A 60,780-nucleotide genomic window follows, 5' to 3' on the forward strand; every position below is an offset into this window, starting at 1 on the left:
TTCACTTTGGCATTTTTGTCGTTGATAAACTAGGGCTTTTTGCAAGATTTTCAAAAATGACTTTTTATATTACATGTAATGGGATTTGTCAATGAAAAGTAGGCGTGAGCGGTAAAATCTTCGATCGCAATACATAGATAAAACCAGAGGATTCCGAATATTTGACAATAGTTAATTTGAAAACGAGATAAGCGAACAATCCTCAAAGTTGGTATGATATTCCAAGGCTTGTATGTCCTATCATGATTTCCCTGATAGCGGAATGCTGCTCACAATGATGTTATTAAACCAAGAGTTCCATATAGTGCAGTTGAAATCATCTCTTCGGGAGTTTTTCAAACTTAATTACGAGTTGATTGACTGTTATGGAATATGCGTTTCACAGATAATAGCGATGTGTTTCTTATTTCGTTAGTGCAATCCTGTCCCCTATTCCCGAATGTGACCTACCGATTTAAAAGTATAACCATGTGTGTACTAAGATGAATAAGGTTGCTACAAGTGGAGCAGTATCTGCTTACCCTTCTGGAGCACCTGTTATCATCCTCCAGTATTTGGTGGGGTTCATGTTGCTCAGTCGTTAGTTTTCTATGTTGTGTTTTGTGTACTATTATTTTTCTGTTGGTGTGTGTTTGTTTTATGATTTTGCTATGGCGTTGTCAGTTGGTTTTCGACTTACGCGTTTGAATGTCCCTCTGCAAACTGAAACTTGATAATGAAAAACACACAGACACGTCCGAAAAAATCTTGTAAAGGATAAAATGTCTTAAGAAAATGAAGTATTACACTTTAAGATGTCGCTAATGTACCCAAGTAACTGTCATATAACATGGCCATTTCTACCGGTTTATATATACTGGTACATTGGGAAATCTAGTGAAAAAGGAAAAAAAAAGATTAGCATGTTCTAATGGCACAGATGTCAAATCAAAAAAAGAAACAATGCCGAAGACGATATTGATCAACAGTTATTTCTAATATACAAATAAACATTTTATAGAAATTATTTTTTAAACTGTGTTTTATGTTCAAAATTGATCAGGATAACTGCATTAGAAGCTTGTGAAACTGTCAATTTTTGTTGTTTATGGAAAAATCATGTACACATCAAGTTAAAAAATATAAATTGCAGTTGGTACTCCATGAATTTATAACGCATAAAACCACTTTACACGAATTTTATATCAAGCTCCTTTGGTCTGCTGTAGTCATCGTATTCCATTTAAGGATCAAATAGAAGTTTTGTTTTTATTTCATCTTATTTCATTATACCCCCGCTTTAAAAAAGGGGGGTACACTGTTTTACCTCTGTCTGTCCGTCAGTCAGTCCGTCCCATGAATATAATTTCTCAGGAACTACAATTCAAGGATTTCTGAAATTTGGTTTCAGGGTTTATCTAAGTCAGCTATACCGTGTGATGCGTTTTCAGATTCATCACTCGACAACTTCCTGTTTACCGAACACTTGCATATTTTTACACTATTTATTTTTTCGTCGCATTTTTCTCAGGAACTACAATACAAGGATTTTTGAAATTTGGTTTCAGGGTTTATCTAAGTCAGCTATACCGTGTGATACGTTTTCAGATTGATCACTTGACAACTTCCTGTTTACCGAACACTTGTATGATTTTACACATGATAGCCAAGTTGAACATTTTCGTCACACTTTTCTCAGGAACTACAATACAAGGATTTCTGAAATTTGGTTTCAGGATTTATATAAGTCAGCTATACCGTGTGATGCGTTTTCAGATTCATCACTCAACAACTTCCTGTTTACCGAACACTTGCAGCGGGGGTATCATCAGTGAGCAGTAGCTCGCAGTTTCACTTGTTTTTTTACTATTTACCAGAACATTTTCCCATGAGTTTATAATTGATAGCATCCTTGATAAAATGGGACAAGTATTGCGAATATTTAGTTTTCAGTGTTTACAAGGGGGATTTGGGGTATAATATTTTGTCATTCGATATCCCACTGGGTAACATTCAAGCAAACCTGCTCTATACAGTTCTTTTGTGGGGGTTTTTAAGACACAATCAGTGCCTTTCTCTCTAGCTCTGTCTTTACAGTTAATCGCGAATAGTTTTCAGATTTCTTGTAAATGTTTCAAGATATAAGAAAATGTTACGGGTAAAGACCACCGTTATTATAAACGAATTGCCCATTTTTTGTAAAAAGTGAAATATTTATCACTGAGTTACTCTGGATTGATGTTAAAGAATATATATCGTTGTTCTTAAATATCTTTGATATTATACGGTTTATAACCAACTACAATCGTCTCAACAGATATAATGCATGGATTGAATGGGTAAAGAGTTGAAGGTCGAGAAAAATTTCGTGTAATATTTATCCAAAATGTGTTGTGCGAGAAGACGATAACTATTTCGTCATTCGGTGAAATTTATCCGATTCATAGCTACAATGTATATATATAGGCTTTTATTGATATGTATGTATAAATAGGGATATCAGCAGAAATCACGTTTATTACACATCCATGTAACTTCTGAGATTTTGAAAGGGAGCTATTGTTTTCATGCTATGCTACTCAGTTTTCTCACCAAATAGATATGAATATAATTCTGACCAATATAACATTCTATCAAATAACTTTAAAAAAATAAAAGCAGTTAATTTCACATTTCTTTTTTTTTTACGTCTTTAAACATTGTTTAATCATCAACCCATTGACGATTTTATATTTCAGAATTACTGTACAACACCGACGAAATGAAAGAAGTAATGGAAGCTGATCGTCATCTGACAATTTTCCAGAATAATGTCACCAACAATTAGTTTCTGATTTTTTTAAATAAACTTAAAACACTTTGCATTGGCCTATACTATAAAATACATGTAGTAATATATAACCCGCTATGATACTGCATTGAACAAATTTTAAAATCAAATAAGTACAAACAGCGAGAAAATCAATGTTTTCATGAAATACGCCAGGGTTGATGTCTCGTGTTAACTCGGGTATGTTGAAAATGTCAAACTCGGGGAAAATGGGGGGATAAGATGGTGGGTATTCGATTGAAACTTGACAAACTGTTCTGTTCTTACCCGATTTGGACGGATCGAAGTAGGCCCATGTAGGTTGTTGGATAAATAAAGGTAACTTTATATTTATAAATGACACTTTTGCCAAGTAGAGGACAGTTATAAATCAATATTCTAATTGTCTTTTTTTCTCATTAAAAATACCGATGAGTAACAAAGTCGTTCACACTAGGATAGCTCTAACTTACATAGACAATAAACGTGTTCTTATATGTCTTCAGTTTCTTTCCGATGCAGTGCTTTATTTTTACTTAATTTTTAACCGTTCATCTTTATTGTTTATTTTAAGGTATAATCATTCGAACTGGAAAGAGGATTGAAAATTAAAGTATGTGTCTAATTTGCCTTGATCATCAGGTTGTGAGGCTCTGATATTTTTCTGAATTTCAAAGAATCATCTCTCCCTTGTTTGGAGTAGAACTATAAATCTTGTTCAACTAAATTTTGACATATTGAGAGGTTGATATTTAGTTTTAAACTGAGTTTTTATATTCCAAAGAATTTCTTTGTGGTCTCTTTTTTATATTCATTGTATCAAGTTCTTACCCTCGTAATGCTATGGATGCAGTATACATCTGTCCTGCAACTTTATTGCTAGAGTGCCCTTTCATAACTTCGGAACAATGATGTGTTAAAGTTACACAAATACAATTAACTGTTTTTAATAACCGATTATCGTCAAAATCGGGAAATACAATGTTATTGTGATTATGTTCGAACAAGGTATGAAACATTTTCCAAATGTGCAATGTATGACAAGCACTTCAACCATTATATAGTTTGTTGTGGCATAAAGTAAGTTTTTTTTGTGTATAAGCAGTTTACCTACATTGTAATAAACTCCGACGTGAAGCTGATTTCCAGTAACTGTCGGATTACCAGACAATATTACTTTATTTAACTCGAGAATGTAGAACTTTGACAATATTTTTAAATGATTCAAAACTTCAAAGAGACGTTTTTTTGGGTATTTCATGTAAGGAATCTATCAAGTGACCTAATAAGATTTGTTGATCAAGTATAATTTTGTTGGAAACACCTACAACAAACGTATTTTGCAACTTGTATCAACCTCGTTTAAAATTTGCTTATTATAATCTCTCTTTGCAACTGCCTTATTGGTTGTCAGTTGATGGATTGATTTATTTTGTCTTAAACGTCAGAATATCTAGGAATTTACCTATTGTTTCAGATTAGGTTGGACTATCGTGCGTTTGGCTTTCATCTTGCATCGACTTGGTTGAGGAGTATGGAGTATCTGACCTCCTAATTAATGCATGCATGTCAACTATGAAATAATTTCTATGATAGGTCATGCATTACCAAGACATAACTAATCTGAATTTCTAGTAAGATTAGTAATTAAAAGCTGATTGCATAGTTAAGCCATTTCTAGATTTTATAAATCTATGCTGACTTAATTTTAAAAAATTTATACTGTTGATAGTTTTAACTATTCATGTCAGCTACCTTATAGGAAAGATTAGTACATAGTGTTTTGTGTTTCATATTGTTTTCCCCGATGAAATCCAACCGTTATATGGAACAGAATAATGCAAGATCTTCCGCTATATCAGCTTAACTTCTGTGACATAATTCAGATGTATTACATGACTGTAACATGAGTCGAGCAGTATTTTTTATTAATTGAACTCTGAGGATTTACCAAGTTTCTGATTTTTACATCACGAACAATAGTCTAAAGAAGAAAATGCCACTGATCCCTTAAAAGTTCACTGGCTGTGACCGACATATATAGATATATAACAAGTCAAAAAGGGTGCAACCATTAAATTACTATAAAATGAACAAATATTAGATACTTCGAATAACAGATATCCTTCTTCGGTAATAGCACTACTTCAACGAAATTTGTTTTATATGCCCACGTATAAAAATTCCGGTTTTTATCCAACGCAATCATAGGTTTGAACGTAGTTGTCAATTTAGACTCGTATATATATACGCTAGATTAAAACTGACGAGGACAGGTAACACACGGCCACCGAATGCTTTATTATTGTGAAGCCCAGGTGGTCGTGTGGTCTAGCGGGACGGTACAGTGCAGGCGATTTGGTGTCACGATATCTCAGTAGCATGGGTTTGAATCCCGGCGAGGGAAAAACAAAAAAATTGCGAATGCAAATTTACAGATTTAACATTGTTGGGTTGATGTTTAGACGAGTTGTGTATACATAATGTACACAGCCATGTATCACCATCAATGCTGGTGATCCGATTGATAAATCTGTTGTAGAGTTGTCACTGGCTCAGACGTACTTATAATAATATAATTATTTTCTGTAACTGCATCTTACATTGATTTGTAGGATCCTTTACTATAGATAATTTAGCTGATCTGTAAAAATAACATCTCCATGCCTTATATATCATGTTCTGTAGTACGACGCTAGATTAAAAATGACGTGGAAAGGTAACACCCGGCCACATAAAGCTTCATTTTTATTAAGCCCAGTTGGATGTGTGGTCTAGCGGGAAGGCGATGTGGTGTCACGATATCTCAGTAGCATGGGTTCGAATCCCGGCGAGGGAAAAACAAAGATCTAGCATTGTTGGGTTGATGTTTAAACGAGTTGTATATACATAATGTACACAGCCATGTATCAACATCACTGCTGGTGATCCGATGGATAAATCTGTTGTAGAGTTGTCACTGGCTCAGACGTACTTTTAAATATAAGTATTTTCTGTGACTGTATCTTACATTAATTTGTAGGATCCTTTACTATAGATAATTTAGCTGATCTGTAAAAATTACATCTCCATGCCTTATATATCATGTACTGTAGTACGACGCTAGATTAAAACTGACGTGGAAAGGTAACACTCGGTCACCGAAAGCAAATTTACAGATCTAACATTGTTGGGTTGATGTTTAGACGAGTTGTATATATATATAAGCTAGAGTTAAAGGAGGAGATATATATATCAGTCTAAAAATTTGCACAACGGTACTGATATAAGATGTTAATATACGAAAATGTTGTTATTATATCGTGTTGACTCAACAAATGGCCTTCTTCAAGTGTCACAAGTTTTAACTATACTGATACATAATGTATAAGATCTAAAAATAGATCAGCAATAATACAGGTAAGTTTTGGTCGATTGATTTTAATTCAATATATGTGACTGTGTATATTAACAATAAAAATGAGTGAAAAACAAAACTGTTTGTATTTCTTATTGATGCCGTTTGGATGATGTACATTAAGTTCCTGTATCCAAAAGCTTTCCCGGACCTGTCGCTGGGCATCACTCCAGTGAATATTCTGTTCAATTACTAGAATTTTCATGCGGTTAAAGTCATCAGGTTTGTGACACGACTGTCTGAAGTGCTGAGAAACTGGGAGAAGTGGCTTCTTAGAGATATCACTCCTATGGCCATTGAGGCGTTTGTGGAAAGGCTGCTTTGACTCACCAACATATTGGAGGCCACAAACCGAACATTCTAGTATGTAAATAACATTCATACTTGTGCAGGTAACATTGCAAAATATCTTATAGTTATTTTTGGTTGCCTTACTGTGAAATGTTGATGAATGCTGCATCTGTAGGCAGCATTTGCAGCGTTTTTCTTCACACGAACGACATTCTCCAGAAGTACTTCTATTATCAGACACTTCAGCCCGCACCAGCAGGTTCCGCAGACTATTAGGTTGCCTAAAAGCTATCATTGGAGGCTCGGGGAAAATCTTGGATAGTTTAGAATTCTTTTCAACTGATTTCCAATGTTCACGAATGACACCAAAGCTGTTTTTGAGAGATGGGTGGTAAGTAAGAACACATGGAGTCCTTTTATTTTTCTTTTTAACTTTGTATTCCAATAGTTCACTCCTAGGAATTGACTCCACTTTCTGAAAGCTTTTTTTGATATTTCTGTGTTTGTAGCCCCTTTTCTTCAAGCGAGTTTCAAGTTGACGTAGTTGTCTGTTAGTTGTTTCTGTGTTGGAACATATTCGCTTGACTCTAAGTGCCTGACTGTATGGGATGCTCTTGGTTAGATGAGCCGGATTGCAACTTTTAGGGGACAAATATTGATTAGTGTCAGTAGGTTTAGAATATAAATCTGTAGATATAATGCCCTCTGTGAGCGAACTTGAAGTATCGAGGAAGGCGATTTTGGATTTAGACTTCTCATGAGTAAATTTGATACTTGGATGTATGTTGTTGGCATGAGTAATAAAAGTATCTAAATCCTCGTCGCTTTTATTCCATTTCATATCCACATCATCTATAAATCTAAACCAGGAAAGCGGTTTTTCGATGGAAGTTTCAAGGAGTTGTTTCTCACTTGCCCATAAATATGTTGGCATATGACGGAGCCATTTTGGTGCCCATGGCAGTTCCATTTACTTGCAAATAATGATCTCTATCAAAAGTGAAGCTGTTTTTCTTCAGTACCAGCGTGAGCATTTTGACCAGGCATTCAGCAGGTGGATATTTCACTGGTCTAGAATTCCAAACTTCTTTACATGCATTGATGCCATCTGCATGTGGAATATTAGTGTAGAGGGAGGTGACATCCATGGAAACAAGAGTCGTGTCGGAGGGGAGTGGATTTAAGGTCTGCATTTTTCTGAGATAATCGGTTGTATCTTTGATGTGAGATGGTAAGTCCTCAACATGTTGACGAAGATGGAAGTCAACACATTCCGATTTTTTCCGTCGGATGACCGTTCGCTGAAACTATAGGTCTTCCTGGGTTATTGGCCTTATGAATTTTAGGTAAAAGATAAAATCTGCCCGGTTTTGGATTTTCTGGTTTCAGATATTCAAGAGTTTTGTCATCGATTAAACCATCGTCATCCATTTCTACCAAACTATCAGTAATTTCTCTGCTAAAAGATGTTGTAGGATCAGAGTCTAGTTTTTGGTAGAACCTTGCATCGCCAAGTTGTCGTTCATCCTCTTGAATATAGGCAGATTTATCAATGACAACCACTGCACTGCCTTTGTCTGCAGGTTTAATGACGATATTGTTGTTAGATCGTAAGTGTTTCAGTGCAGTCCGTTCTTCATTGGTAAGATTGTCAAAAGGTTTATTGTTATTTTTAGTATTTCTAATAATGTCCGACTTAAAGTTATCAAAAAATTGATTCCAGGGTAGCATTTTTGCTCGGTTTAGGGATCCAAGAACTCTTTTTAAAAAAATTTTAGTTGTTCTCGTCTTCAAAAATTTTCTTCCGTTTTTTAGCGGAATTCCGCTTTCCGCTCGACTTCTTTCCGATTTCTTGCTTTGAATTCCGTTTTTTTTATTTATCACGGCAAAACCGGATATTTTTCCGCTCTTCTCCGAATCCGATAAAAATTATATAAAAAAACTTCCAAAAGCGGAAATAAGCTCATTTTTGATTGGCCATAGCTATGTTTTAATAAAAGGACGAACGTGATTGGTCGAGATTTCAAAGTCAAGATGAAAGATGGTTTCCCGTGTTGTACTTCAGAGGGACTCATACAATTTGGAAGTTGACAAAGGTGTCAAAAACTGTTGGAAATGGGATTGGGTTGAACGTTCGGTTTATGGCAACCCAGTAGGCCAGTTTATTAGGAAAATTAACTCAAGAGGAATTGCCAGATGTGAGTTATGTCAAAAAGACATCAATTACGCTAGAAGAGGCTGGAAAAGTTTGGAGCAACACTGAACCAAAAAACTTCACCTGGACAATTTGAAAATGAGAAAAACAAACCACAGCCTGTCTGGTACGTTGAAATTTCTTTATTTATTTGTCTAAATGTTGTGTATCTATCTTTTAAGCAATGAGGTATGTTCTTTTAGGATAAGGAGAACTGTCCTACTCTCTTTGCTTTTCTTTCTTTGACCAAACTTTAAGGCCTAGGAAATTGGGGATAGGGGGGGGGGTATAAATTCTTAATTTCTAGGGGCTACTATGCCCAAATTTTTTGTAGGTCTGGACTTAGTTTTTTTCTGCAAATATTTCTTCAAATGATGTATAAGTCAAAGGGATGAACACCAACACACAGGTTGGGAACAATCCCTAAAGAGGGATATCCCTTAAATGTCCCAACCTGACAAAAGCAATAATTACCACTTAATCTACAATATAAAAACATTTTAATGCTGTAGTCAGACATTTTTTCAAAATGCATCTAAAGTCTCTTTTAACTAGATTGACTTGTTGTTGTAATACTTAACTTGTTTTATTTTTAGGTGCATTTGGAGCAAAATTAGATACTCACCAAGGTATATATGGATTACATCCAATGTTCAAGTCATCTGCAGAACTAAAACAACCTGCACCAGCTTCACTTACATCATTTCAGGATAGGGTAACAAATATGGAATCTATGGTAGTGGCATTTACTTCCGAAAACTCTCTATCTTTTTCCCTTGTGCCAAAAATGCTTGAATTGGCAAAAACTTTATCTGATGATAAAAAGGCTTTGGACTCCATCACTATGAACAGAACCACTGCTTGATATAAGACCCGTTTTGGCGTTGAAAAACTTTTGAAGAAGATCTTATAAGATGTTTGAAGACAAGTTGCTTTTCCTTGAATATGGATAAAAGCACAAGTTCTAACTATCAAAAGGTGCTAACTATACTTGCTAGTTACTTCTGTAAAATCTCAAACAAAGTAGTGGTCAGGCATTTATCTTCCCTGACATGTGTTACTGTAAACAGTGAAGCTCTGTATACAAAAGTTGTGGATGTATTTGAAAAAAAATGACATACCATGGAAAAACTTGGTCATCAATCTTAATGGATTCATGCAACGTCATGCGTGGTTCGAAATCTGGACTTGAGACCAGTATTAGAAGTCAGAAGGCTCCACACCTATTGGATGTTGATGGCGATACTTGTCATCATGTTCATAACTCAGCCAAAGCATTCTGCAAGCCATTTGATGGATTTATAGAACAGCTATACAATGACTTGTTTAATGATTTCAAGTGGTCTCCAGATTTAAGAGAGTTTTTTCAAGAAATTTGTGCAATGCTCAACATTAAGTTTACCATGCCTCAAAGATATGTAGGTCACAGATGGCTTTCAGTTTACGATGTCACAGTAGATACTCTTAGACTTTTTGATGGATACACTGTGTTTTATGTGCCATGGATAGATGAAAAGATTCGTCACAAATACCTGATATCTGTTGTGGAAGTGTACCACAGGTTAGGTGTATCAGAGTCATCCAGAGCCAGGATTTTAGAAATAAGAAAGGTGGGTTTTTGATTTTATTTTTATTTAAATATTTTCAAGTTATTGTTATTTTTGTTAATTAATATTTGTAATTATTATCAAAAATGCCATTCACAAATTACCTGTATTCTTTATAGAAATTAAAGTACTTAATGTTTATTATATTGTTCATTTTATCAATGGGCTGTTATATAAATTATATAATAGCCCATTGATAAAATGGACTTCACATTAATTATTTATTGAATGACAAGCAGACAGAATTCTATAATACTATTGTTGACATATTGTAATTGAATACAGGAATACTTATATTTCTTTCTTTTGTTTGTTATAATGTTTCAAGTGTTTTGATTTAATTATTTTTTGTTTGTTTTTAGTTTTGTTTTATTTTTACAGTGGATAATGTGGAGTCAATGTCCATTAAAGTAATGAAAGCAACACCAAACAACTTCTAGTATTAAGTAAGCAAATAAAGGTTTCAGTACAGCATCCAGTTCATGATAATTTTCAATAAATGTGTGGAAGGGTATTTATTTCTTAATTAAAAGTCCAAGTATTGGGTTCATTCTTAAACTGATTCTTTATCATGTTTGTAAATTATTGAATTTTTTTTTGACCCACTTAGATGCTTAGAATTTTAAATGGAGAAGAAAAAAAATAAACAATGTAAATTTTGTACATTTTTCATTTCTTAAAAAGAAAACAATCTGAAAATTCAACTGACTGACAACACAAAAAATCACATGCATAACAACACATATTGGGAATAACAAAGAGTCAATATATGTAAGCTCAATTTAACTATTGCCATTGGCTTGTTATTAATACTAAGACATATATTAATTAAAACTATCATTTACAGTGTCTTCTGAAGAAAAATCTGACAAAAGATGGTCTTGAAAGAAAGAAGAGAATTGTTGGAAAAGTATTTTACGAGAGAAGTTTTGCAAAAATGATAATGGGCCTGTATTCCTCAGTATTGCCTCTTTTGAAGCAGTTTGTCTTAACCTTTGAAATGAAAGAGCCAATGATTCATGAGCTGCATGAGCAATTAGTAAGTGCAAATGCAAAAAACAATGTCCCATATATACAGCAAAAAAAACACCAAAAAATATGAAGCTCAGCATGGTCTTCAACATTGACATACTTTTAAATTAATAATTTTACTTTTACAGATTTCTGACTTGGATGGAAAGTTGTCTCATTCACACTCATACCACACATATCACAAAATACCACATCTTCGATATTCCTGACTATATATAACTATTTGTTGTTAATATATTTCTTGATGAACACAAATTTCCCAGTGTAGCATACAGAGACAAATTTGTTATATTTTAATATGATAATAATTCTTTACAGGTCAAGTTATTTAGAGAGTTTCTTGCTTGTTATGTGAAACCTTAAATTTTGAAGTCAGCAACAACATCAGCAAAATTAAAGAGATTAGACATTTCAACAACAGCAAACTTCTTGGAAGCAGATAAAATGTTCATTGGGGTAAAATCATCACAAGTAATACAGAAGAATCAAAAAGATGTGGCAGTAAAAACATTTTTGCATAATGTAAGTTTTTTTAGAAACTATATATAATGTAAGTTTTTTTTTAAAACTTTATATGAAATAGAAAGGATATAGGGTATTCATCAAAAAGACAACATCACAATAAAATAAAGCATTGCAAAAATGCCGTCACAAAGGGGTCCCTTTTGTGGCCTTTAACAGTGAGCAAGAGCCCATACCACACAACAAGCACTAAATATACCCTAGATAAATCTCAATCATTAAATTAAAGTCACCAGAAGTCTCAGAACAAAGTATCCAATGACAAAAACTAATAACAAATAACAATGAGTTGACAAGTGTAAATTTCAAACATATCAAGCTACAAGAACATTTCAAATTTGATAATGATCTCAGTTTGTCAAAGAAAAACATACAAAAAATTTAATCGACTAACATGATTGTCCATTAACATATACATCAAGAAATCATAATTTTGCATTTTTTAAATTAAATCACATGTGTATATGGAAATATTAGGTTATAGAAGGAATTATATACAAAATAACAAGTGCAGTAATGTAAGTTTTGGTTGTTCAATTTATTTGAGCAATTGTTATATTTTTTTTATACAATATTTTTCAGGTTCAAGATGCCTATAAAAATTGTGGACTCACCCTTCAGAATAAGCTTCCAATTACAAATGTTTTCTTGAAAGCAGTTTCAGCTATTCACCCAGATGCAAAAAGCCATACCTGTACATTGATTTACTTACAAAAATTGCCAAGTCTTGCGACAAATGTGCTTGAAGAAGATGAAATAGAAAACTATGATTTGGAAATAAGAAAATTTCAGACAGATGAATCAATTGTGGAGTTTGAAGATGCTGAAAGAATTGATGTATGGTGGGGCAAAGATGGTATTGTAAAGAAGTATCCACTTCTTTCAAAAATGGCTCAATCACTGCTTAGTTGTTTTCATGGACCACAAGTAGAATCTAGTTTCAACATAATGAATGACATTATAGATTATAAATCTGGAAGTATTAACATTTCAACATACAATGCTATTCAGAATATAAAATACAGTTTGAAAGCAACTGAGAAAACAGCTGTAGAGTACTACAAGAAAAAAGATGTATTACATGAAAAGATAGATCCTCACCTGTGTAAAAATATGAAAACTGCTTGTAAGCAGTACAAGGAAGAACTGCTCAAAAAGAAATTAATCAATGAGGGAAAAAAAAGCAAACTTACAAATCAAATCGCAGGAAAAAACCGTTTCCAAGAGAAAAGCAAAAGAATTAATTGAAAAAGCAGCCAAAAGAGCAAGATTAGGACACATTACCTCAGCTTCTCAAAAGACAAAAGGACACTAGTGACAATGAAATCAATGAATTATGGAAATGAAATTGCCATTATATATTATTTATACACCATAAATGTTTACCCTTATTAAATATTAATTATTTCCTTTTCCTATTTATTATCAGAAGTTGTCAGCAATTGAGAAAGTATGTTTTTTCTCTTCTTAAAATCTAAAAATGATAGAAGTTATATCATATTGAACATTTTTTTGAAAAATGGGGAAACATCTTATATAAAACCAATGTTTTTTAAAACTAAATTTAAGTGCCAGGAATAGCCCAGATTGCATAATTTTGCACCATTTATCCCAAAATTTTCTGGGGGCCTTGAGCAGACCCCCGGCAGTGAAGGCCACCGAGCTGCGCGAGGTGGTTTGGGTCGCTTCGCGACACAGTCTGTCACAATATAATTATATTTCAGCTTTTTTTTTCTTACATCAAAATAAGGTCTGCTATCCGAGCTTATTATGTTATCCTCCTTCGACGCGAAATATTCCTTAATACGTAGACTTCTAGCAAAATTGTCAGGTCTTCCGACAGTTTGATGTCATTGACAGGAGCAGGTAGAGGACAGAAATTAAGGCCTCTAGAGAGAAGAGATGATTCCGATTCCGTTTAATGGTGTCGAGAAAGATTGACCACGATGTTGGAGGGTGAATCAGTCTTTTGAGGTCTACGTTTAAAGCGTCTTATTCGTTTAGTCTTTCTCTTTGATGGTAAGGAAGGGTGGATATATTCCATGTCATCCCTGCGGAATTTACGTTTTTGTCTTTCACTTAATTTGTTGGATTGTATAGTAGTTATGTCCTTAAGGCGAGTGTTGATAGCATCACAATTGTCAGATGTTAGATCTCTTTTGCAGCTATTCAAAAGGGTGTTTTATTTATATATAATATATATATATATATATATACGGGTAATACTTCATATGTTTAAATCATTATATACATTCATATAAACAAAATGCGTGTTTTGCAATTCTAAGTGTCGATTCTACAGTTTGTTGTATTGGTTTGAGAGTTCAATAGTGACCCAGGGATCTCCATGGCCTGTTTAACTATGGCGCCCCGCCATCGTTCAAATGTCTTGCGCCATCGTCAAATGACTCGCCCCATCGTTAAATTGTCTTCCGCCATCGTTCAAAACTTCATCGTTTTTTGTAGCCAGACGCCATTTTTTTTATCAATTATAATCAAATGCATGTAATTGCATAACCCTTAGACTTTTTATGTTATAATCCAATATAGTTCTAACGCCTGATGGATATCCGGATTAAGATCGCTAATCACTTGTACCTGAGCTTGTACAGGTAGATCAACAAACCAGACAGAATACTATCTGAGAATAGACGATCCATTTGTCGAATTAACCAACTAAGTTTCAGCAAATGATTATGATAATTTAGATTAAATAAATAAATTAATAATCCAGTTACAAAGAAAACAGTTTGAAGTCGAACATGTGCTTTATTTTGACTTACGCAATCAGCATCCCCCTGTTTTAAGAAGTACAAAATAGGACGCAAAACAGTAAATATTATTTCATCGCAAATAACTCGAGTACTGCTGTAACGATAATTTAGAATTACTTTAAAAGTTTAAAAGTAAAAACTTAAATATTTCCTGTAAAGAAATATCGTATCGTAATTCCGAATTCATTTCGTATATTACAATCAAATTGATACATCCGCGTTTCCGTTTTCTATTCAGACTCGAACGATGCATGTTGCACAGCATCAATTTACCAGATAAAGTCATTAAAAACCTTTTCATTTGTCAACGTTTGCTTTACAAATCTCTTTAACCTTTTACATAACCCGTACGAATCGTTTTGTTGTTGCTGCAAATCAGCCATACGGGTAATGGGTTCTGAATTTGACAGGTGTCCATAAAAAATAAGCTCCACATCATGATTTTTAACCCCATAGCAATTACCAAAAATACAAGAAATCTACATGGGGACCTTCATGACAGCTTTTGGTAATTCTCGACTAAGGGGGGACCATGACGACTTTGCATTTGAATGGTTAAAAATGGCAATAAATGAAAATATTGATACTTCTAATTCTATAATGAAAATTCAAATAAATATAATTTAAATAAGCAATGAATTAGCATGTTCACCATTCCTTGTATGGAGGGATGAAATACTTCCGATCGCGCTACACTGTACAGCGTAGACACTGTTTGTAATGGTGAAAGTTCCTTCATCGTTCAAATTTCCTTCATGGAGATCCCTGGACAATAAGATGCAATGACTTCACTTTTTATTTTTTTGGGAGAAATAATTGAAATCGAAGAAACAATCTGTTGTTCTCTTAGTGAACTTCTCATCTTGTAGAGAACATAAATGTGAGATTAAATTTTTGTATACCGATTACATTAGAACGAACGCTGTAAAAAGTTCCTTTACAGAAATGAAACATTTGATCGGTTTTTTTTTTATTTTTATTTTAACTAATGTGCAGACAAAGCAGAACTTTCACGAACACACGCATACAAAAACCAATACACAGCCATTTATACTTGCTTAGAACTCTTTTGGTATCGCGTGGAAATTTGTTTCATTTGAAATTTTATCGCATATCCTTATATAAAAAGCAAATGTATGTGTTCATAGGACAGACTGCACCTCTGCTAACTATCATATTTTCATTTTATTGAACCCTGCACGAAAACACTAAGTTTGGATGATATTGTAAAAACTCATCAACATGCAGTACAAAATTAATTATTTGATTTATCAGAAGTAAGTTTCGTCTACAAAAGACTCATCAATGTTTTCTCTATTTAAAATAGTTGGTAAGCCTCAATAATCAAATGCGAAGTAAACTAACATAAACCAAGCCTTTAGGCTGGACGGACTCACGTATGTACTTATCACGAAGATCAGAAAACAAATGTTCACAAATAAAAACTGCCAAAGGACAAAACGATAAATGAAATACGTATTAAATGCATGTATCAAAAATAGTCTATAATTATTGGTCTTTATTATGTCAAAAGTAGTCAAAACATAATTCAGATGTCTTACATGTACTGTAACATAAGTCGAGCAGTATTTTTTATTAATTCAACTCTGACGATTTACCAAATTCTAGATTTTTACATCAAGACAAAACGGTCAAAAAAGGAGAAGAATGCCACTGTTCCCTTTGAATTACACTTGCTGTGAAGAATAATGTTACCGAAATATATATATATGTTTATATTTTGTTAACGCATTCATAACCAATATCAACGAAATCTAGGACAAGAACAACTACGCGGTCTCGTTTTTCTGGGTTTTGTTTTCTTCATTAGAGCTGCATCGCATAGAAATCGAATGAAAACATCTGTTTATATATTTCGAGTTAAAAAATCAACACGAAGAGTCTGTAACTGTTTTAAAATTTAGATGTCATACGAAGCCGTCAAAACAGATATCTTTTATTTCGTATTTGCATGTTTTAAAATCAATCAAACTCATGTATACGTGCAATGGCATAATGTCGACATCTATCCGACTCAGGTCACTTGTAAATACGACATCCAATCCGAAGTACGTTTAGGAAATTTAATTCAATGACTTTTTAGTTTACTTCTTCGTTGTAAGATTGATACTTTATGACGAATAAGCCAACAATAACACGTCTAACAATCCAGTTTGTCTCGTTTGTAATTATACCACATCTTAATATATATTACTGTTTATTTACAACATAAACAATATAAAACTGATATAAATAAACAATGAGAGATGAACATTGAAGACAAGCTGGTTTCTATAGCTAGCTATATTAATTTAAATGAATTATAATAACTTTTAATATAAATTTTATTCCAAACAAGGATTATATCTGTAAACAAAAAAACATAATAATATCTACAATAATGTAGGTTGATGATAAAACCAAAAATTACAATAAGTATAAAAAAGACATATTTAAACAGGTAAACATGTTTAATATACGGTAGACAAAAATAGTCTTGTATGACTATCCGTAATGATTAAAATGTCTTAACTCTCAATCTCTTCGAAAACTTTAGATTCATTTAAACTCATGGCAAATAATTACCACACTTCATGCGCTACTCTTTCGTTTTGTTCTAGTTCTTGCTACAATTTTTCAGACTGTATGTACAGCAAATCACCTGTTTTTATCGGGTTGGAAAAGAGTCGTAAAGGTTCATAAAGGTGGACAATTGTTGTAGTAAACTGAATAAGTTAAGGCTATCTTGATTTCTTTTAATTGCAATGATGTATGTATTGTAAACATTATATAAAACATGTGTTAAAATGCACAATTGTTTCAGTTATAAAAGATATATGATCAACTACGTCATCAGTGATGTATTTCTGATGTCATAAATGTGATAAATTTTTGGCATAATTTGGTGAAATTTATTGACATATGAAATCATGAATTAAGGTTAAAAAAAAGATGATAAATTCTTAAAAAAAATAACTAAAATGAAATTTTAGACTGATAGATTAATAATAATATATGAAGCAGATATACATTTTTTTTTCTTATTAATTTTTATGGAATAATAATTGAAAAAAAGTTAAGGTTATCATGCAGAACTTTATAGAAACCCTTTCTTAAAACTGGTAAGGAAAGCACACAATAATGTTTTGCTTCACTGAACTCCTTATAATCTTTTGGATTAAAATAAACCATGGTGCAAAAGTTGCTTTCTCTTTGCATTTCAGCCTTTAATTTGGATACATAAAACGTCCATGTTTTTTTCTCAGAAAAATTTTCAAATACAAACTTTAGTACTATTACACTTTTTTTTATATAAATTCAATGTAAACAGACAATTTCATGACGACAGAGAACAGAAGGCACAGTGCGTGTTGATTTAATAACAGACACATGTATATTCTATAAAATAGCTACCAACTGTAAACCTGTTTTATATGTATTAACATATATCTGTCGTTTCAAAAAAATGCACCTAATATCATACCATATATATTCCATTGAATCATAAGACTACAATAAATATACTAACAATAATATCATAACATTGTAATACATACTTATAAGATATTGACTACAAATAAAGCTGTGAATTAAAAACAATATATAACACTGGTATTAAACTGATAACCGTAACTGGAATTACGACGATCCCAATATGGCGACGTCAGAAATAGGTAAAATCTTTTTCAGTCATTTTCTCAAATGTAGCATGTTGTTGTCAAAAGTTACTCAGCTGCAAGGGTTTTCTATACATTACATCATTGAATTCATTTGAATCGTAACGGTGCAGTATTATTGTCTAACCGCATAGAACATTGCCGTCGAAAAAATCGGGATGATAATCGTAACTCTATGGAATTTTTATTGTTTGATAATCGTAATTTCTTTATCGGAGTAACTGAAAATAATTAATGTGTCTTCCAGCTTTTCAATGGTATTTTGTATGTAAAAACGACAATGTCCAGTTAAACGATGATAATAACACAAAATAAAAATAAATGAAGCAATTTACAGGTTAATATCTAGGACAAATTTACTTGTGTACATATATATATTTGTATCTCGATTTATAACTGACAACAATATGCTTAACTTTTTAATATATACATGTACCTGTTAAAGATATGAAAAATGAAACAGCTGTCGAGTCAGTTATTGTGATAAGAAAAAAAATATTCTTTTTTAAAGTTTCAATGTTGTGTGCGCGTTTATTGGTGGGTTTTTTTTTAGAAAAAAAGGGGGGATAAGAAATATCCCAGATCCCAAAAGTGCATTCCTTTCAATTCATTGCTCCAAATGAAAGTCCCGTATACCACATTTTAATATGGCATATGTTTTGCCTCAAATATCGCATATATCTAATCTACCTAATAATCAATAATCAAAGTACTGAAGTACTGAACATCGGATGACCGCAAGTTCTTGTGGATTGTTCGACAAGCACCTGTCTCAGAAAAAAATCACATCTCTATACCTGAAAGTGAGGTTAATAGATATAGGAAGATGATGTGTGAGTACCAATTAGACAACTTTCCATCCAAATAACAATTTATAAAAGTAAACCATTATAGGTCAATATACGGCCTTCAATACGAGCCTTGGCTCACACCGAACAACAAGCTATAAAGGGCCCCAAAATTACTAGTGTAAAACCATTCAAACGGGAAAACCAACGGTCTAGTATATATAAAAAACGAGAAATACGTATAAAGAACATAAACAAAATACAGATACATTTTTTTGTGGGACAAGTTTGTGCGCGGATGATAAATTACTGACAGGGAATTCAATCCCACCGTAATGACTATTATGTTGTAGTGATACAAATCAGTATACTCTGGTTAATTATTATATATTATATAAATACTTGTTTATTACAGTTCCGTGTATATATTTCATGCATTTGTATATCATTCTATTCTACTATATTAATAATCAGTGCAAGTGCATGGTGGACACGTCACTCTTCTGTTAATAATTCGATTTTTCTAATCGAATGGATTTGAGTAGTCATTCGTATTTCCCTCAAAAAATGTTAATCATCCATGCAGAGTTATCGTTCCTTAAGATTGCAAACGTTCTTCAGATATTCTTTCGCATGCCTGTGCATAGATATTAATGATTTTTTATTTATATGTATATACAAATAATTAAACATTCCAATATTATTAATTTATCTTCTTTAAAAAGTATTTGATGAGTATTCATTGAAGAAATGAATTTATAACACGCGATAAGGAATGTTAGCTTGCACTTGATGATGTCTACGTATTAATCATGTTTATAGATCGGTTAAAACCCAAAACGAAAGTTACGAAATGGAAATCTAGGCGATAGCAGTACACCAGATAGCCCTAACGATCATCCGCTGTGGAAAGGTCAAATTAACCTCCCCATTCCCAATATTCCCTTTAACGTACCACGGGGGTGGGTGTGGTTTACAATCTATATAAATATACAAGTTATAACATGGATCAGATTTATGGTTTTTGGCAAAATATGAAAGGGGATGTTGTTTTTTTTTTTTAAATTCCAGCACCATGCCAAAAGTGACACCACCCCTCCGCCGTGCCCTATACAAGCCTCACTTATCAAAATATAAGATCCGCTGTCAATTTTGAGTTCCCTTTTGTTTATATTAAAGGCTGGGTCCACAAATTTTGAAAAAGGGAAATGGGGGAGGTGCTATTAACTGAAAGTTTATACTAATATTCTGCGCGAAATGAACAAAACTTTCCATTAGTAACTTAGCTGCATTATCAGATTTAACAGATGATACTTTTGTTTTGGTGGATATGAGTGTTCATATTGCCCTTTTCCTAATAGTTCAATATAAATACATATAGTTTAATTTTGGATTGAAATGTATCCCGGTTAAAATCGCTGTTCATATTTTATGTATTTACTATTTTTTATTCAACAGTCTTAATCACAAATATAATGTGGGTTGACACATGCGATTCGCCGGATAATTACTGCCATATCTCATAATTTCCTTTAAAGTTGCGTCTTCTCTCGTCACGTTCCCATATTTTGTGACATTCCTAGTTTCTGAAGTTTTCTGTATATTTTAACATAGTTCTTGTTTCCCAGTATACAAATTTCCTGAAGTTTTTCCCCATTCCAATTTTATAATATACTAGTATGTAGCTGTTAACATTAGAACTATTAATCATATATGCACAAACAGAAATGTCATAAGATGTTGGCACATGTCCGGGATAAATTCATCACCATATTTGCATCATATGTTATTAGATAAACGTATTTAGTGTCAATGTCAATCAAACACTATCCAGTTACGATTTTCTTCTCATTTTGTAGTATCGTAATTACGATTATCTTTTTTCGGAATTACGAGTGTCATCCCGAATTTTTCAACGACAATTTTCAAAGCGCTTATATAATTACAGTGCAACGTTACGATTCAAATATGATGTAATGGTATAGAAAAACCTTGCAGCTGAGTAACTATTGACAAAAACATGCTACATTTGAGATAAATGACTGTAAATATTTTACCTATTTCTGTCGTCGCCTTATTGGGATCGTCGTAATTCCAATTACGAATATCAGTTTAACACCAGTGTATAAGAAGCTCATATCCCTACACTAGGTGAGTTATGATATAATAGCACAAGTTTTTTAATGTTAATTTGTATATGTCTGTCACTGCCAGGTTGTATTCAATTTATGTCAGGTTTGAATCAAACATATTTTACTCATATGTTATGATATATTCTGGATACGCCTGACTTCGTTCATATATGATAAAATTTCTACTATTGCTGAACCCTATCACACTGTCGTAACGTCTACCATGGATACAATTGTCGAAATTGCAGTCTTTGCATGGAGGAAAACTCATATCTTCATTTTCTCGTTGTAAAACACACATTTCACCCAAGGACACCCTTGCTAATATCATCTTCTTTTCTTTATCTTCGTCATTGCCTGAAAGAAATATAAATTGCATGAAAATGGAGTTATGAATTGATAAATTAAATTTAATTACCATACACGTATTTTTGTTGACTCGTGAGGTAAAATTCATTATCTATATGGTTAGGTGAGGCAAAATTTAAACTTTTTAGAAGGAAATTGATTCTTGATAGTGAAAATAGTACTCTTTTAAAGGTTCATTTCAATTGCCTTGTTTTTCATCAAGGCAAACTAAGTCCAGTTATCGCTAATATAAATATATAAGTACAACAGACTGCCTTTCTTTAGCTTATTTATATAATATGCATCTGTTGACAATACATCTGGTTTAATCAATCGGTGTTGGTGTTAATTGTTTATATAGATTTTTATCTGTTTGGGTTTTTATTTTGTGGTATTATTTTAAGTGTTACGTTTTTGTTGTAAATGGTCACCACTGTCCCTCTTAAGAATGTTTATTTGATAGTTAGTTGATTCATAAGTAATCATAGCACATCACTATATCTAAATATCACTATAAAAGACTAACTCTTTTGTTACGTATTTATGTGTTTTTCTCAGGAGCTTTTAATATCAAAATGAAAATCAAAATGAGTCGATTATAAATCAGAATAACATTAATTAAGTAACCTTTAGTACATTTCAACCAAATAAAAACATTTGTTTAATATGTTATTTTATTCATAATCTGCCGAAATTAAACAAGTTACTGTTTATTTTTCTGTAAAAGTTGGTAGTGTATTAAGTTCTTTGTTCTTGAGTTATATTTACAAAATTGTGAATGTTGTCATTGAATGAATTATAGATTGCTTTATCGGATTCGATACCTTCCCTGGTATGTAGCAGTTTTTTTTAAACTCTTATTATGCATGTACCACTCCGGCTGAAGTCGGGGTATAATATATTCGCCCTCCCCGTTGGCTAAAACAAACAAATCTATCAAACTTTTGTCGTTGAAATGTAGTTGCTTACATTAATATCATTTGGATTGTGATAGATAATTGTCCTAATTGCAAGTAACCACATCTCCTTATCAAATATTCACAAAACATCCATCACTGCTACTGCATGTACTGTCAATATTTATCAGAAAGAATGTTTCATTTTTAGAAAGGATTTACACCAAAATCAGACAATTTGATAAAGAGTTTGTTACATTCTCTCCTGTAATAACTACATGTTCTAATTGGATCAAGTGCATATAATAATTATCAAGTTTATGAGTTATTTTTGTTAGAAAAAAAAATCAAATTTCACTAGTCATTTAACAGCTTTTTATACAAAATATCACATACTTGAATTTGCATCTACTAAATGCAATTTGTCTGTAAAATACACTCCATATCCAAATTTTTCTTTCCGCATTGCAACCCCATTGACCAAGGCACTATCTACCTGTTCTTTATCTGATGAAAGGCAGAATAGATATACTTCGTTTATGTTGCTTGACAACTGCTTTAGTAGGCAGCTTTGCTGACGAGCCATTGTTTTAAGTGGACCACTAGAATCTGGTACTCGTTCTATGCTCGGAAAACAGCCTCTCATTGTCGATGCCTTATGGAAAAGTTTTGATCTTTTGAACCCGTAATCCTCCCATAAAGTCAAACTTTCGAGTCTCTCTATACGCTTTAATTCTTTTGAATTAGAATCATCACAACAATCTTCCCAAATAGCTTTTATATCCTTATACAGTTTGTTGTCTTTCGACAATTTTACCATCCGATGAGATGCCTGTTTTGCTATTTTCAGATTCTTCACTGTCGTGTCAAGTGAGTATGATGTCCAATTTTGAGGTAGCAAAATTTCCTTTTGGCACATTTCAATACAATCTTTAACCTTTTCTTCTTGGGGATCAAAACTTTCATCACGGAAAGCATGTGTCTGTTCTAAAGCCTAGAAACATAACAAGTTGAGCGTGACTTGTGTATCGTTGAAACAATTCTAACAGTAGTAATTATAAAAAGCTCAACCATAAAAATCAACGTGATATACTGTTTAAAGACTTTGGAACGATATTGTGGATTGATTATAAATAGACCGCGCCTATATACATTATGAAAGGTAATATAATAAGATCCCACTCCAACACTACTGGACGAAAAAACAACTGTCCATACCAGTAACAGTCGTTGCAAGGAGACATCAGATAATTCGTAACAAATTTGATGTGAATATTGAAGTGATAGTGCATAGTCATGAAATCCTATCTAGAAAAATTAAGTTATCATTTAAAACTTTATGTTGAAAGACAATTGCAAACAGATTAATGAAAATTTTCCCAACATATAAGTTATTTCTACTCGTGCTACATTTCAAAGCTGATACCCCATAATAAAAGGTTCTGTATATTTGTTTTTATTTTTAAATCATATCAAGACTTTCCGAGCATTTTTGATGATTTTTAAAGATGTTTCTTTCTGCTAAGGTGTCAAATGTACATGTATTGCACACAATACTAGACACTCTGAATAGTTCCTTTGATTTTTTGTTTGCGATGTAACCGTTTGAAGAAATAATTCAGTTGCGGACCAAGGTAATACAAATTATCACACCAAATCTACACTTTGGACATATCACAATAGTTATACGCATATATCACAACAGGTGTCTTATAGAACATATAATATCAGGTCCAGGCTACAAATTATCGCAACAGATGTACCTGTTAGCATACCCCACCAGTTCTACCCTAGAATATAAAGCAACAGATTCATTCTGAAACATGTCACAACAGTTTTACAATAGATTCTAATATGACGTGCTTCTTTCGCTTTGTGAACAAACCCATGCTCTAAATCCAATACAATTTGTTAGCATATGCGTATATTGACTACTTCAGAATAATGAATTTTATCAAATTATCATGCACTTAATATATTTCCTTAACTTTAAAACACTTTAAAACTCTTAAATGGTGCACATGATGTTACTAATTCATTTATTATGACTGTAATGCGTTGCATTCCGAAATTGACATATTTGACCTAGATACGACAACCGTTCATGCTGGCTGTTCAAACTCCTCCCTCTAAATAATCACAGTGCAAGCCGTTTGCTTCTTTACAAACAAAAGGGAGGTTCATAGAAGAGCCTACACAATCGCCTTTACACTAATTCTTATCGGACATAAAATTACCTTAATTGTCCTATTCAGATATCGTGTTATTGTAGCCCTCACTACCGCTCGGGCAAAAATAATCACGAATATAATGCCGACCCATTTTAAAACTACAATAAAGCATCGCTTGCATCAATTATTTCTTAATCATATCACAACAGGTTTATTCAAAATCATATCCGAACAGGTCTATCCAAGAACACATCACAACATGTATATCCTAGAAATAATCACAACTGGTATACGCCGAAATATACTTCAATTAGTCTATTCTAGGGCATATCACAACAGGTCTACCTTTGAACAGGTCAACACAAGCCTATCATAGAACACATTTCAACAGGTGTACCCTGGAACATATCACATCTGGTCTATCTTATAACATATCACGGCAGTTTTATCCTGGAACGTATCACAACAGATCTGTACTGGAATATATAACAACATGTGAACCCTACAACATATCACGATACACTGTTCTGACATATTATATGATATATCTGCTGTGATATGTTCAAGAGTATCCCTGTTTTAACATGTTCTGGACGAGATAAGTTTTGGTATGTTCTAGCGTAGAAATTGGGTGATATGTTCCAGAATGTACCTATTGTTATTTGATACAGTGTACACCTGGACGGGGGTAGAACTGTTGCAATATGTTCTTGGTTGAAACGGTTTTTATATTTTCTATGGTGGTGATATGTAATTAGTTACACAGTTTGTGATTTATTGTAGAAAAGACATATTGTGATATGTTATAGGGAAGACCTGTTGTAATATGTTTCAGGGAAGGAACATTTGTGTCATGTTTTATAATAGACATGGTTGTCCTGATTTGAGATTTTCAATGAAAGAACAGTTTTGATATGTTCCAGGGTAGACTTGTTGTGATCTGTTCTAGGAGAGAACTATTGAAATATGTTCCTATGTATACCTTTTTGATGTAATCTAGGACAAACCTGTTTTGATATGTTGTAGCGTAGACCTGGTATGATATGTTCTAGCAAAGACTTGTTTTGATATATTCTAGCATAGAACAGTTGTGATGCGTTTAAGGGTGGACCTGTGGTTATATGTTAAATGGTAGACCTGTTGTGATATGTTCTCGGAAAAAAACTATAGAAATAAGTTCCTATGTATACCTTTTTGATATAATCTAGGATAAACATGTTTTGATATGTTGTAGCGTAGACCTAGTATGATATATTCTAGCGTAGAACAGTTGAGATACGTTTAAAGGTAGACCTGTGGTAAATGTTAGTCCTGTTGTGATATGTTTTAGGGTAGAACTGTTAGCATATCCAAGGCACACCTTTTGTGATATATTCTAAGATTGATCTGTCATGACATACTTATATTTTACACCTGTAGTTATGTGTTCGAGGATATAGCTTCCAAGATAGAAATGTCGTGATAATTTCCAGGGTAGACCTGTCGTGATATATTCTAGGGTAAACATGTCGTGATATGTTTCAATTAAGGACAGTTGTGATTTGTTCAGGGTAAAAATGTCGTGATATTTCTAGGGGAGAAACTGTTCTTGGAGAATCTGTTTAGAGATACACTTGTTTTGACATGTACAAAAAGAGACATGTTTTGACATGTTCTACCGGTAGAACTGTGGTAACAGGTTCTAAAATTAACCTATATGTTCCAGATTAGACCTGTTATGATGTGTTGTAGGGTTGTTGTGATATGTTCTTGTGTAAAAAAGTTCGTAATATGTTGTACGGTAGACCTGTTTTAATATCTTCAAGTGCAGATATGTTATGAACATAAGAGCATATCACAACAGGTCTAATCTGGAACATATCACAAAATGGCTATCATAGAACATATCACGACAGTTTACCCTAGAATATACAGTTGTAATATCAATAGGTTAAGCTTAGAACATATAATGATAGTTCTATACAAGAAAATATCATGAAAGTTCTTCCCTTTTAAATTTTATTTTTTCTTTCTTTTTGTCAACCATATTTTTTAGAATCCAGATCATAAAGGGGAAATCCATTTAGTAACCACTATTCTTAATACAGATCAAGGGCTGTTTTAATTCAACAAAACAAATTGTCAGTTTTCTTTTACAACTTCTTTTGACAGTTCTACCCTATATCTGAGTATGTCAGCTCTACTCTTTAACTGATTCTGACACATCTCTCCTAGAACTGGTTATGGTTTAAAACGTTTCTATGTCAGATTTTTCAGACAGTTCTGAATTGAAACAAGGGCAATTTTTTTTTCTTTAAATTAATTTAGAAATCTCTGTAAATAAAATTTCAAATAACTTGTAAAGCAACATGAGATTTAAGATACAAAGTTATTAAGTTGAATTTCCAACGGTCGGTCGAATGTTACTACCATCTCAAGATCTCATGTCGCCTTCGTGTTCAAGTTCGAACGAATCATATTCACAATATGATACGACATCGTATAGCCATCGTTTGGCCTTGTTGTGGACTGCAGGTAAACATGGTAAAATCGTGTTGTCTTCTGGTATCAATGTTGGGACACTGTGTCACCTGCATTATATTGGTGAAAAGAAACTTAATGACAAATTCCGCTTTCCGACTTTTCATTTACATGATATATGTGTTGCAACAATAAAGCCTCGCCTGCTTAAAGTGTATTTATCACTAAGATCTGGTAATTGTTTCATCAGTATCCGAAGAGTAATTCAAACTTTCAATTGCAGATGATTGTGACTATCAAAACATGTTTAGCAGCTTATCCTTTTGTTTATTAAAATATTACCTTGGTGGTTCTAGTAGTACGCTTATTTCGTATCACTATAAAAACCTCCTTCAACGATGATTTCGGATTCTTCTTTGCAAATTCTCGAATTCCAACACGTTGATGTTTATATGAAGACAAAGCATCGAACGCATGGTCTACCCAGAAGGGAAAAGCAATCGACTTTCTACCGTGTGTATGTGCGAGCTTGAGACAGTCTTCGCTTATTTTTTCTAATGCCTGCAAAATTGATCTAAAATTATATAATTGAACTAAAACATGTTTTTCTACTCTTTAGTATAGATAAAGATGCATATTATAAAATATTCGTAGTTCATATCTAAAATAGGATTGCATGAACTGAAACACATTAGCATTGATAGTCAACATTAACTCGTCGATCTTAATTCTAACGCTTAGAATATAATTAAAGGAAAAACTATTATATTTAACCGGATATCCTCGATCCAGATTGAACAGATACTTAATTTGAAACAGTAGCAATCATTTTGGAGAAAGACTTCAGCCGATATATTTCACGATGTTGTTTTCGAAAAGCGATAATATAGAGTACCTGTGGATGATACTCACACATGCTTAAATGAGAGTTCCAAAAGAGCTAGGACTATTGGATATCAGTTACCAAATATCTTATTGGTTTTTAAGGAAACAAAAATTATATTTAAGTATCACAAGAAAAACAAATTGACCAAATCAAAAGGTCTTTTCACCGAAAGATGGGTATCTTATCACCACCTTTCGAAAAAATAGGAGTATCATAGAAATTAATAAAAGGACTTTTGGTGTCTACAATTAGCTTATTTTGAATCCAGCTTGGCATACCAAATGATCTTTTCATCTAGAATTATTTCTCTGATAGCTGACAACCATAAACGCGTAAACGAAAACAGACACTTTTTGCTGAATGAGTTTTCCAAAACACAAAGCAACTGAGGACACGGATTCTGTTAAAAGATAATAATAGTTCGGATTACACCATTTGTATTACTTAACTGTACCCCAACCATGTCAGTCTGCTATTCTAAGTAGCTTATTGCGATCGGTAAGAGCCTTTTTATCCGAATAAATCAAGTCAACAATTTCTTCGACAATTCCATCTGACTAAAAGTTCTGAATACAGTGCAGATTACGAAGTCTCTCATGATTAAATGAAACTGGATGTTTTCCTCTGCGCCTTTAAACTCCGTGTTTGTCTCCGAAACTGTAGAGACACGCTGCTTGTCTAATTTGATATAGAAGAAACTAACCGCATCTACTGCACATAATTCGTTAACTAATGTCTTTTGTATTTTGCACATTTCCACGGTATCCATCAGTCAATGTATGCATCATAGTCAGAGTATTCACGAAAACAATACTTTGAACGATTCAGATTACGCTAAACAACTTAAAAATACTAATAACACGTCCTGTCTAAATTTATGAAAAACGTCGAATTAATCGAACGGACCGTTACAGATCCCTTGCGAAACTTAACAAAACTACTCGTGCAAAAAAGATAGCCCATGAAAAATACCAAGTAGGGAAAATCCCCTTAATTACATAACGGAATGCAAGAAATGGATATATCATACTAGCTGTCAATCTTTTTTTCAGTTTTCCTGATCTGACGACAAAGGATATCCAAACGTCCATTTCATTAAAAGTTATTGAACAAATAAACATTGTAGAAAAGGCAAAGATAAGGCAGGTCACATGTATATCAAACGGCTCAAGCAATGTATCCAAAAGGAACGAAAAGATATCCAAAATCATGCATGAAATGTTAATAAACAGTTTAAAAACCGGAAACCATACTGGAATTTTAGTCGTGTGAAACATGGAATACTTTGCCACACAAAGAAAAACGTTTGTACAATAAATCAGTAGCTCAAACGTCCAAACAGACCTTCTACTCCCTTAACTTGAAACTGTGAATCTTCGAAGTTTAGATACGTTCCCTTTGGCCATTTTATTATAGGGGACCTCAATATCGTGCAGGACAGAGAGGCTAAAAACTCTTGAAAAAAGGACCAAAATATCGTCCTCCATCTAAAATAGATTGGAAGGAGTGTCGTCAAGTCACCAAAGATGCTCTTTCCTCGATTTGTAAAAAGTGGTGTAAACGGGAAAAGTCTGATAAAACATCTCTTGAATCTTATTTAAATAAATGTATGAATGTGATAGATAAGAGAATAACACATTCTAAAAATAATTTAGAAGTAAATAATAGAGTACATAATACACGTATTTCCAAAATAAGAAATAAACTTCAAGAACTTTCAAAGCGGTTTGTGTTTGTACAGGCCGACAAAGCAACCAACAATGTGGTGGTGGTATGCCGTAAATACTACACGGACGTTCTTAAGAATGAAATTTTAAATTCATCTACATTCAAGTCCATCCGCTCCACAGAGAGTCATATAGTAAACAAACATATCACAACTACATCAAAGCTTTAAGGCTTCTTCTGAACATTTGAAGGTCCCTACTATGTATTGGCTACCTAAACTACGCACAAAACCATTTAAATATCGTTTCATCCTGGCCTCTAGAAAGTGTTCTACAGCTAATCTTCAGTGCTTTTAACAAGTTCATTAACTACTATTAAAGTGCTTATCATAAACTATTGTAATGAAATATATGACCATAGTGGAATAAACTATTTTTGGAGTGTAAAAAATTCTTTGGATGTTTTAGATTAATTAAGTGCTTTTGATGGTCCTTTTAATTGTGTGGGCAGTTTTGATTTGTCTACTCTTTACACTACACTTCCACACTATCTAATCAAACCAAAGTTTCGTTTGGTAAATCTGAATGCAAATATATTTGCTGCAGCTCATTCTCTGATGAGAAAGGTAAATATGCTAGATATCCTTACTGGAGGTGTGATGAGATGATTGAAGCTGTTAATTTTCTCCTGGATAATATTTATGTACATTTTTGAAACAAAGTTTATCGACAGGTTGTAGGTATCCCTATGGGCACTAATTGTGGCTCTTTAATAACAGACTTATTTTTGTATTGTCACGAATCACAGTTTATGACTAAATTCAGAAAAGAACCGTCGAAATAACATTTAATTGATAAATTCAACAACACTTATCGTTACCTTGATGATATTTTTTCGTAAAATAATCAAGAATTTTTCAATATACTGCTGAAATTAACCCCAAGGAACTTACTTTAAATTAATCAAATTTAAACGGTAATAACTTCCTTTCGTAGATTTAGATGTTTTGGTTTTAAACGGGAAACTCCAAACTAAAATGTACGACAAAAGGGACGATTTTTCGTAACCTATTGTTAATTTTTCCATTTTTAGATGGTGATGTTGCTTTGGCACCATCTTACGGTGTTTATATTCAGCTCGTTCGCAATGCCCGTGGTTGTTGTGTCTTTTTTTATTTAAAAGAACGTAATCTATGTATTACTGGTAAATCATTAAACCAGGGATATCGTCACCATAACTTACTTAAAACCTTTACTAAATCTTTCCATAGATACATGTATAAAGATTTGGTTTGGAAGTTTGGTTATTTCAAACGGGATAGCACACCCTCATTTTTACGGAAATGTTGTTTACCGTGCCCGGAAATTTAGAATTGATCATTGTAAACTGATCGCTCCTTTAAATAAACTTATTATAAAAGGTTATCAATTCAACACTGGAAAAAGAACATTGAATATTGTTTTTATTGGTATAAATATTGATTTTGTTAACAGTAAATTAAAAGCAAACTAAATATTACTAGTATGTTATATACATATACACATTTATGGATCTACAATCTGTCGATAACTGGATCTTGGCATTGCACACAATCATGTTTTTCTCTGACTGTTTGTGACGTCTTTACACTAAATCCATTGTCCAACTGATGAGTTAAGCCTTTTTCAACTGATTTTTATAGTTCGTTCTTATGTTGTACTGTTAAACCACCGTCCCAGGTAAGGGGAGGGTTGTGATCCCGCTAATATGTTTAAATCCGCCACATTATGTATTTAATGCCTGTCCCAAGTCAGGAACCTGTGATTCAGTGGTTGTCCTTTGTTAAATATGTGTTAAATATTTGTTTTACGTTCATTTTTTTTTCATTTTTTTTTAAATAAATAAGGTCATTAGTTTTGTCTTTTGAATTGTTTTACATTGTCATTTCGGTACCTTTTGTAGCTGACTGTGTCATTTTGGTCTCTTGTGGAGAGTTGTCTCATTGGCAATCACACCACATCTTCTTTTTTATATTTATACCAATGCAGCGTGCGTACGCAGAACGGCATCTCTTTAATTGAAACATTACAAACAGCAAAACATATTGAAGGGTCGAAAATAGAAAATTGATATGATAATAAAAAAATATATTCAGGATGGAACTCATCGATAAATCCGGTGAACTTTTACGTACGAGCATGAAATCTCAGACAAATAGTGTATTGTTGAAATTTGAACAAACAGATATTTCAGAGAGAAGAATATTAAATTATACTGGAACCAAATTGGTTGATCAGTTAGATTTACAGATGATACACGATGGATGAAACATATAGAGCAGGATTGGTATCGTTCGTCCCTGTTTTAAGATTTAAACTCAAAGTTCACATTATTGCAATTGAAAAATTGACTCATGCATGCGAAACTGAAATCTGTGAGTGTGTACGGCTATAGCGTCTTAGTTTTTTGCAGCCATAAATAAACTGCAACATCTAGTCCAACCAACGCTTGAACCAAGTATCATCAAAATGAATTAACAAAAATAGATAATTCAAAGGTAAATTAAGAGATGGGTACATCCTTTAAAAAATGACAAAATCAAACCTATAACCATATCAACTAAAAGAACGAATGGAAACAGCTCATATTCATGACTTGGAACGGGCATTTTCTTGAGTTAATGGTGTGTTCAATCTGGTTTTATAGCTAGTTTAACCTCTTACTTATATACAAATTGTTTATATTTCCACTTTATAAAAAATTTGGTGAGCAACACAAACAGACATTATTCATTAATGTCACTAAAAGTGAGAAGTATAATCACAAAAATACTGAACTTAGAGGAAAATCCATTGGAAAGTCCATAATCACATGGCAAAATCAAATGACAAAACACATCAAAAACGAATGGACAAGAACTGTCATATTCCTGACTTGGTACAGGCATTTTCAATGATCAAGATAATGCCTTCATATGCTCAAACTTGATGAACCCTTAGATATACTAGTTTTAATAAGTTGCAGAGGAATTAGTCGTCTGTTGGGTGAACTGTATAGTGTTTTTAATTGAAAACATCTCGGATGTAACCTTAAGAAAAAGGACATTCTCAATACATGTGTAATATAAAGAGTCATTTTCAATATTACTAATATTGGTCCATTCGACTGTGTGTAATACCTTTTTTGTTTGTACTTATTAATACTTGTACTTGCTCATTAAATATAATAACATATTTAAATCATTTTATAATAATATTCCAATTAAATCTGGTGTTTTGATATGCTGAATATATTTACATATACATAAGGACATGCAACAATTATCCACCAGAGTTCAAATAAAATGAATGTGTTAGCAATAGTTTGCACAAAACAAAAGCCTAGTACATGTAAGGCAAAGAGGATGTAAAAGCAACGGTGAAGACACTTTTATATTATCTATAAATAAACATGTTTAGATCAGCTTATGCTGCAAATGTTTTATCATGTCTTAATTTTGACCTGACCGCAAAAACGTCTGACTCAGTATTCAAACAAAAATAAAAGATTTACCTGTTGTCTGTTGTGCGGCACCAATGGATTCGTTACACTTAAACAGCAATTGTATATTCGCTCGCATTTTAAGTTTCCACCTTCACAAGGAATAAGTCCACCAACCGCAATTTTGTTACTGTACTTTTTAAAAACTTTCTCATCAAATACTCGTTGGAATTCTAGTCCACCAAGTTTGAACAAAGAGACAGACAATTCATTTGCGTTTTGATTTATCAATGGAGTTACATAATGAACAATGACATCAACCTAAAATAAATTACTATGTGTTTGTTAAACGTTCATTAAGCTTTTGTCTAGCAGCTGATAGCAAGATCTTTGATACCGGCTACGTTACAGACTTTTGTATATGTAGAAAAGTCCTATCAGGTAAACACAGTTTCCTTCCCTTCCATTGGTGGAACATATATTTTGTCTATCGTTATAAATGTCAAATCATAATTCGTGTAATTCAACTTCGTACTTAAAAGGCGTTTTAACCTTTTTGATTCGAGCGTTTATTGTCGACAAAACGCGCGTCAGGCGTACAAAAATGTAATCCCAGTATCTATGTTTAATCTTTTTTAAATGATACACAATAGATCGTAGTGCTGATAAACGATCACTTATTTTTTTTTATTGAACATGTTTTGTACTACTCTCTAATAGTCTTTAAATGGGAATAACAGTACAATGTACAATGTACAAGATTGTTCTTTGTTTTCTAAAGTATTGATTTTTGCACTTGTTGTTCAACTTTAATACTAAAATTATTGCAGATTTTCAGACTTCATTAAATATATCACAACCCTAGACATAACTGTGTCTAGCTTAGATGTCTTGTCTTTAATTGCCATTCTCTTTGTATTAGTAAACATAATGCATAACAGGTTAAAACTTTAGAAATAAAATATTAATTATTTTGTTACGAACATCAAAATTTTCAATATCTCCATGGCACAGTTTTACAGATAAATATTTCACTGAGATATCTTTAAATTTCTGTAGAACGACTGGAACTCCTGTTACTGAAAAAGAACATGTAAACTTATCTGAATATTGTTTTAATGGTTCTGTATTTTCAGAGAAGAATAGTTTAGATAATTTACAAGTATCATTAACAGTTTTTACTGCAGGTTAATATTTGAAGTCATATGGATCTTTAAATAAAAAACAATTGATACATATGTTTTTTTTTATAACTAAATGGCTAGTTTTTATTATAAATCTTATGTACATACATATTATTCTGAAGAAAATTCTTTAATTTGTTCAGATTTAATACAAATTTACTTTTTTCAATTATTGGCTTTCCAGACAACTATTTTCCGCAATGGTTTCTGTATGCAGTTACCTCAGCATGACATTTCTGGTAAAAATTCGGTGATTGCAATGCGGAAATTTAAAAAGGAAACCAAATTGGCAGAGAGAGTAAACATCGCTCCGTCATCAAAATAAACTATATCTTATTGTACATGCTATACACGTGCTTACCTTATTGTTTACAAAGGGGACTATTGGTAAACGTCGACCATTTATTAGCTGTCAGAACAACAGTGACCGAGTGGAATATTTTTGACGATAAGACGAAAGGGTGCGTAGAAAATGATACAATCGTGCACAGAAGACAACGTTTATGATAAATGCATGCACTGGCTAAGAATTGGAATAAATTTGTTCACCAGTCAGTCGGTTCATAAGTCTTTCACGCTATTTTAGCTTATTGTTCAACTGGATGATACAATGTTTCATGCTTATCTTGTTCCATTCTTACCTTTGATTGTACGAGCAGCCTCTTCAAACTCCTGAAAAAGACATATCATTGATCAACTTTGTGATCCTTAATATACAATACAGTTTTCTTTGAAGAAACAATAGATTAATGAAACAAACATGATATATTTCTATATCTAGTCACAAAGACTTGTAAGTTTAGTTAATGTCTTAAATGATAACATTCGTGAATACACATCTGTAAAACAAAAACAGAAATAATACAATATAACCATTTCTATAGTATAAAAAAATAAGTGTCACACTCGAAGTCCGGAGACTCTAAAATAATGAAGAATCGACTTTAAAAAAATGCTATGCTAAGTATCGTCACATTAAAGAACCAGTTGTCTATCTCCATATTAATCAAATGTATTGTGAAAGCAAAATCCGTGTTTGCTTACATATTATAAATTTCTTAAGATACATTTTTCTTTGACACTGATATTTCGTACTTTGTAATAAATCACTCTGATTCAAACAAAACAAATCTTTGAAAAATGTAAAATAACAAAAATACTGATCTCAGAGGAATATCGATGATGTTCTCCCCACTAAAAAGTTCGAAATTTGGTGACAATGTTGAACGCCTTTTTCCTATCGAACTTGTGCTAAAGGATACATTGAAACAACCAAGTCTTTCTTTTATCTCGACTAACATCTAGAAATTGACTATGAGTTTTATTTTCTAAATAATACTTAACCATTTAGTTACTTGTTTGTCATCTGCAATTGATAACAGTACACATCTACGTTAAATGAACATTATTAGTTATCAAAGATCCAAGGATTATAATTTAATACGACAGACGCGTTTCGTCTACAAAAGAACCATCAGTAACGCTCAGGTCAAAATAGTTATAAAGCCAACCAAGTACAAAGTTGAAGAGCATTAAGAACCAAAAATTCCCAAACATTGTGCCAAATACGGCTAAGGTAGTCTATTCCTGGGATAAGAAAATCCTTAGTTTTTCGAAAAATTCAAAGTTAATTACATAAACATCTATTAAACAATTTTGATAAAAAAATTTTGCAAATACAAATTGAGATTCGAGAGTTAAGATAATTAAATATAGATCATCTCATCAGTTTACATTTGATTATTGACTTTTTCCACACACTTTTCTTCGTTTAAATATCATGAATATATTACATATTGTGTGAAGGCCTCTCCTGCTTTTCGTACATGATTATTAGTTGATGGATTTGTTGGTTGCAAAATTGGTTGCATAAATTCGAGTTACAAACTATTAAAAGAGATTGCTTTATAAAGTAGGTTGATTTATTGATTGATGTTACTTTTGCAAATTATCAACTTTGTCAAAGTTTACAAATGAATTGAACGGCTTGGTTCAGGTGCTTGATTGGCTGACTAATGGATTTGTAGTTTCTTAACGTTTGACGACGCATGTTTCACCGAGATGAATACATTACTTGGTTTTCACTGTGACGTCCATTGACAAACATCTAAGTACAAAGTTTGTTTTCAAACTTGAATGATAAATTTACCGTCTTTGAAATAGAGAATCAACACGTATTGTAATCATGGTATTTCTAGAAAAAAAAGCAAAGCAATGATCCAACACCCTTTCGTGTCCCCCTCCAAAAAATATTTTATCATTTCCCTTTACAAATTTCAATTAAAATATTGAAGGATTAAAAAAAACTCAAAAGTGATATCCTTTGATATTCCTTTATGTATCAACTTGTCAGTTGACTAAGAAAATTGGAGTGACTTTCATTCACTACTAGTCTGCTTATGTGATTTTAAGATCATTCTTTTTGTTGAATGTTATAAACTTTGAAAAAATTGTATGGTTGGAATGTATCAACTATAAAATACAATCTTTTGAGATGATCCCTTTACTAAATGTCTCTACTCTATAGACGTTCGACCTTCAGTCGGCAGTTGAACACAGTTATCTAAAATACAATTTGTATGTAAAAACTTTATTTACACGACATGAAAATTGTTCAAGTCCCTAATGTTAATGAAAACACAGGTTTTTTTCGAGTGATTTGTAATAAAAGTTGCGCAACCCCATACCATACAAATGTCTCTTGTAAAAACAACGTTATAAGTTGTCGTAACGAATCAACTTTTACCAAAGGAGTAGTTCCGGTATATTTCAGTTGATACAATTATTTTTATATGAAAGATTTTAACTGATTTAGTCATTAAAAACGGTCCGATTCAAGCTTAAATATGAAAAATCTATCAAATATGCCAAAAAATGTCACTTTTCAGATAGTTTTTGTCAAAAATGAAAGTGGCCGCATCCGTGCTCATTCTCAACCGTTAGATATGTTGTGTATTATCATCAAATACAACTTACATTTCAATATTAAGTATGAACACAAATGCGGCCACTTTCATTTAAAACGGAACCGTCTAAAATTTAACTAAAATGCTAAAATTGTGAAGATTTCAGTATTTTAGCAAAACTTAATGATGCTAGTACCCGATATATGTGCATTGTATTGTCAAAAACAGCCCATTTTTATGTAGCAGAAGCATTCTACTTTCCAATAAATATCTAAAAGTTTACATTTTAACAATTTTTTAAAACTGCTTTATTTTGAGACCAAAAAGGGTCTTACTGGACCTACTCCTTTTCTCATATAGTTTGGGCCTAATTCTTGCATGAAGCGCTATTCTCGTATCACACTGCATGAAGTGTGATGCGACAGAGGGATACGTAAAATGCGTTTATCAGATTAACCTATTAAGCATTAGGGGACAATATTACGACATTATATTTTCAATTCATTAGATATCTTTAAAGGTTGATATTATGTACACGTTTTTCTTGACAATAAACGCTTATCTGTGTGCGTAAATTAAATTATCCATCAACATTTAAAATTCTCAATTTGATAGATATGTCAACGTAACAGTTATCCGTTAACAAAAACAAAAACTAACATTAAAACTGACGTAATACAGTAATATGTTGACGTTAATCACTGAAAAAATAATAAGGATACCAAGATCTACCCTGCTAGTCCTATTGACATATTTCTGACTGAAAATACAAACCTAACGAACATTCATTTTTGGTTACCTTGATAATGTTGTATTCGTGTTTGTCAATGATAATCCGTATATCAGTCAAGGTAGTATTGTAGTTTTCTTTGATGAACTCTTTGAGGAAAATGTACTGAGAACACACCAAAGCGCGTATACTTAGATTTGATAGTTTCCCTTCAGGCAAACTATAACAAGTTGGAATTGCAATAGACGTGATTCCCTTTTTTGATGCTTCAGTTAAACAATTATGCAAGTAATGTCTTTGAGCCTGCAAAAATAAATGTAAGCTCTTTTTAAGTCTTGATATGATAATTTATTTATTTTTGGTGAGTGGCTTTACACTAGCCTTCAGTAATTGTGAGTACTCCAGGGTATTTTTTTTTCTTTCGTCTGTATGTAAGTTAATTTTTTGTTGTTCGTCGTGACAGTCAGATGAGTGACGTAATTTCCAAACGTCTCTTTTTAAGTGATTATGATCCATGTATCGTCATAACGTTCCAATCCCGTATCGCCGCATTTTGTTCATTCGTTACCTGAACTGTTCAGTTATTTCAGAATAATTTCGGGAATTAAATATTCCAGAAATACTTTCGTCAGTACTATAGTTGCCTACTTCGGAAGAGTGAATGGTAATGCTTTTCAACAACTTTCTATATAAAAAGGAATAAAAGATAAAAGGACGATTACATATATTTTTTGAAATACTTCATCTATAAAATTATATAAGTTTCTGACAGTGTGTAGTTTAATCTTTTTACTGCTGTTGGTCTTTTTTTCTTGTGGCCATGACATTTTGTTTTCATTTTTCGCGTCGACGAACACTTATTCCTTTCTTGTGTTTAATATCTTCTTCTCCTTTTTCAAATCAACATAATATTTTTGTAAAAAGAACTATGTGTACACTATTTATTTGTTTTACAGTTTGATTTAGAAAAAATACCGACATAGCTGGATAATTCAATTAATTATCTAATTACTAACACAATTCTATATTAATATTCTTGTATTTGTTATAAAATACATCAAATGACCAGGTTACAAACATGATCTTGAACAGCCACATTTTTTTTAGAATAAAAAGAGGAACGAAAGATACCAGAGGGACAGTCAAACTCATAAATCGAAAATAAACTGACAACGCCATGGCAAAAAATGAAAAAGACAAACAGACAAACAATAGAACACACGACAAAACACAGAAAACTAAAGAATAAACAACACGAACCCCACCAAAAACCAGGGGTGATCGCAGGTGCTCCGGAAGGGTACGCAGATCCGGCTTCAAATGTGGCACCCGTCATGTTGCTTATGAGATAACAAATCCGGTAAATAGTCTTATTAGGTAGGTCACATTTATGAAAGGGAAGGGGATTGTAGTTACGACGTAAGAAAATCATGATAGAAAATGCAAGCTCGGGAATATCGTAATAATTGGGAGAGATATATACCGTATGCAGGTGCTTCTGGAATTTTGCTACTTAGGAATGGAAAGTTCACAATTGTGACGTCTGTATTTTTAGAATTAACCTGTGGGTTCGTGTTGCTTATTCTTTAGTTTTCTATGTTGTGTAATGTGTACTATTGTTTGTCTGTTTGTCTTTTTCATTTTTAGCCATGGCGTTGTCAGTTTATTTTCGATTTATGAGTTTGACTGCCCCTCTGGTATCTTTTGTCCCTCTTTTGTGCAACTGAGATCACCCCCAGTTTTTGGTGGGGTTCGTGTTGCTAAGTCTTTAGTTTCCTATGTTGTTTATTGTGTACTAATAATTTTCTGTTTGTCTTTTTCATTTTCAGCCATGGCGTTGTCAGTTTATTTTCGATTAATGCGTTTGACTGTTCCTCTGGTATCTTTTGTCCCCCTTTTGTGGCGTTGACCGAATCGTGTGGAAGACAGTTCGTGGTTCTGTTGTGTTGTTTTTTGTACTGTCCTATTTTGTTTTCCGTGTTCGTTTTTATTCAGCTGTTAACATGTCGGAATGTACTTTTTTATTGTTTATTTGTATATTTCTCTGTTCTTGCATTTATTTGTACTGTATTCCTGTCATGTAATGGTGTTATATTAAACATTGGCAAAAAAGGGCGAGTTTTGGCTTGCCACAAAACAGGTTCAACTTACCATGTTTTCTTTTAAAAAAAAGTTGATGTTTCCCTCTGTTTCAGTTTGAAACCCGGATTTGTTTCTGTCTCAATCGTTATCTGACTTTCGAACAGCGGTATACTACTGTTGTCTTTATTTATATTTGTTTGTTTTTTTTAATCATTATAGGTTTATGCCGGAATAACTATGAAGGCAACTTAAACGCCCATCTTTAGTCGGCACAAACAACGAACTACCATCAATATTTGAACTTATATGGGGTTTAACTAAATGAAACGTTCTGTAATTGAAGCCGTAATTATTTAAAGGGTTTTCTTATTTCAATTACTAACATAAATGTAAAACAGAATACCTGTTGAATGTTTTTGTCGTTTAATCCATCATCAAGAGCACAAAGCAAAATAGATTTGCATCTCAGGTTCTCAACAGTTGTGACAACTATAGTACCATGTTGGACTCCATTCGGATAATGTTTTGTCACCTCAATTTGCAAGGTTTTGCCAATAAGTCTGCTTATATTCTTCGAAATGTACCTCTCTGACAAATTTAGTGCTGGATTAGTTATGACAGCTACAGCTTCGACCTTTTAATAACATCACCAGATTCCATTTAATCACATTAAAATGATTCATCTACCTTCATCAAAACACGAATGCCGAAGATTTATTTCACCGGTGTGAATATTTATAACATTCGCATTTGAAACATAAACAAGAATGTGTCCACAGTACACAGATGCCCCACTCGCACTATCATTTTCTATGTTCAGTGGACCGTGAAATTCGGATAAAAAATAATTTGAAATTTAAATTAGAAAGATCATATCATAGGAAACCTGTGTAATAAGTTTCAAGTTGATTCGACTTCACCTTCATCAAAAACTACCTAGACCAAAAACTGTGACCTGAAGCGGGACAGACGGACGAACGGATAAACGAACGGACGGACGAGCGAATTGACGCACAGACCAGAAAACATAATGCCCCTCTACTATCGTAGGTGCGGCATAAAAAGTAAATTGGTTTATATTCCAACTCTTTTTGAAAGACTCGCAGCTGATTCAGGATTATCGAATGCAAACAAGAAATCACCGTGAAAACCTGATGTTGTTAAAAGCGTAAACTTCAAAACCGTAACTAAATCACCATTTTTGCCACGACATTTAAAATTGTAAAGAAAACTTTATAATTTGCAGACAATCATAATGCTTGGACATTACTCAAAGAATTTATGTGTACTGAAAAACATAAAACTCAATATATATTAATGGTATTTGAAATAATAGCATAATCTACCTAAATTGAACTATGCCTGAGGGAGGAAGTTTGAACCATAATCATAATTTTGTTTCAGTTTCATGAATATGACGGTTTTAAAAGAATTTGTTTCTATATTTTGACAGATATGACATGTACCTATGATTCGAGTGATTTTTATTTTTTTAAGTTTAAACTTTTCAAAAATTACAATTATCTTGAAAGTAACAATCCATTTACACAAACTAGAAGTAATGACTGATACAGTGTAAAATTCATGATAAGTGAAAAGTGTGTTGCCATATAGATGCTAAAAAGCATGATCAACATCTCACAAAGTATTTTTTTCCAAACCAGTGATAGGGGCTCACTAGTTTTTAATGTAAGGGGAAATGCTGAATGCCTATCAGTTGTTATAAGATGACGAATAACACAAAAGGCGTTCATTACTTAAACGGATGATAACTACTAACGAGGCTCATATCTTTGTTTTAAATATATCTCTACCTTTACATAGTTTATCTTGTATTCATCGTGAGTTAAGGTGGCTCGGGTGTCTTCCGCCATCTTGAATTTTGAAGAAGCAGATAACTTTGGTCAAGATATTTGATGAATTTTTTTTTATAAAGGAAAGTGTTATGAATTTACCTATTTTGATATGTAGCAAGAAAACAAGTTCGGTGACCCTATTTTTTCCTATCTGAAAGCCTGTTATTAGAGCAATCTTCTCACATTTATCTTTAAGTTCTGATAGTACGTTTTTTTTATCACTCAAAATTTGATTTTCGATGCATAATCTATACAAAATCTGTCAATTTTGAACAACCTGTAGCGTGAAACAAAGTCCGGTGACCCATACTTTTTAGTACAGTTTTGAAAAAAAATCATGATAAATACTTCATTTTAACAAGTTATCAAAACATTCTATCAATTTTAATTAAGACGCCCTAGCCACCTTTAATATTTCAGGTTTAAAATATTATTATAGGTAGATCACAAATTTTCAAAAGAACTTACCTTCTCGTTGAACAGGGTTCCTTCTTTGATCGATATTGTTGTTTTGTTGACTGTTAAACTACTTTTTACAATACCTGTAAAATAAATGACAAGGCTTTGTCGATTTATGCAGGGGAAACATATCATGTTATTGTATTATCCATTTGAACTCGTTACATTTTTTTATTTAAGTACATGACACTATCCTTTTAGATTTCATTTAGTCATAAACAACGAGATTAATATGTTGCTCTGTAAAGCCTGGCAGTCGAACTAGCAATTCTATTAAGCCTTAAAACACGTCCATATAGTATAAACATAAATCCTACTTTGCAATACAGCATATAGTCGAAACGTAATCTTTTATCTGTGTTGATAGAGATTCTCCACAAATGGCACCTGTATTTCAAAAAAATATATCAACGGTTTGATAGTAATAATAGCACTAGAATAACTAAGTTCAGGAATAGGGCTACGATAATATATGTTTAAACTTTGTAACCTGTATGCCATCCGTAAACATTTAAAAAGATGTCTTCAACATTGATTAAACAAAAATCAAGTACCCATTATCAAGTAAAACACATAGGCTAACCTTACCCAAAAATATCGTATCAGATGTAAATCAGAATGTAATAAAACCATTTATGAATATTTTTTGGGGGCACATGTATTCACCTACGAAAAGGACTAAAATCACATGTGAGAATCCACGATTGATTCTGAGCCCAAGTTTGCTTAGTGATAAATCAAATTTCTGAATATTTGGATTCCAAGAAAATTAAAAGATACTCAAGGTATATTGCGGTTTTTTGGGTTTTTTTTTTTTTTTTTGTTGTTTTTTGTTCTATACACATAGTACATGTAAAATGTGTAACTATTTCCAGTATTTGTTTTTTCAGCATGTATCATTTAAAATGTCATTTTGGCGTACTTGTTGGATATTCTGATAAAAAATAGATATCGATACAATCTCTGTATACTACTCACAAAAAAGTATAAATAAAATAATGCTGTTTTTGTTGTTGTAATTATGTGTTCCCAGCTTTCCGTAGAAAGAACTTTTCGTTTTGTTGTGATTACTTTGAAGGAACGCAGTTGGTGACCATGGTAATTCAATAAACTTTATTGCCGAATTGTACATATATTTTCTTCCGCCACTTTTTTATTTTTGTATTGTTATTTTGCTTTTGCTTCGCAACATATTGATAAGATATATGGTATACGTTTAGTGAAATCGGAGAAATTATCCTCGGAAAACAGTTAATTGTGTCGTCTGGCATATTGAATTATAATCTGAGTACATTTGATAAGTATTTACATCACTGAGTCGATGCCACTTGGCGGTGGACGTCGTCTCGTTCCCGCAGGTATCACCAGCCAAGTAATCAGCACTTAGGTGTTGACATGAATATCAATTATATGGTCATTTTGATAAATTTCCTGTTTACAAAAGTATGATTATTTTCAAAATCCAAAGGATTTTCTTAATCCGGGAGTAGATTTATTGGCACCACGTTTTGAAATTTTGGATCCTCAATGCTCTTCAACTTTGTACCTTTTTTTTTTTTGCCTTTATAATTATTTTGATCTTAGTGTCACTGATGAGTCTTGTGTAGACGAAACGCGCGTCTGGCGTATTGAAATATAATCCTGGTACATTTGATACCTATTGTCAATCAAATTACACAGATTGTAAGCTTGTTTGTTATACATTTACGATTCTTTTTTTACATGATATGGGTTATTTCGTGTCGTTCATTTTTAAATCAAAAAGAGTCTCGTACTATCATGTATGTGAATGCACTTTTAAAAATCTTAATCATATCAACCATATTTTATATAACATCATTTGATCTTAAATTTATAAGACATTTTTTTTAAATAGCTATCATGTAATAGGATTCATAAATTTATATAATACATTACAAAATGCAATAAATCTTAAAGGAGCAGAATAATATGGTATAATTTGAATTGATAAATATCTTGTCAGAACAAGGCGACATTTACAATTTGATTAATAATACAAAATGTAATATGTCAGTTGTACCGATAACTAAATAAAGCAATTGTTATTGTTTCATTTATTATGATTATGATGGACATTGAAATTTAAAAAAAAATGTAATTGACAGTTCAGATCATTTATTGATATTACCTTCCAAGATCTCAAGTTTTATAGGTTTACTATTACCGATTCCTACGTCATTCGAAGCACAACATATATAACTTCCAATATCAGTCATGGAAACTGATTTTATGGTTAGCGACGGTTTTTCTGGTGTACTGCCTGATTTCCCTGGACTTTTGGAATTTATAGAATAGCTTGTTTCCGTCGTGTGTTTCATCCAAATCACACTGACTATATCTTTTATTGAATGAATTGTGCATTGCAGAGTTACAGACTGTCCAAGTTCTACCTTGTAATTTGGAAAACGTATCTCGACGTCAGGAATATCAGAATCTGCTGTTTCATCTATTTATAATAAAAAGGTAGAATTCATATAAATGTTCTAGGTTATTAAGCAATTAATGAATGTTTCTTTCCTTGTTTTTGACGTTTTGTCAATTATCCGGAATCCTCTAGTGTTTTCCATATACATATAGTGCAAATAAAAACTCTGCCTGCTAACCTCTACACTTCTTTAAAAAAATTATGACATATAGTTTAAGGGGCCAAATTTAAAAATCCCATAATATCTGTGTTATTTCTTCATAGATTTTAAAAACGATAAACGTTGCGAATTTTAAATGTATTAAAAATATAAAAAGCATCCTCTTCTGCCAAATTTTCATTTAAGAATTGAATGCTTCTTTTTGTAATTTTATTGGGGTGTAAAAGCTTTGACTGAAGTACATTTTGTATTCTAAAAATGTGCGCACGGTCAACGCTTTTACAACCCTTTAAAGTTACAAAAAGAGGCATTCAATACTTATAATTACATTTTTTAGCTATGATCATGAAAACACGAATTTTATATATTTTTTTATTTAATTCGCCTGTGCACTTTATTGTTGGACCACGTGTTAACATGAATGAAAATTTGTATTGAGCAATGCAACTGCTTACGGAATAACACGTGATGTGCAGTTAGCCAATCACAATAAAGTATTAGAATGAAACATAGATCTAATGTAATTATTTGGTGATATCTCGATAAGCAGGACTCAGACCGTTCAATATTTATGTTTATTTTGACTTCTGTATTTCCACTTTAAATATACATTTTTTTACTATCAGTTTATAACCGTCATTTTTTTTTTTTTTGAAACAGAGGAACGAACATCTGAAATATTTTTTGTTGAAATGATTGCGTTTTCTTAGAGAGAAGTACCAAAAACGCATACTAGTAATTAACTAAAAAAGATATAATAGCCTAAATTCAAGATTTCGTTGATTTTAATAAAAAACATCTTCTGTTTCTAGATATTATAAAAAATGGATTTCTATAGTTTGTTTTTATGCTGTGCTTAAACCACTGTCCCAAGTTAGGGGAGGTTATGCCTTCAAACCAGTTTAACACATTTAATATTTGTCTATATCCGATACATTCCTATTTGAAAACTGTTTGACATAAATTTAACCTTGGTTTTAAAAAAAAAGATCTAGTATGATTGTGCATGGGACAACTCTTGACAAGAGACCAAATCACAGGGAAACTAATAACTATAGGTTACCGTACGGCCTTCAACAATGAACCAATCGTATATTGCATAGTCAGTTATAAAAGGTCCCGAAATAACAAGTGTAAAATAATTCAAACGAGAAAAAATAGATTAATAAGTGAAAGGGAGTCAAACCAATGTATAGAATTTTACCTAAGCTTCACACAAACTACATGTAGCAAAATTCTGCTAAAAAAATGATCATGGAAACCAGCTTTGAAAGTTGTACCCCAGCCGTTTTGTTTACAAATGACTCATTATTGGTATTTGATTAAAAGGGCTTACTGGTTTTGATTGTTTCACAGTTCGTCTTTTAAAATTTGTGACAAGATGTAATGATAGCTTCACTTGTGAGTCTTTTTTAGACAAATCACGCGACTGGCGTAAATAATTTCGATACATTTTGATAATGTGTTGTCAGTTGATGGTGTCCATGAAGCATATTCTAATTTTTAATCTGAATTTGTTCACATAATCGACAATCAAATATCAATAAAAAGGAAGGTCAATAGTATGACATGGATCCTTTATGAGTAAAGTTATCAAAATGAGAATTCACATCAAATAATGTATTTGTACAAGAATCTTCAAAACAAAAGTGATAGTAACAGATAGCTGTACATAACACAAAAAAAATATTGTTTCAATAACTAAAAATACCTCAATTATAACATACCCTTATGAAAGGAATACTGGTGATCAAAAATCAACAACAGGTAATTCCTCTTTAAACCATTTGTATCATATAAGTCCAGTCAAACTAAGATTTAACCTCAAATTAATTGCAACAGAAAATGTTTTAGTTCTAATCTATAGCATTGTGCCATTTATAAACAAAGAAAAAAGTCCTATAAAATCTAACTTGAGGAAAACTCAAAATCAGCATTTTTAATTTCCTATGTAATTAACATTGGAAGGGGAGATAACTCCGCAAAAATGAGTCTTTTTTGGTCAGTTTTTGGTTGATTTTCTTAAAATTTATGTAAAGAATGATACTTTGATGGGATTATAAGTTTGTATTTGACTAAGTTATATAATCTTCTACTCATGAAATGTACAAAATCGAAGTGTTATGGGTAGTTTTATTTTTTTCGTGCATTTTGCATTAAATAAATTGCAAATTTAAAGCTTTGTGACCATTTTGAAAAAATAATGTGAAAATTTGGTATTGTTTATATCTGTATATTATATTTTTTAGCATCTTACTTATCTAAAGGAACTTTAAACTACGAAAGAAGAATACATGGTTAATTATTTTTATTAAATTTGAGATTTTTAACCTTGACATGTTGGAAAATTCAATAAATAGTCAACTAACAAATTACGAAATCTAGATTATAGCTTGATAAAAGATATGAAAAAACCGTTAGAGTTGTTTTTTATACTCTAAAGACCGCTAACAAATCAAGAATTATTACATTCTGATGAATAGAAGCGGTAAAGTTATAATTTGTATCAATTTTTATTGATATTTTTGCCTTTTTTGCAAGAATTATTTCCCTTTTCAATGCGAATCTCCATAGGAATTTTAAATGGGGATTTTTTTAGTCTTCCGCACGTAAGATTTTATGGGACTTTTTTCTGTGTATATTTGGGGTATAATGCTAAAGATTAAAACTTAAAAATCTTCTGTTGCAAATACTTTCAGGTTTGGGTAAAATTTATGCTAGATTGACTGGACTATATAGAACCATTAAATCAAACAATGACATGAAAATGATAAAAAAAAAAAAAAAAAAAAAAATTATCCTTAAGATACATCAGAAATTTTCAATATTTTTTTCTTAAATGCAGCTATAGGAGAAAAAAAAACAAAAATGGAAAGAATCAACATAGTATGACAATAATTGAAGGCAATAAACTGAATATGATCAATTTTTTTATGGACGATTTGTGAGTTATACAAAGGTATAGTTTAAAAGAAGAAGAGCTAAGGGGAATGACAATAGTTCACAAAACATGGAATAACAAGTTATTATATTTCCTAAATATTTTTAATAAATCAATCAAAGGTTCAATTATTTAAGATAACCTAGAAGCAGCTCAGATATCCCCACTGTTCAAATATCACTCTCTAAATTGAGGTTGGGACGACGAACGCCAAGTAATGAGTAAAACTCACTTGCCCTTTGGGCCAGGTGAGCTAAAATTAACATATCCAAGTGAAATTCAAAACAGAAATTTCCTAATCAAATGGCAAAATTTAAAGCTCAAACACATCAAATAAACTCATCAAAAATACCAGGATTAAATTTTAAATAATACGCAAGACGCGCGTTTCGTTTACAAAAGACTAACTAGTGACGCTCGAATAAAAAAAAGTTAAACAAAAAGAGGCCAAATAAAGAAGAAAGTTGAAGAGCATTGAGGACCAAACGTCTTAAAGGTTTTGCCAAATACAGCTAAGGTAATCCATTTCTGATGTAGAAAAGCCAACACGAAGGGGGAAAATGTACAAAAAAGTGATATTTTAAGTCAAATAAATTGGTTTCTTGTAAATTTAGCGAAGGCTTATCCTACCAATTTCAAGCTATAACCATTAAGACAATAAAAATCAAAACCAAGGAGTAAACAATGACCCAAAAAATAAAGGACATTTTCATCAACAATTATAAATAATAAATAAGAAACAACACGAACTCCACTAAACACCGAGTGTGAAATCAGGTGCTCCGGAAGGGTAACCATTTTCTGCACCGTATACGGCACTCGTCGTGTTATTTCTTAGTTCAGTTCGGTAATGATGGAAGGTTATTATGACTGGATATGATTTCTGACACACTTTTGTCATAATGCCCTATCAGCATATGATGGCGACCGTGAAATTTCTTAAGTGATGACCTTAATTTGATTGATTCATAGCCCTGTCTTAGCAACTTTTAAGAAAGCTGTATTCCTCGTTCAACAAAATCAACATACTTTGATCTAGCTCTAGGGTAACGTATCAATTGAGATACATATACTCCATATGCTGGTCCAGTTGAGATGTTGCTACACAGAAATGGAAAGTTGACTATGCGAATTAAAATCATCGTGCATAAATGTTGGTATTCAACCTACCATCAGTAGTCATTTCGAGAAAAAGGTCTAAATATGAAGCAGATTTATCTGTTTCGGTAGTATTTTTAATTGCAAGTTCACTTGGATATATTAAATGTAAGTGATCACTGAATCTATTATTATTAGGAGACAGTACATCATCAATATACCGAAAGGAGAAATTAAAAGACTGTGCTAATTTCTTTTCTCCTTTCTGTACAAGCCCTGCTTTATAGGAATACAAAAACAAATCTGCAAGTAGAGGAGTGCAATTGGTACCATTGGGATTCCAATAGTCTGGTGGAAGACCAAACCTCCAAATTCAACAAATATGTTGTCAATTAAAAAGTCCAGCATGGCAGTGATATCCTCTTCGATGTATTTTCCGCCCAAAACTAGATATTTAAAACGTCTAGTGCCCTTTTTGTTAAAGAAACATAAGCTGACGAGTTCTTTCAGTCGAGCTTTAAGTTTCGTTTGTGGAATAGTGGTATAAAGAGTTGAAAAATCAAAGGTTTTTAATGTTGGTACAATGTTTTAATGATTGCGATTGTAAATTCACCAATAACTCTTTTGAATTTTTCAGTATCCACATCTGATTAACACCACTTCTTGAATATGCCGTTTCGGAATATTTTTCACGTCGTTCTTTGACTGCAGTGAGTATGGCAGTAAGAACTTTAGAAAGGGTTTTTAGTGGAACACTTATATGAACCTGCAATATATCTTTCCTTATAAGAATTCTTGTGAAGCTTAGGAATACAATATAAGGATGGAAGATCCTTGTCTTCATCCTTTAATTTGGATTAACACCAAAGGAGATTAGAACCGATTCATGGTTTTCCAGAATCTCCTGCTTCGTAAGCGTACTTAGTAAATATGTAGGATTTCCAAGTGTGTTATTTATCACGAGTTCCTTAATCAGGCAGTCAATCTAGTGTTTCTTGCAAACAAAAACAATATTGTTTGAGGCTTTGTCAGCTGGAACGACAACATATTTGTCATGGAGACAAGGCAACTCCTCTATGACCTGAGGGTCTTTAAAGATGGAAGCAGTTTTGGTGCTCATTGACCCTTTAAGCTTACTTACTCTTATCTGAATCAAGGACCTCACTGATTTTATCCACTCCGAATGAGTGTCAACCTCAACCTTTTCTCTTTTTGCCCAGTCTTTTGCATAACCCTCAACAGAATACATTAGTAGTTTTGCCTCCAATTGATTGGCGGCTGTGGCGCCCTGTATTTCGAACCCTTGGACAAAAGTTGTCTCAACTTGTAGTAATTGACTATGTTTAGGTCTCCAGAAATTACATGGCCAGCATGATTATACACGAAATGGGAATGTGAAAAGGCACAATAAGGTTGTTTAGCTTTGAGGTCATCAAAATTTAGATTCTGTAACACTTTTTTGTGATTGAAAATTCTAGATGCAACAGGGTTGGTGTAGCAATACGATACTATAGGAGAAGAGTAAACAAAAACATACCCATAATAATTTGACATACAACTTAACGGGATACTAGCTAAGAGATATAGAAAGATGTGAAATATCATTTGTTTTGTTCTATCAATGAATAATGAGAGTGTAAAAATGAAATAATAATTCTTTGTTTGCAACCAATTGGGTTTAGTTTTCAAACTCATGCCAAGAAAGGCAAAGTATAATTTGCTATTTATTATTCACTTGCAAGTGAATGCTTCCCCCTCATTGAATCCGTATTCCTGTCAACTGCAATTGAAGCAATCATATAGAGGCACACCGTTTGTTTGTTGTTCGAATCAATCTCCAACAACTCATTCAAATTATAACGATAATTGGCATATATATAAAAACTACAAATGAAATCAAACAGATCTAGAAAAATTAAATTGCACGAGTTCGCTATCTGTTTATGTTATGTTCATGTTTACTTCGAGTGATGTGAACGTTGGCAGTCATTTGAAGACCTCGGTCGTACATAAGATGCCGTCTAGAATATGCACGAAAAATTGATTCTTATTATCGAGTTTGTGCATCGTAAATGGATTCTGTAAGATTTTTTATAATAAGAATATACGTTTTGCATGTTATATATCAAATATGGAAATTTAAGTCAGATCGGTGAACATGAACTTAACAGCTAATGCCCCTCTAAACGGAAATCATGTGAAGAAAATATTAAACCATTTGAAAAACTATAGATTCGGACTGAAACTTAAACAATCACTATCTAAAAATATGTAAAGTGACAATTAGATATTCTAAAACGAAATTGTAAATATTTAAACTGGCTAGACAGGTTAACAAAAACAGTATAGCATTCATTCTTCCTTTTGAAATTTTACTATTGTGTAGTTATTAAGCAGACATTATACTTTTAAAATGGAAAAAAAATAAGAAAGAGCTCTTAGATTCATATTTATGACGACTATGGTAGGTCATACGAAAACTTCTAAAAAAAGTCAAGATTGCTTTCTTTAAAAAATGAAAGGAATAAAATAAATTGCAACAATTATCTTCATAATGTAATTGATACTAAAATTCAGATGTAAAAATGTAGGTCACAGAAAACAGTAGAATATCCAAGTATTACAACTACCAATTACGGTTTGAGATTGTTTAGCTAGTATCTAATGCTACACAGATCTAGAATGAGCAGCATTACTATCGTAGAATTCAAAAATTGGTACAAACATGGGATCCAAAAGCAGCTCATACAAGTGCATTTTGTCTTATATACTTTATCTATACGTCATTTGTGAGTTTCTTTGTTGAAACTGTTATCTATTTTTTATAGTGATTAAGATTATCTTACAATGCTAACTGTTGTACCTTATTTTTGAAGTTTTCCCGTTCATGTGTGTTTGTTTCGCTCAGACATTGTTGTCATTATAATGGAATTCAATGCGACTGTCATGCAAGTGAGATGTTTAATCGTCCATTTTCTAAACAAGGAAAGGCATGTACCATGTCAGGAATATGGCAGCTGTTTTCCATTCGTTAAATGTATTTGAGATTTTTATTTGAAATTTTTATAAAGGACTTTCCGTTTTAAATTTCACTTACAGTTCGGTATTTTTGTTAGTCTATTTTTAATTCGTAATTTAAAAATAGGAAATGACCATGCAATTACCTACTGAAATACTTATCAGCACAGTAAGTGTGCATGTAATAGTATTTAATATAATACAAACAACTCGGACGGTTATATTGTAGAACTCAATCTGAATAGAGAATTTGTATTGATTTAGTTATGAATATATCTCAGTTAATTCAATATTATAAATGAATGAACAGTTAAATAACGACTTTTTATAGCAAGAAAACGAGTGCGGTGTGTCCATTCTTCAAAATATTTTGGTTTAAATGGCATGATATAAACTACAGTTCAGCAGAGAAGTTAATATTTTATAGTTTTTTTAATTTCGACCCCCATCTGCCTTAAGTGTATAGATATATTCGTTTTTATATAGCCTTTTAACTTTATTCTAAAATAAATAAATTTGGTGTATTTACTGTCTTCTGATTGGTTAAAAGAATTAGCTTTATTTTCAATATCATCAATTTTTATGGCGACACGCCCACTTTAACGTTGTGTATTCATACGCAAACATCTGTGTACGTTGTTATTCGTCTTAATATACATCTTTGAGCCTTATTTTTGATAGAAATTTATTTATAATGAATGGTAATAATTTATTTTGAATTTATTGAACCATAATATTTTTGACTCTTCACATTTAACATAATTCAATGTGAAGAGTCAAAATTTAATTTTATGGTTCAATAAATTCAAAATAAATAACAGCCGTTCATTTAGTATCATAAAAGGAAAATCGAAATTGCAACGTTCAAAATTCAAAACATATTTAGAATATTTAATTCTTTAAGTGTACAAAAATGAACTAACAAATAATTTTAAAGAAAGCTGAATGTTCAAGGCTATATGCAAACTTTACTGGGAACGATAAAGAAATTATATATGAAAATGGTTAGAAATGTATGTGTATTTGAAATTCAGTTGCATCTGAGAAAACAATTATCTTCAAATAACGTTATCTGGTAGGTTGACAAACCTGATACAACTGTAACCTCAATAGCATCGCCTCGTCCAACGCCTGCCTCATTTTCGGCAAAACACTCATATACTCCTTCATCCGTTTGTCTAATGTTATCCAGAACCAACGATGGGTTGTCAATAGTGATTCCATTAAATCCTTTTGAGCTGTGATGTATAGTTTTTGGGTTGCCTTCTGTGTTTTTTGTCCAATAAATTCGGCTTATAGAAGACGATGAACGTACATCGCATGCAACTTCTATAGTGTTGCCGAGTTTTGAAGTACATCTTCTTTGCTTCATAGTTATAAGTGGGGAATCTTTAATCATAGTAATTGATAATAAATATATTGATGATACAACTATTACTGAACTATTTACGTAAATTATTAATGTATTGCTGGATAAGTAAGGATTGGGTACATTGTTTTGTTCACTTATACAGAAGATTACTTTCAAACAACACTGGGTTGTTTGTTTTAATGTTAGCTGTTTTATGCTTCTTGCAAATCTTAAGAGTTAAATCATTGTTTTTTTATAGTTTGTTCGTATGTTTTGCTATTAAACCGCTGTTTTAGTTGAGGGAAGGCTGAGTGCTTACAAAAATGTTAACCTAGCTGCATACTTTTTTAGTGTACGAGGTCCAAGTCATGAGCCGGCCATTCAGTAGTTGTCATTGGTTGCTTTTTTTTTTATTTGGTATATGTTGGTTTTTTTTTTTAACTTAAATCAGTACGTTTTAATTGATTCACTATTTGTCATATTAAAACTTTTTATTACTGACTATACGATAGTATTGCTAAAGGTCGAACGGGTGAACTTTTATTCAATTGTTGTCTAGGTTCATAATGTTTATTTTTTAACATAGTATGTCAAACATTGTTGATGAGTTAGCTGCAATCAAATGATTATTTTCCTTTGATTTGCGTAGTATTTGTTAACAATTTTGATAATTCTAGTCAGTCAATTTGTACAGCATAATACTAAATGAACTTATCAATGCTTTGCAAGTTTTACGATTCGTACATGTACAATATTAGTTCAATGCCAGAAAAATAAACAGTTAACATGCGTATTATTTTAATAATAATAGAAGACGGTTGGCACCAAACTGTATATAGATTGTTTTTTTAAATATCGAAAGAAACCATATAATATTTACCTAATTGTTGTCTTACTTCATCGACCAAGTCTTTTCGATTAAAGCTGTCAAGTATGGCTATAAGATGATATATTAAATCTGGATTTTCCTTATTCTTCCTTATAAAGCGATTTAAACATTCTTTGATTTGAGCCGATGTATTCTCTGGATACTGTTTTGAAATTTCTTCGAAATCTTCCTCTTTAACTGCGTCTAATTTGATCATGATGTTTCTCCATTCATCCCCTAGCTGTTGACTTATGCAAGTAATGGTTTCTTCAGGTATATAGTCTTTGTCTACATGTTGTTTGGTAAAATTATTTCAAAAGAATTAGCATCAAATTCTGAATTTCTATGATCATGACTATATCAGAAGTATTTTCTTAGCGATATCCAAAAAATATATTTTTCTTCAGACCAATTGTCAAGATTTATGGAAGTGTTAAATAAAAATACAAATATTTGTTTATATGCGGTAAAATATTGTTATCAGATAAACCAAATTTATAAAACCTATTGGGTTTTCTTTCCTTATTTACTACACTAGAGGAAAACTTAGTAGGTTTTTTGTAAGTGTGTGTATTTCATGTGTTTAGTTTGTCTCAAAGTGTATTACTAGCCCAGTAGTCAGCACTCTTGTGATGACATGAATTATCAGTGATAGTGTCATATTTATAATGTAACTGTTACATATGTTATAACTTAATTGGTACGATATATTTGGTTTACAGTTTTATTTAGAAGAAACAACGACAAATCTAGATAAAACATATAATTATCTATTAAATTACTTCCATAATTTGATATTAATTAGTATTGTAATTTTCATTGTTATTGATAAATGCTATATGAGTTTTACAAACCTAATCTTGAATTCTATCCTAATTCTTTCCTATTTTGGTGATTTTGTTTAGAAATTCAAATGTGACGTCACTTTGTGCGTTTATCGCTTTGGCTAACTCGGCTGTGAAATTTTATGTGCTGGCTTACGTTGTTTTATGTATCCGTTTTTATTCTGTAGTTAGTCACCTCTTCGGTTTTATCATGTATATCTATCATGTCTATCATATAGTCATTTAAAAAAAAAATATGTTTGCAAAAGTATGAAGTATTCTAAATAATAAGGATGTTCTTATCAAAGGCATAAAACCCTAACTGTATTAGGCACAGCTTTTTTGAACTTTTGGACCTAAATGCTCTTCTACTTTGTTCTTGTTTTAGCTTTCGAACTTTTTTCATCTGAGCGTCACTTTTTAGTCTTGTGTGGACGAAACGCGCGTCTGGCGTATTAAATTTTAAACCTGGTACCTTTTATTAGTTATTTATATTCGTGTGTTTCTCTGTCCTATATGTTCTCCCCTTTATTTGAATTGTAGTCCTGTCATGTATTGTTGTCATTTTAAGTTATATTTAGCATTGCCATAAAAGCGGAAGGTTTGGCATGGCACAAAACCAGGTTCAACCCACCTATTTTTTTTTAAATGTCCTGTACAGGGAAATGGCCATTGTTATATTATAGTTCGTGTCTCTGTGTGTTACATTTTAATGTTGTGTTTCTGTTGTGTCGTAGTTCTCCTTTTATATTTGATGTGTTCCCCTCAGTTTAAGTTTGTAACCCGGATTTTTTTTTTAATCGATTTATGAATTTCGAACAGCGGTATACTTCTGTTGCCTTTATTTATACACACTTTTCCGAAATACAAAATGCTTTTCGATCTCAGGAATGGAATACCTTAGTTTTGAAAAAAAAAACATTTAGAAATTCGGGTCCTCAGTGTTCGTCATCAACGTCGTACTTTATTCGAACTGTTAATTTTTTTTTAATTGAGCCTCACTGATGTGTCAATTGTAGACCAAACTGGCATCTGACGTGTCAATCCTGGTATCTATGATGTGTTTATTTGAGATGAAACAAAGTTCTGTGGCTCTCGAATTTGCCCCAAACCCGCGCAATTTCAAAGCCGTGATGTTCTATACTTAACCGTATATGAAGGTATGTATTGAAAGTTTAAAGTTTTAAAACAAAACACAAAATGTCAGACGTGTTCATGCATTTCCTGATCTTTGAAATAGGGAATTAAACCCGGTTTTATATTTACATGTAGACAAACATTTCACTTGTATGACAGTTGTATATAATTCAAACTGGTTTTGTTAACTGTATCCAAACATAAAAGTAAAACTAATTTATTCTGTAGATATTTTCTATAATCATATAACCCTTTTTCCTGAATGTTGTAACATACTAAAAGCCCAACAAAATATCTTCTAAGATCTTACCATTTACTATCAAAGATATATCAATGCTAAATCCAGTCCCAACAGAATTTTGTGCGCAGCATTTGTAGACACCTGCATCTGTAGTTTTTGATATTTCAATTTTCAGTGAGGGATCATCTATGCTGCACCTGATTCTTTGTGTCCTGAAGCTGAGTTGTGTGATCATTTCACCAGTTTTCTTAGTCCAACAAACATTTTCTACCTCTGGATATGCAGTGACAAAAACTACTAGGGACACTGGAAAGCCACATCGCACTACATAGGTTACTGCTTCTACATCTATTTTTGGTTTTTCTGACAATTAAAGAAAAACATACAGTATAAAAAACTATGTGTCTTGAAATGAACTACTCCTAATAGTAAATTATATTATACTGCTTCCACAATAGCAAAGGGGTCGCTATTTTTCATGCATTTGTGTTCCCACAGATATGACATGTATTACTTTGATGTGTTTTAGTTTTTGATTTTTACCATTTTTCGTAAGGACTTTCCGTTTTAAAATTTTCTCTGAGTTTGGTATTTTTTGTCATTTTGTTTTTTTCTTACTCAACTATTGTAAAGTAAACCTGGTAACTAGGAGATAATTGCTTTCAATAAACCATTTCACATATTTTTCTGTTTCTATTTAGATATAGGAACTGCATATAAAAAGTTATATATGTTATATATTGCGGTTTTTTTAATTAACCAGTAGTATCATGTTTATATACTTTTCTATTTTTAAAAGTATATACGAATCAATCCTTCACATTATTGGTTCAGGTACACGTGTAATCTTTGATTACTTTTGTTTTATCTTTTGAAAGCTTTGTATGACATTGAAAATTCATTGTCTATTTGAAGATAGTAGTCAACAGCCGTTTCCCATATGATGTTCAAAGGACATAAATTAATTCAGAACATAAAAAACATTTAAATAAAACAATATAAAAATAAGGAGATGTTGTATGATTGCCAATCAGACAGCTATCCACCAAAGTTCAAATGAAATAAATGTAACCAATTGTATGCAACCGTATTCCATTTAACACACCAATACTGTATGGTCGGCAATAAATGGCCCCGATATGATTTTTTTTAACCAATTCAATAAAAACAATTTACGAAAAACAAATATTACAGATATAAACCAACGACAACAAGTCCACTGAACCACAGGCTCCTGACTGCAATTGGGACAGACACATAAAGAATGTGGTGGAGTAAAGTTTGTTTTTGAGCGCGCTCAACCCTCTACCTGATCCGAGACAGTGGAATAAAAACAACATAAGAACTGACTATAAAGTTCATATGAAAAAAGCCTCAATTCATCAGAGGGATACACATAGAAAGTATTTAACATAAACATAGAGCAAACGTGGACGGGTACTTATACATCATAACAACCAAAAGGCATTAAGTACAGAGATAAGAGTATTCGCAGTTGTTGCCAATAACAGATTATAATAAAATCATGCACATAAGACTTAGATATCAACAAGTGCACATTCAACGGATTTTGTGTAAAGACGTCATTTACGGTCAGAGAAAACCATGACCTGGTGCAATGGGTTATTTTTAGTATGATTTCAATTTGCTTGTAACAAAATCAATATTTATAACAATTAAAATAATATTTAAAGTATAATTACATTATTGAATAGGTAACCTTTTAAAGTAAGTTTATTTACATTGTAACATGTTTAAAGAATTGATAATTTTACACGCATCGTATCTAAATGACCGTGCTCGGTTTATAATATCACCGTCAAATTTAGGATGTGCTATTCCGTTTGAGATAAGTTTTCTACGAGTACAGCCAAACTTGCAAACACAATCTTTGTATATTTGGAAGAATTTAGTAAAGGTTTCAACATGTTTAAATATTTAAGGGGTAACGAAAACCCTGATTAAAAAAAGAACTTGTAGTACATATATTACACTCATTGAAATTCAAAACCTCGCTACAGATACGAAAATAGTGAACGAGATGCAATACATAAACAACATAAGATGTTGCCAATGGAAAATCACCATCCAAAAAAAGAAAATAACAATAAGGAACAGAAAAAAAAACCCGTTCGTCTTAATTTGTTGTGAATAGTTACTGATAAAATACTGAAATATCTCGGAATATACAGCTACATGTATTGCTGTTAGTATTGGATTTATTTACAGTAAGTTCCTTTGTGTAAATATAAGCAACAAATTTATAAAATTCTTGATTATTCCACTGGGGTAAAGCTGATGACCGTAACTACATTCACGGTCATCCCAAGATGTTGGACGAAATGTTAGGTCAGTATCTGTATTGTCTGTTAAAGAGTTTCTATATCATTTTCCTTACAAAGTATACATTGGTACGATGTAAATTTATAAAAGTTTCACACGGAAATCACAAATAACCACCGAGAAATGTGTATGAAACTGGAAATTGGATGACCGTAAATCATAATCGAGATTACCGTAACAGTATCAGCGACATATAACAAGGGTGTCCGTAATCGGTTATAAGATGATCGTAATTTGTAAAGGATGACCGTAATTTATAACGAATGACCGTAACTTTAAAAGGATGACCGTCAATTTTAAGAAATATCCGTATTTGTAGTCATAGCTTTTTGTTGAGTTTGTCTCAATAGGGGCTCGGTAAGCAGATATAAATATGTTTAATCAATTTCTTTTTAGCTATTTGCAGTATTTTTACTTCACAACATATTTCTCGTTTATATGTTAGTGGACGTTGCGTCCCCGAGGGTATCACCAGCCCAGTAGTCAACACTTCGATGTTGACATGAATATCAATAATGTGGTCATTTTTATAAATTTCCTGTTTACAATACTTTGAATTTTACGAAAAACTAAGGATTTTCTTATCCCAGGCATAGATTACCTTAGCCGTATTTGGCACAACTTTTTGGAATTTTGAATCATCAATGTTCAACTTTGTACTTGTTTGGCTTTATAAATATTTTGATATGAACGTCACTGATGAGTCTTATGTAGACGAAACGCACGTACTAGATTATAATCCTGGTACCTTTGATAAACTGTTATAAACAAGGTATCAAATAAAACTGGAAATCAACATCAATTCTAGAAAACCTCCATTTCTTCTTACCTCTTAATTTCATGGTGTTAGTTCAATTATTTTTTAATTTGATGTAATTACCTTTTTTTTCTGTTTAGTTGTTTTTTTTTCATATTCAACCTATTAATTATGTTTTACATACATATTGTGCATTATAACTTACCTTAGGAAATAAATTGCAAAACTTGATAGTATGGCTAAACCTTTTCATGATTTGTAAACATGAAAACTTAGAAACTAAGATTACTCCATGCATGCATGGACGAAGGTAACTAACGTTAACTTAGTCCATGCATGCATGGACTAACACAACAGACTTAGTCCATGCATGCATGCACTAAGGCAACTAACCCTAACTTAGTCCATGCATGCATGGACGAAGGCAACCAAGGCTAACTTAGTCCATGCTTGCATGGACGAAGGCAACTAAAATTAACTTCTTTAAAGTTTAAAAAATTTATAAATGCAAAATATTTCAAAAAAATTAAATTTTTCAAAAATTAAAAAAAAAAATAATTAAATATTTAAAAAAAAAAATCTTTTAAAATTTAATTCTTATAAAATAAATGAAAAAAACATGAAAAATTTTCAAAATTATTTTTTTCCAAAATGCTGAAAAAAGTTTAAATTCCATTTTTTTTCAAAATTAAACAAGAAGAAGAAAAAAATGGTTAATTATCACTGTGTATCATCACCACCAGATATAGGTACCCTTGCATATAGGTATAAATGCCACATGAGAATATTCACGTCTGCCAAAAGATTAGAATGTGTTCACATTTTATTTAAATGATAAAAACTCTTCACTGAACAGATCAGTTGGAGCTGAAAATTTGTTTAACATAACCTGGACAGTAGCTGCAATTAGTTCCTGAAAGTTCCTTATCATTTAGAAGTGGTAAGTATTATTTTAGTTTATTGTTATTATATCGATAATAAACATGGTTAATGAGTTTAATTGAGGTCTGGAGCTGGCATGTCAGTTAACTGCTAGTAGTCTGTTGTTATTTATGTATTATTGTCATTTTATTTATTTTCTTTTGTTACATCTTTTGACATCGGACTCGGACTTCTCTTGAACTGAATTTTAATGTGCGTATTGTTATTCTTTTACTTTTCTACATTGGCTAGAGGTATAGGGGGAGGGTTGAGATCTCATAAACATGTTTAACCCCGCCGCAATTTTGCACCTGTCCCAAGTCAGGAGCCTCTGGCCTTTGTTAGTCTTGTATGATTTTAAATATTAG

General features: G+C 32.1%; 1 protein-coding gene and 1 pseudogene across 1 annotated transcript; one reads left to right on the top strand and one right to left on the bottom strand.

The window, feature by feature from the left end:
• The first annotated feature begins 8,278 nt into the window (after positions 1-8,278).
• On the top strand, positions 8,279-11,719 carry LOC143082250 (uncharacterized; annotated as a pseudogene).
• Positions 11,720-21,173: 9,454 nt separating this feature from the next.
• LOC143042511 (uncharacterized) lies at positions 21,174-56,743 on the bottom strand. Its single transcript, XM_076214894.1, has 13 exons — positions 56,461-56,743; positions 54,202-54,477; positions 53,060-53,359; positions 44,457-44,774; positions 42,317-42,390; positions 40,396-40,626; positions 37,980-38,213; positions 34,916-34,946; positions 34,075-34,169; positions 33,163-33,411; positions 27,420-27,638; positions 22,843-23,440; positions 21,174-21,559 (listed from the first exon to the last, which is right to left on the bottom strand). Exons 1-13 carry the CDS (start codon positions 56,624-56,626, stop codon positions 21,324-21,326), a joined length of 3,027 nt encoding a protein of 1,008 aa, XP_076071009.1. The 5' UTR covers positions 56,627-56,743; the 3' UTR covers positions 21,174-21,323.
• Positions 56,744-60,780: the final 4,037 nt, after the last annotated feature.

This window comes from Mytilus galloprovincialis, chromosome 1 (genome assembly GCF_965363235.1).
Source record: "Mytilus galloprovincialis chromosome 1, xbMytGall1.hap1.1, whole genome shotgun sequence".
Classification (NCBI taxonomy): Eukaryota; Metazoa; Mollusca; class Bivalvia; order Mytilida; family Mytilidae; genus Mytilus; species Mytilus galloprovincialis.

Bases quoted from the DNA above. Each gene is read 5' to 3' on its own strand.
- LOC143042511 (XM_076214894.1), bottom strand. From the start codon at position 56,626: ATGATCACACAACTCAGCTTCAGGACACAAAGAATCAGGTGCAGCATA. The intron at 44,775-53,059 runs GTTTGTCAACCT...TATTATAAATAG, and splicing joins TGAGGTTACAGTTGTATCAG to ATGAAACAGCAGATTCTGAT. The intron at 23,441-27,419 runs GTAATATTTTAA...TTATGTTTCTAG, and splicing joins GTACTACTAGAACCACCAAG to GCTTTAGAACAGACACATGC.